The sequence below is a fragment of the Impatiens glandulifera genome, chromosome 7, assembly GCF_907164915.1.
Source record: "Impatiens glandulifera chromosome 7, dImpGla2.1, whole genome shotgun sequence".
NCBI classification, from domain to species: domain Eukaryota; kingdom Viridiplantae; phylum Streptophyta; class Magnoliopsida; order Ericales; family Balsaminaceae; genus Impatiens; species Impatiens glandulifera.
The window spans coordinates 28,185,142-28,257,230 of NC_061868.1; the positions used below are offsets into that span (position 1 = coordinate 28,185,142).

At 33.2% G+C, this 72,089-nt stretch overlaps 3 protein-coding genes across 4 annotated transcripts in view; 1 reads left to right on the forward strand and 2 right to left on the reverse strand.

Moving 5' to 3' along the window:
* Positions 1-1,610: 1,610 nt before the first annotated feature.
* On the reverse strand, positions 1,611-2,485 carry LOC124910192 (abscisic acid receptor PYL2). Its single transcript, XM_047450804.1, has one exon. It carries the CDS (start codon positions 2,364-2,366, stop codon positions 1,785-1,787), a length of 582 nt encoding a protein of 193 aa, XP_047306760.1. The 5' UTR covers positions 2,367-2,485; the 3' UTR covers positions 1,611-1,784.
* Positions 2,486-25,353: 22,868 nt separating this feature from the next.
* LOC124945442 (K(+) efflux antiporter 4-like) lies at positions 25,354-40,569 on the reverse strand. Of its 2 annotated transcripts, XM_047485885.1 has the most exons (20): positions 40,040-40,569; positions 39,811-39,854; positions 39,496-39,551; positions 39,286-39,361; positions 39,147-39,208; positions 38,986-39,061; positions 38,749-38,823; positions 35,538-35,609; positions 35,386-35,469; positions 34,159-34,227; positions 34,003-34,080; positions 33,726-33,814; positions 32,763-32,859; positions 32,635-32,688; positions 31,929-32,024; positions 28,448-28,636; positions 28,265-28,342; positions 26,377-26,421; positions 25,949-26,038; positions 25,354-25,850 (listed from the first exon to the last, which is right to left on the reverse strand). In XM_047485885.1, the coding sequence occupies exons 1-20, from the start codon at positions 40,269-40,271 to the stop codon at positions 25,761-25,763; spliced, it is 1,752 nt and encodes a 583-aa protein (XP_047341841.1). In that variant the 5' UTR covers positions 40,272-40,569; the 3' UTR covers positions 25,354-25,760. The 2 variants fall into 2 exon arrangements, with proteins under 2 accessions (XP_047341841.1, XP_047341842.1); XM_047485886.1 differs by lacking the exons at positions 35,386-35,469; positions 35,538-35,609.
* Positions 40,570-47,723: 7,154 nt separating this feature from the next.
* Positions 47,724-72,089, forward strand: part of LOC124909674 (disease resistance protein RPM1-like) — a 30,994-nt gene continuing 6,628 nt past the window's right edge. The window contains exons 1-2 of the mRNA XM_047450331.1: positions 47,724-47,927; positions 53,609-53,795. Of these exons, the coding sequence (XP_047306287.1) occupies positions 47,724-47,927; positions 53,609-53,795 (391 nt within the window). The remainder of the gene's footprint in view (positions 47,928-53,608; positions 53,796-72,089) is intronic.

Consider the following 72,089-nt stretch of genomic DNA (forward strand, 5'->3'; position numbering starts at 1 on the left):
ATAAAACATGGAATTCTACATTGATTTGTCTTATTCGCAAGACTCCAAGAACTATTGATGTGAAAAAATTTAGGTCTATCAGTTTTGTTTATCATTTTTATAAGATCATGTCGAAATATTTAGCTAATAGACTCTATCGGGTTCTATGAACGATAATTCATGTGAATCAGATGGCGATCATTAAAGGATGACAAATCTTTGATGCAATATTAATTGTCAATATTGACTCAACAATGTTATTTTGTTAAGATAGATATTAGAAAGGATTATGACACATTAATTGATAATTTCTATTTAATTTCATGGGTAAAATGAGAATGGGTGGAAAGTGGATTGGTTTGATAAGATTTTGTGTTTCAACGACCAAGTTCTCAGTTATTGTGAATAAAAGTTCTCATGGTTATTTTGAGAGCTCTCAAGAGATTAGACAAGGTGATTTGTTGTCTCCTTTCATGTTTGTTATTCACTCTATATGATTCAAGTCACGTACATGAATTTCAAGCACCTTCGTGATATCCTTTGGTTATTTAGTGTCTATTTTGGCCTACGGGTAAATCTATTATCTTTTTCTCAGACTATGTTACATTGGTAATTTTTGAATTGAAAAAATAAATTGATCTCGAAAAGGGTCGTTTGGTTCTCATAAATAGTGGTTTGATATTTATGCCTACCTATATGAAGTCCGTATTTGTTCTCCCTATAACTGTGGCGATGAAATTGGAGAGAATTATGTGTAAAAAAAATTAGGAACGTCTAATTCTTTATTTGGTCATTTGAGATAAGATCAAGTCATACAAGGATGACTAGGTATCATAAATTTAGTTTCTTTTAACAAAGTTCTACTCTCAAAATGATGCACTAGATTAGCATGTGAGACGGATAGTCTTTGGGCATTATAATCAAATTTAAATATGATTAGGATTGTTTGGATTGTTCACCAAAAAGTCTAATCAACCTACGGGCTATAGCATTTAGAGTGGAATATATTCTTGATTGAAGAGTTATCGCGAGTAATCTAGATTTACAGTGGGGGACGAAGTCTCAATTAGCTTTTGGGATGATGCTTATTGCGGGGTTAAAATTCTTACTTTAGCGTTTCTTGGACTAGCTTACATTGTTATTTGCAGGAATATCACTGTTAAACAAATGTTTGATACTTTGACTAGCAATTTTCTTAGTCGCATTAGATATAGAAGGAGATTAAACACTATGGAAATCTCTTATCATGTTTGATAAAATCAACAATACATGATATTATGGGGTGATAAGACATGTATTGTTTTTATGTGGGGCATTGTATAGCTTGTATGTTGAGTTGTCCATGTACGATTATTGTTGGGAGAAGTTATGGGAGTCCAAGATGTCATCTAAGATCTCATGTTTTTGGCTAGAGTGTTATTCATGGTGAGATTTTAACTGACGACATATTTATGAAAAAATATTGTATTATGACTAGTCGAATATACCTTATTGAGTAAATAATATCCAACGGATAATATACCATTGTCAACCCTATTCTAAATAGAACAAAAAAAAAATTAAAAAAAACCTTGTTTGGAAAATATTAATTTATTGAATGAATTAAATCTTAATGATCAACCATGGAAATGTAGTCCCAACAAATATAAAGGAAAAAAAAGAAATTGTATGCACATACATATTGTTTGACATATATTGTAATAATATATAAACTGAAATTGCAGGAATCACATTAAGCTAATATAAAACATTTTGAATCGCTGTAGAAGGTAGAGCATATGCCGGAATAGAATCAATCGATCGACTTAATCATTATTTCCATGCAAAGAATTAGCGGCGGTGGCGACCAGTCCAAGCTTTTGCAGATTCAATTTGACGACAGTATCTGTAAACATCTTGGTATCGTCCTGCGTATTCCCTTGGGGTACGTCCACTATGTATGATTCCAGAACAACGGTGTAAGACGAGAATTCGTTAACGGATGTTACGGACCGGTAATTTTTTAGTCTGTGTTCCCCACCGACGACGAGAAAGCTGAGAACTTTGTGATCATCGTCGAGGATCTCGAGGCGTTCTGTGCTGGTTGAGGCCGGAAGTCCGGAAACAACAGTTACTTCCCGGACGCTGCCGACTGATACACCGTCTCCGGAGATGAGGCGGCAGGATTTGACAAAGTGCTTGTAGCGTTGAGGGTTGTCGAAGCGGCGGACGATTGGCCAGATTGCGGCGGCGGGAGCGTCGATTCTTTGGGTGATGATAGAGGTGCAGGATGTGTTCTTTGGATTTGTGTCGTATGAATGGTATGTTCGAATTACAGAGTCCAAGGCAGAGTATTCCTCTCTTGTTAACTCATTCATAATTGGGTCGAAGCTGCTGCTGGAATCCATGGAAGAGTTCTTCGTTCTGATGATGGAAAAGAAGAAAGAAGATATGATTGGTGACTATCAATTATGAGCATGAGAGAGAAGAGAAGTTTATAGAAAGAGAGAGAAATGGAGAGTCTTGGTGTTTGGTCTGACTTTTTGTAAGTGAACTTGCTTATTGGTTATTTCAAATATATTTAATATCTTGTCAACTTATTTTTTTATTATTAACTAAAATATGGAATAAAGAAACAAATATTTTTTATTTTTTTAAACATTTTTCAAATTTTTTGGGAAATAAAATGGTAGGTATAAGGGATTAAATATAAATATAAGCCTCAAATTCAGGACCTCTCAAATAAGATGGAATATTCACATTTTATTGTCGCTAAAATAAAAGAGAAGATAAAATGTGATCATAAGGGATTAAACACATAGTCCGCAAACACACCACCTGACAAACTCGAACCTAAAATCTCTCAAGGAGGTTGAAGATATCATTCTTGTTACCGCTAGGCGAGAAGAGAGTATATAAAAAAAAATTATTGTGTTCATTCTAAAAATTATAATTATTTCTAAATAATTTATATCAAATATAAACTTAATGAAACAGGTTATTTTGCTTATTTTAATGTTTGAAGTAAAATAAATTAAATCTATAATCTTTTAAAAAGTTTTCTCCTTTTCTCTTTTGTCACTCTCAACTCAAGTGTCATTTTATTTTAGGAAAGTTTCTCTCATATGTCATGTTACTCTTTTGATCTCTTTTGTATTAATATATATGGTTTAAAATTAATTGTTAAGTTATTCAATTAATAATGTTTATTTTAATACAAAAAAAATAATAATATTATAAAAACAAATAATATAAAATTGAGTCTTGAGTACATCATTGATATCATGATAGAGTACAATAATCTATGTCCTCAAAGTTCTTTGATTAAAATATGTAATTCTTAAATCATTATAAAAACAATAAGACAGTTTTTATATTAAAAAAAACAAGAAACAGTTTAAAAAGAAAAAGAAAAAAAGTGCAATACACAAATAAAGCAAAATAAAACAGTTAGGAGTTTCAGAAAGATCCGCATGAATTTATCAGGCCAACATCTAGTAGCATTAATAATACCCACATGATCCAACTAACCATTGACCTTTTGTCATCAACAAATGAGCAAATAATATGTACAATAAATAATTGATATTATCATTAATGGACTATATATATAAATTATGATTCTTTTGTCAAGAAAGATACAGAGTCACTCATTTTCAACAACCTTTCGGTCAGCTGCCCCCAAAACCCTAAAATGATAATGTACAAGAAAAAATAAAAGAATCAACTGAATTTGGAAGCAAGAAGACAAAGAAGCCTGCCCAGAATAATCAAAAGGTCAGGAATCAATAAAATAACAACATTCAAACACTTTTTTTCTTTCTTTTTTGAGATGCTAGTACAACTTCATTTAAATAATGAGAAGTTCTTAATGAAAATCGAATATATTGTCAAGAAAATATCTGTTATCACTTAATTTAAGTATGTGTAAGCAAATTTGAAACTTAATCAAACATTAATGTGAAAATTACTAAGATTATCATTGATGCTATTTTTTTAAACATTATAAAGTCCATTAATCAATCAACGCTCCTAGTCTGGTCAAAGCGCAAAGCCAGGTCATCATTCTTCTTCGGGCAGTAGTTTTCCGTGTCGTCTCCTGAGGACCGAAGGCTTCAACCGGAATCAGCTTCCTATGAAGAAACCTCAAGATGGTTCTTCATTTGGTTACCTTTTCTAGAAGCCGAAGACATGAAAAAAGTGAATGACACTTTTTTTTTTAAAATTTCTTGATGAATGTAGTTGCATTGGAAATGTAGAAGAATCATCTACAATCCTATTCAAATCGAATTTCAAATCAAATCCTTTTAAGAATTCTCGAAAAAAGGTTGGATCATCATCTTGGAGTCCAAATGCGACCACCGTCCACTACAAAAATGATTTTGGGAGTTATAGTGCTAAGAAATTGGTATTTCCACCATGTGCATCAAGCTAAGATGGGTCATGATAGAATGGCACCGGTCTTCATAGTTTCATTCAAAGTTTAAAGGGCCACAAGATCCCACACATGCTGAGTCTTGGACGGTTAGAATTTATCTTAATTAGATCTTAATTTAATGTGTGAGAAATTAAAATCTGAATGCGGCGGAAGCGTACTTTAATTTGATGAATCATTAATCTTCTTTTCTTAGACTTTGCATGGATTGAATGATTCTTTAATCTTTCCTTGAACTTTCCTTATATGGAATGGTTCTTCCATTTGATGACTACATCAATAGGTTTCTCTCTCTGTTGATGGGGACGCAAAGTAGAATTGGCCGTACTTCAAATGGGGACCATTACCGTTACAAATAACTAACATTAAGTTAGTTATTATAGTTTGGTAATTTCTAATTCAGCCCCTTTATAAAATTAGAAATGCCACTTAAATATCCTCACTTTATATTCATGACAAATACATCCATATCCATAAACTTAATCACATTAGATCACATTATTTTGGCTTATATTAAATATGAAATTTGCACAATTATTTATTATACTAGTGACCCTAAAAATTCCAACAATCTCCCACTAGGTCACGTATGTACAAAAATAAATGTATCAACCATAATGCGCCTGAAGTTTTATGTCATCTCAATCATAAGTTGTATAAACAATTTTATAAATTAATTATATGAATATAGGACCAAAGAGCTCGTCGTTGTATTTAAGCACAACTAGACCCAACAATGATCACATAAACCGATACAATTAATTGACAAATCATATCATGAATGTGAGGAATGCAAATTTCATGCAAGGTGATCTTTTCATGTCAATTTTCAACTGGTCCTACTTAACTTTAGTGAGATCATACTTTAAACATAATTATACAAAGTATAAAGAACTGAAAAATACTTAATTTCTGATCAGAATAAGAAACTTCATAAATATCTATAAAATAACTAAACTAAAAGACAACCAAATTACAAACTCCCAATGAAGTTAGAGATCGTCGATCTCTATGACACTCATACGAGCAATATTCTCATGAAAAACATTAGATGATAAACCTATTGCCAAGAGGTTCATAATCATAGAGTTTGTACATATATATTTTATAGAAATCTATCCACTTTGTATAATTTCTTTCATAAAATAAACATGATGTCAAAATCACTTAATTTGATGTCTAGTAACATGTCACAAATTCCGCTACAATAGTAGATGATGTCATAAGTGTTTGTTTGACACTTCTTCAAAAAATGACAAAATCAGCTAGTGAAAAGTATAACCCGAAGTGGATTTCATACTGTTTTGGCATCCCGTAAGATCGAAGTCAAAATACTCAATGATCTTAAGACTTTCCGACTTTCTATATGTGAGCATTTAATTCTTAGTTCTTTTCAAATATCTCGTAAGTATTGGATACTTAATGTCAAACAAAATTTATGAAAAACAAAATGTCACTAATATATAAAACCATAAATAGATGTTTACTTCCACTGAACTTGCGATACACAAATAATCAATTAAATTCACCTCAAAACCAAAAAAAAGAGAATTGTTATTTTATGAAACTTATGGTATCACTAACGAGACACTTCTTTAATTCTTTAATTTGCAAACCATATTAATTTGGTCTCTCGACACAAAGTTTTCTCATTGCACCAAATTGTTTTTCAATGTCTCTATTGAAAAACTCCTTAACATCTATTATGGTGAAACTCCATATCAAAATATGCAACGAGTACTATAAATTGCCCTTAAAGAGTAATTCAATTAAACTGGATTGTCATAAAGACACTTGATTTTGAGATTGTTGAGTTTGTACTTAATGAATTTGATCAATATTGTCTTGCTACTCTTGATATTTTTTTTTTGGATTTTATCATCAATAGGAATAAAATATTTATCAATGTCAAAAAAACATTTGAGATATAAATCAAATCGTCCTCAATAGGAATTATTGATCTAAATCATTTCAAAGACAAAATCATTTCTCCCCTCAAACTCAATATCCTCAAAAATAAAAATACTAGAGTCTCGTATATATATATATATATATATATATATATATATATATATATATATATATATATATATATATATATATATATATATATATATATATATATATATATATCTTTAACTTGACATCATAAAAATTATAGCCCTTAATTATTTAGGATATTCAGTAAATTAGTTGCTCACATTTATAAACTTAAGTAACAACTAAATTCAAATAATGATTTATCTTATCTCAAAATACTTAATGCAACATTAATATCAAGTCTTTAGAAATTAATATTAATTGTTAATAGTATTTTGGTGTAAACATTAATAATAAGACATGTCAAATAATCAATCTATCTTTGGATGAATTAATTATTCACGACTTTATAATTATTACATATTTACCATCACAAGTATTAATGCAATTCTGTCAATTAATTATCAGTCTTTGGGACAAATAATATAATCACATGAATTACACAATACTACCATTCAAAATTGTCTTGAATTAATTTTAATAAACATTGTCTTTGGTGATTATTTGTATCAATCAATACAATCCAAATAATGAACAATAATATCATTATTTTAAATTTAAATGTCATATTATTGTATATAACCCAAATCAATAATATACAATTTTCTAAGAGACATGTAATTTATTTTATTATAAAAAATAAAATTATACTGTAAGTCAAATCATACTTCTTTTAATTTGAAATTTGTAATGTGTCATATTAATTAAATTAAATAATAAATCATCAAGATTTATTTGACCAAATTTCAAATATTCTTATTATCGAAATTCAATTATTTATTAATTTATTAATAATCATCAATCTTAATCTTTTAATCCTAAAATAAAGGATATAATTAAATTTTTATTATATATTCTTAACAATAAAATTATTCCTTAATTCTCTCTTTAAATTTATAGACTTTCAAATAAAACAAATATCCTCAACTTTATGAATATTTAATTATTGACCTTCAAATAAAAAAAATAGAGAATTCCTACATTAACACAAAAAAATCTAAATATCCTTTAATCTAGTAATTAAAGATAGAATCTAAATATTCATCTAGAAACATTATTAAATAATTATTTAATTGTTCCAGTTCCTCTTATAACGAGAGAATCTAAATATATATTCAAGAATTTAGGAACTTCAACTTTTAACAAGAACATTAACTTTAACAAAGAATCTAAATATCCATATATATCTATGAAACATTATTAAATAATTATTTAACCGTTACTCTTTAACTTTAACGAGATATTCATAAATATTAGAATAATTTAAATATTCATAAATCTAGAAACTTAACCGACAGAATCCGAGAGAATCTAAATATCCAATAAATCTTTATATTCGGTACTGAATTATTCGATATTATCAAAAATTAATATATCTATATATTCTGAAATCATGAAAAATAATTCAAATATTCATTTTAAGCTAAAAAATATCCCTAGTATCTTATTCTAAATATCTTATGAGATAATTCAAATATCTCTTCGCATCAATATTGATAACATTATATAATCTAATATAAAGATATATATATCAATTAAATAATATAAAGATATATATATATCAATTAAAAATATAAATAATTTATTCAAATCTAATATATTTTTAATAATATTATCATAATCAATATATATAGAGTATATAATACTAGAACTTCAACCGTGGAAGAATCTCTTCATGTTGTATTCGATGAATCGGTTGAAAGTAACACTGCATCATCTTTTAATCTATACAACAAATTGGAAAATCAAAATATCCATTCTGATAGTGAAGATGAAATTCCAGTTTTTTGACGGTTTGTCCATGACCAAATGGGTATTGTTGAAACCCAGCCGGATCAAGCTGCCAAACAGCAGGAAGCTGACACCTTAGTCTCAACTGAGGAAATCGGTCGGTCTAACATTATTGTTCAGCCTACTGATGTGTCTAGCCTTGATCAAATAACCGGTAATTTGGTAGACATCTCTAAACCGGATTTCAAAAGGAACATAAATCATCCTCCTGAGCTTATTATAGGTAACACTTCACTACTCTTCCAAACTAGGCAACAATTACTGGAAGAATATGAAAACTCCGCTTTCATATCCCAGATTGAGCCGAAAAAGGTGGATGAAGCATTGTTGGATCCGAATTGAATATTAGCAATACAAGAAGAGTTAAACCAGTTTGAGAGTAATAAAGTCTGGTACTTAGTTCCTAAACCGAAAGATCAACCGGTTATAGGAACAAGATGGGTATTCATAAATAAGCTCAATGAAAACGGTTTGGTTACGAGGAACAAAGCTAGATTAGTGGCACAAGGATACAAACAGGAAGAAGGCATTGATTTTGAAGAATCATTTGCTCCTATAGCTAGAATTGAAGTCATTAGAATCTTCCTAGCATTTGCTGTTTTCAAAAATTTCAAGGTGTTTCAAATGGATGTTAAAAGTGCATTCTTAAATGGTGAATTACGTGAAGAAGTATACGTTGAACAACCACCCGACTTTAAAAATGCCGACCTGATCAGTCACGTGTATCGACTAAACAAAGCTCTTTACGGCTTAAAACAAGCTCCTAGAGCTTGGTATGATACTTTAACAAACTTTTTAACCGATCATGACTTCACCATAGGTTCAGTAAATAAAACCCTATTCAAATTCGAGAAGAAAGAACATATTCTACTTGTTCAAATATATGTAGATGACATTATTTTCGGTTCAACTAATCCTAAACTATGCGATAAATTCTCAAAACTGATGACTAACAAGTTTGAAATGAATATGATGGGAGAATTAAGCTTCTTCCTAGGTCTTAAGGTTCGACAAATCGAAGGAGGAACATTCATTAACCAATCTAAATATACAAGGGAATTACTAAAGAAATTTTGGATGGAAACATGTTCTCCTGCCTTCACTCCAATGAGTTCATCAATCAAGCTGGATAAAGATGATGACGGTCAGGGAGTAGACTTGACAGCCTATCGTGGAATTATCAGTTCACTTCTCTACCTGACAGCAAGTCGACCGGACATACAATTTGCAGTCGGAGTGTGTGGAAGATTCCAGGCTAATCCTAAACAATCTCACTACACAACCACCAAACGAATTCTGAAGTATCTAAAGGGAACCCCGAAAGTCGGACTGTGGTATCCAAAGGACTCCAATTTTAATCTAACAAGCTACTCTGATGCAGATTATGCAGGATGTAAAGTTGATAGAAAAAGTACCAGTGGAACATGTCAATTTTTAGGAGATCGGTTTGTCTCATGGTACAACAAGAAGCAAACGTCGGTTACTACGTCAACCGCAGAAGCTGAATACCTGGCAGCCGGAAGTTGTTGTGCTCAACTTCTATGGATCTGATAGGATCGACTTTATCAATAGAGACGGGGGTTTGGCTAAGGTTGAAGGCTTATGAAAAACGGTTTGAAAGAAATCATGTTAGGGATTTAATTCGCTTTCTATTCTACGCAAACACTTGTAAACACTTGAAACAGATTCAAGGCGGAATTGTTTACTTGGGTTTGAAGCACAAGATGAAATATGAAAAGATGACAGAAAGGAAGAACACATCAGTTTGTTTATGGATGTTCGGAGAAACTCTCCTACGTCACCCCTTCTTCCAACCACCGGAAGGATTCACTATAATATGATTCAAATCAAAATACAGTTTACACACACACTTAGCTCACTATTGAACAGAACACTTTCTGTTCAATTACAAGATGAAGAATATCACTCAGCTAAAGGTGTTTTGATTCTAGCTCTCTCTTGATTCACACACAGTACAATTAGAAAGCAGCTTCACAGTATGAATTCAGTAAGAAAGATGATTGAGTAGTTTTTCTCTCTGCAAAATCAGATTGTTTGTTCGTTGTATTCGCTTAAGTTCGTAAGGCTCATTGTCTGTTGTCCTTGAGATTTGTTAAATACTGAGCAGGAGCTAACGGTCGAATCTTTAGAATGATACTAGCACTCTTCCATTAGAAAACCTCCATTGTACACAGCAGGTTCTGAGCACAAGGAACGTGGCCGTACATCACTGGTAGTGGGCCGAATATTCCATCAGGGATGTACTTGCAAAACAAGTATTGTGAGGAAAATTCTCTTACGTGGCATTCCTTGGTTGGTTGCATATAGCTGTTGTACTAATCTTCACTAGAAAGTGGAGCAGGAGTAGGGTACAACTATAGCACGTGGGTAGGTGAAATGCTAGCTTCAAGCATACTGCTTAAATTGAGCATTAGACGTATTTCACTTAGACGGATTTGTAGAATCAGTTTAATGAAATCAAATATCTCCTTCTAATAGTAACGTCTATTAGACCACTTGGTCTAATAGAATTAGACTCACGTATAATTACAATAACCATTAGACTGCACGTCTAATTCCGGTTCTACCTCAGACTTGTCTGAAGGAGTTAGACTCACGTCTAACTTTCACTAATTAGATTTCACGTCTAATTACAATAACCATTAGATTGCACGTCTAACTCCACTGAGTTAGACTGCATGTCTAATTCCGGTTCTACCTCAGACTTGTCTGAAGGAGTTAGACTCACATCTAACTTTCACTAATTAGACTTCACGTCTAATTACAATAACCATTAGACTGCACGTCTAACTCCACTGAGTTAGACTGCACGTCTAATTCCGGTTCTATCTCAGACTTGTCTGAAGGAGTTAGACTCATGTCTAACTTTCACATATATTAGACCATCCGTCTAATTGAAAATATATTAGACTACACATCTAACTCCAATTAGTTAGACTATACGTCTAATTCCGAATATCTATTAGACCATCCGTTTAATTACAAGTCTATTAGACTACACGTCTAACTCCGATGAGTTAGAATGTACGTCTAATTTCGAATACATTAGACTTACGTATAATTCTATGCATTCATTAGACTACACGTCTAACTCCGATGAGTTAGACTATACGTCTAATTTTATGCATTCATTAGACTACACGTCTAACACCGATGAGTTAGACTGTACGTCTAATTCTATGCATTCATTAGACTACACGTCTAACTCCGATGAGTTAGACTGTACGTCTAATTCTATGCATTCATTAGACTACACGTCTAACTCCGATGAGTTAGGTTGTACGTCTAATTCTATGCATCTAATGGCAAAATCGGTCTAATGTCTCTTATTAGAGCCAAGTCTTGTAAAATATTGTTTCAATATACTTGCGTCAAAACTCATAAGTAATTTTATTATCAAAATCTCAATGGTTAAATTATTTCAACACACAGTCAAAATAATTTGACCCAACAATGTCCCCCTTTTTTATGAAGAAATTGCAAACCTGCATACATATACCAAAATATGCATTCATCATATAAATAAACAAAAACTGTTTGCATGCAAGTAAAACATTCAAAAGTATCCAAATCAATCACATATGAGTGTTTTCAGAAGAAACACACAAAACATTGTTCAATGTAACCAAAATAATTTTACTCCAAAAACATCATCAAAATATTCAAAAGAACTTCCATGAAGAAATTTAAATTCTATTCTTCTTTTTTTTCTTTCTTGACTTTACTTTGGAAAGGATAGACTTCAACCTAAGATATCTCTAAGACTGCGGTTAGAGGGGAGTTGGAGTCTTCTTTTTTCCTCTTCTTGGACTTGAGCGTCTCCACCCGTTGAACATATTCGACAACCTTCTGGAAATTCAAAATTTTAGAAGGAAGGGGAAAACTCTTACCGGGTTCATTCAGAATGAAACAAAGAAGAGATCTAAATGGACCATCAAAGCCAAAAATCTTCTTTCGAGCAACAACCATTTTGACAAAATTTCCGAAGAGAAAGCTTGTCCAGTTAATAGGAACACCCCTGGTGATGGCCACCATTATCTGAAAAACCTTCGTACAATACTTGTAAGAAGACTTTTTAGACAGAATGGATTTCGATACGATATCGCTTAAAAGAGCATATTCAACCTTCAGGAGGTTTTTCTATCCATGAATGTCTACTTGAGGGGAATCGGAAAATACTTTCATCATAGAAATCATTAGATCAGGAGGAGTGGTTGAGAAATCATCGATGCCTTCCTTTGGAAGCTGGAAAAACGTACCGAAGGACTCTTCGGTGATGAAGATCATCTGGCCCATTACGGCCCCAGCAATAACTTTATCCTGATAGAAGCCAGCGGTTTCGAAAAAATCGTTGACTAGCTGTTCGTGATAGAGTTCATGAGGAGAAAGGAACTTCCTAAGCCCAGAGGCTTTAAGAGACTCAAACATCCTATGCATTCCCGGAGATTGAAAGTCCACTTGAATCGATTTTGGACGGAAAGAAGACATTTCGACTTTATGAACAAGGGTTTGGACGATTCAAGTTCTAAAGAGGGAGAGATTGATTTTGAAGATCTTCTATCTTTTAGAATTTAATAACCCTATAAATATCAAGGTTTAATCATGTAGAAACTAACTAATGATTACTCCTACCGTCAAGAACTTCAAGAGTCAGTTCCCAATAAACGCAACATTTAATGTTAGCATGAAACTGAACATTTAATACTATGTATACAAGAAAAAGTTGTCAGAAATATTAGTCATTCTTTGTATATTGAGAGACACGTGTCTTCAATTCTTTTGAGGAATGACTGATTTTATTTTCGGCGGGAAAATAAAGTTGATCAAAAACCAGCAAAGGACAACTGTCCAACTAGCCAGAAGATGAAGAGTCTAATTACCTCAGTAGTTATATGTTTATTCTCCTTTTCACATTTTCAACTTTCTTTTGAAAACCAGTCTATTAGACGTATACGTCTAATTATGCAAAAACATCCCGTAAGACACGCGTGTCTGGTTAGACGTGAGCATCCTCTTGCTCATGACATAAAAACATCTAATGTCTATTAGACGTGTCCGTCTATTAGACGCATCCGTCTAACCAAGCAGGTTAGAATAACCAAGACCATAATTTCAGATGAAGATGAAACTGCTAAAGTAGACGTTCGTCTAAGTAGCTATGTTTCTCAAACTCTGAATCCTTAGGACAAATTAAGACATCTGTCTTTCATGTCTGTTCAGTTTCGTTTTGAACAATACATTCCCCCTTAATTTATGCACGTAATCACATCAATGGAGATCAACAAGACCTAACATGTTTTTAAAGTGAGAAAATTTAGCTTCCGGTAGGGGGTTCGTGAAAATGTCTGCAATTTGTTGATCTGTAGAGACATGTTCAAGACGAATCTTCTTCTGATTGACGTATTCTCAGATAAAATGATACCCGATTTCAATATGCTTTGTCCGAGAATGCAGAACTGGATTGTAGGTGATTGCGATAGCACTTGTGTTGTCGCAGAAAATTGGAGATTCATCAGCCTCAATCCCATAGTCTCTGAGTTGTTGTTGAATCCACAGAACTTGAGAACAATAACTTCCAGCTGCAAGATACGCTGCTTCAGTTGTAGACGTGGCAATCGATGTCTGCTTCTTGCTGAACCATGTGATTAGACGATCTCCAAGGAACTGGCAAGTTCCACTTTTGCTTTTTCTATCGATTTTGCATCCTGCATAATCTGCATCTGAGAAACTGGTTAAATTGAAACTGGAATCTTTCGGATACCACAGTCCCACATTTTGAGTTCCCTTTAAGTATTTAAGAATACGTTTAACAGCAGTGAAATGAGAGAGTTTAGGATCAGCTTGAAATCTGCCACAAACACCAACAGCAAATTGAATGTCTGGTCTGCTAGTAGTTACATACAACAAAGAACCGATGAGTCCTCTATATGCTGTTACATCGACACTTTGGCCACCTTCATCTTTATCCAATTTAGTTGAAGAGCTCATTGGAGTAGCTGTTACATAACAGTTCTCCAAGCCAAACTTCTTAAGCAGTTCTTTGGTGTATTTGGCCTAGTTGATAAGAGTTCCGTTTTCTAGCTGACGGACTTGAAGCCCAAGGAAGAATGTCAATTCCCCCATCATGCTCATTTCAAACCTATTTTGCATCAGCTTAGCAAATTTCTCACACAATTTGGGGTTAGTTGAACCAAAAATAATGTCATCAACATATATTTGAACAAGTAGAATGTAAGAATATTTAGTAAATCTAAACAAAGTTTTATCCACAGTTCCAACAATAAAGTTATGATCAAACAAAAAGTTGGTTAATGTGTCGTACCAAGCTCTAGGAGCTTGTTTCAGACCGAACAAAACTTTGTCAAGCCTATAAACATGATTTGGCAAAGCATGATCTACAAAACCAGGGGGTTGCTCAACATATACTTCTTCACTTAATTTTCCATTTAAAAATGCGCTTTTCACATCCATTTGAAATACTTTAAAATTCTTAAATGATGCATATGCTAGGAAGATTCTGATTGCCTCTAGTCTTGCATCCGGTGCAAAAGACTCATCAAAATCAATACCTTCCTCTTGTCTGTATCCTTGAGCAACTAAACGAGCTTTTGTTTCTAATGACTAAGCCATCTTCACTAAGCTTGTTCCTAAAGACCCATATTGTTCATATAACTGACTTGTCAGTTGGTCTCGGAGTAAGATACTACACTTTATTTCTAGCAAATTGGTTTAACTCCTCCTACATAGCATTGATCCAATCTGGATCAACTATAGATTCACCAATTTTCTTGGGTTCAATTTGAGAAATAAATGCAGAATTGGCCATTTCATCCATCAGTTGACGTCTTGTCCTTCGAGGAGAAAAAGGATTTCCGATCATCAGTTCTGGTGGATGATTTCTGTTCCATCTGAAGTTGGATCCAAGGGGATTGGTCATCTGAACTGGTGACACCGCGACATCCAAACTCTCAACTTCTTGTTGAACAGTTGTTTGAACATCTGGTTGAACTTCAATCGGATCAGCCACTGGATCAGACAGAGCCATCCACTTATCCAAAGTTTCTTCTTCTTCACTCACAGACTCAAGACTAGTCGCTTTTAGTCTGTCAGCAAGATCAATGGGTTCATTAGATTTGCTCTCAACAAGCTCATCAAAAGCTACATGGAGGGATTCTTCAACAGTCTGTGTTCTTTTGTTGTATACTCTGTAAGCCTTGTTTACTGATGAGTATCCCAACATGAATCCCTCATCTACTTTAGCATCAAAAGCGGTCAAATAAACCTTTCCATTGTTTTGGATAAAACATTTACACCCATATATCTTAAAGTAAGAAACTGTGGGAATTCTCCCATAATACAGCTCATAGGGAGTTTTATCAAAACGTTTGTTTATTATTAACCTATTTTGTGTATAGCAGGCAGTACTAATGACTTATGCCCAGAACCTATGAGGTACATCTGATTCAGCAAGCATAGATCTCGCTGGTTCCTTTAGAGTTCTCACTCTTCTCTCAGCAATGCCGTTTTGCTGTGGAGTTCTAGCACTAGACAACTCGTGCCTAATTCTAGTCTCCTCGAAATAAGATGATAGGTATCTGTTAGTGAATTCAGTTCCTTGATCACTTCTAATGCACGTGATATTCAAAGATTTCTGATTCTGAATTCCTTTAAATATCCTAATCAAATTTTCAGCAGATTTATCTTTTGATGGTAAAAATGCAACCCATGTAAAACGAGAAAAATCATCAATAACAATTAAGGAAAATCTCATTCCTCCTATACTCTTTACAGGAATTGGACCAAAAAGATCCATATGTAAAAGTTCTAGGATATGGCTGAATTGTGATTTCCCTTTGCTTTTTAATGATGATCTGCCCTGTTTTCCTAACTGGCAAGCAATGCATATCTTGTCCTTTGAAAACTGAAGTTTGGGCAAACCAATAACTAAATTGTTTAAACAAATGTTGTTGATGGTTTTAAAATTCAAATGGTTCAAACGTTTATGCCATAACCATTTCTGGTCATTCTTGGCAATCATGCACATAGGATCAGAAGACTCTTTTTGCCAATTCATTTTATATGAGTTTCCTACTCTACTTCCAGTCAATAAAATGTTTCCATCTTTGTCTTTAACTAGACATGCATGAGTTTGAAAATCTACTGACAAACCATTATCACATAATTGACTAATTGTTCTTTTTTTTGTAGATGACATCAACCATAATTCTTGAGTTTACTAGTAGGGTATCATGGAAATCCAATATGTCAAACATTGTCACCAAGTTTGCTCAAATGGATCTCATGGAAAGGTTAGAGCAAACCCAATTCCGATATATATTCAAAGGAGCCCCATCACTGCGGTTCTCAAGAACGATTATACATCAAATACTATTGAGGAAAAGTAACTCAAATTCTAAGGAGATGAAGTTCCTCGTGAATGGAGAGGAGTTGTGCTTTGGGATGAAGGAGTTTGCCTTGGTCATAGGCCTCAATTTTGGGAGATTTCCTACGGTGGAAACCATTTTCAATAAAGTTGAAGAATGTCCACCATTGGTGATAAATTATTTTAAAGGTAATATGATTGTTAAAACAACAGACCTTTTCTCAAAATTTGTATCTTGCTCTGATAAGGAAGATACATTGAAGTTGGGTATGGTATTCCTTCTTTTCCATTATCAGTTCTACTTCGACTGAAGGAGGATAATAAATATCAAACTCTTTCGCATTGTCGAGGACATCGACACTTTCCTCTAATTTCAATGGGGAAAGTTGGTCTTCAAAGAAACCCTCAAGAGTTTGAACAAGAACATTTAACACTTTAGGAAGATATATCTACAGAAGAAGAAAACCATGAGGAATAAGAAAGAAGACAAGAAGTTGGATGTTTCTTATACCGTATGTGGGTTCGCACTAGCCTTCCAAGTGTGGACCTATCAGGTTATGAAAATGTTTGTCCCTAAACTTGCCTAGAGGAAGCTACAAGTGCATGAGCCTGTCTGCCCAAGGATAATATAGTACAAATCCAGCAGGAAGACCACCGCCTCTGATATTCATGATGCCTTATAAGGCAAAGTTATTAAAAAGATGGAAGTATCTAAAGAGGAGAAGATCTTGTATAGTGGGGAGGATTTTGAAGATATGGGAGGTAATTTTTATGATTCATTATATGAACTAGATTCCAGAAAGAGGAAACATGAAAAGATTGAAGATGTAGTTCCTCCCAAACCCGCCATGAGGAAGACAAGACAAATGTCGAGAGCTCCTCCCAGCCCCAATACCTCTGATTCTGTGGAGAGCTCCCCCAGTACAATGGCAGATGATGATGGCCCTCAAATAAATCCAACAATGGCAGATGATGATGGATGTAGATTGAATCAATTGACTAAAGATGTAAATAAACAAAAAAAACTGAAATAAAGCTCCTTAAAGAGAATCAACTTCAAATACAAGAACAGATTGACATACTAAAGGAGAAACTGAAAAGGAAGAAGAAGAAAAAGAGGAAAGAGAGTTGTAGAATATCAGCCACACTAAAGGAGAAACTGATAAGGAGAATAGTGAAGAGGAATAGAAGAATGAGAAGTATGAGAAGGTTGAGGATATTGTGAATGATCATGATTTGGAGATGGTGAATGTGTGTATTGAGGATCTGTTTGAGAATGGTCAGATTGTCGATGAGAATATGGAGGTGGAGAAGGGGGATGAAAATGTGTTGGTTGAGAAGGTGGGTAAAATGTGGTTAATGTAGATTTGGTGATTGAGAAGTTGGGTGAAAATGTGTTGATTGAGAAGCTAGATGGAGCGGTGATTGAGAAGGTGGAGGTATGTATTTTCTCCACTTTTTTATGTATAATTCTCGCATATTCTATAATAGAATTTTTGTTTAATGTTTTCCAATGTGCAGGGCCAGATTGTCGATGAGAATATGGAGGTGGAGAAGGTAGGTGAAAATGTGGTCAATGTAGATTTGGTGATTGAGAAGTTGGGTGAAAATGTGTTGATTAAGAAGCTGGATGGAGTGGTGATTGAGAAAGTGGATGGAGTGGTGATTAACAAGGAGGAGAAAGATGGTGTGTTTGTGGAGGAGAAGAAAAAGAATGTACACAAGTAGAAGGTGAAGAAGGTGGACAAGGAGGAAGAAGATGATGTGATTATGGAGGACATGAAGAAGAATGTGTAGAAGCCGAAGGTGGAGAAGAAGGTAAATGTGCAAAAGAAGGTGAAGAAGGTGGAAAGGAGGAAGAAGATGTGTTTATGAAGGACAATAAGAAGATTGTGCAGAAGCCAAAAGTGGAGAAGAAGGTAAATGTACAAAAGAAGTAGAATGTGGATGAGGATCTGGTGGAAGTCATGAATACGGGTGTCCAATATAAGAGGAGTATGAGGTTGAAGATACTACTTTCTCCTTACACCAACCATGGAGGAAAATAAATGAGGCTCAAAGATCCAATCACTGTCAATCCAATGGTGAAAACTGACGAGGAATTGCTGAAAAACTTGTTGAAACTGATGAAGAACAAGAAAACCTTTGAATCAGTGTATGTACATACTGGCTCTCCAGACTTTGATTTCTTCGAAAACCTGCTTCAGCTATGTAGATGGATCACTGATGAGGTATTCTCCACCTTGTTCATGTATAATTCTCCACTTTGTTTAGATATAATTCTCCACCTTTATTATGTATAATTCTCCACTTTATTTATGTACAATTCTCGCATATTGTGCAGGAGATTAATGTCGCATGTCTTCTGCTAAAAAAAGAGCACTCACTTACCCGAAGACTTACATAAAAGATTTCACAATCGCGTATGTTTTTCTAACTTCTATGTTTGCAAGAGACTATGTACGGTTTACAGCTGATCCAGAACACTTTGAATTTGATTATGTCTATATGGAGTACCACTAGGGTTTGGGGGGTAGATTTATGCTTACGATGAGCAAGGTTGATGATGTTTATATACCCTTGAACATCGAGAGTAAGAACTGGGTATTGTGTGTTCTGCGACTACAAGAATGGAGAATTGACGTGTATGATTGTGATCATACAATTTATAATGACAACAAATTTGCAGAATTCATGATACCCATGTTTTCAATGATTCCGTACTTTAAAAAATTTGCAATGTCTGACCTGGAAATTTCCAGATATCCTAATTTTACCTTAGACATGTTAACATTTTTAAAATCTCCACCCAGAAGTCACAAAAGCAACTACAAGCGGGGATTGTGGTATATTTATATTAATTTATATAGAGTACATGACTGCTATACTGGGTTTAGAAGATGTGGTATCAAATAACATGAAATTTTTTAGACAAAAGTGGCAGTTATGTTGAACAACTAAATTCTAGAGCCATGAGTTGTATGTGGTATGTGATAGTCTTTTGAGTTGTTGTAAAACAGGTTCATTTTGTTATAGAGCCATTAAATCTTATTCTTTAAGTTGTATGTGTAAATGAATGGTTTTTTTTGTTATAAAATAGGTTCAAATTTCTTTTTGTTATAAAACAGGTTCAAATTTTTTATTGTCCAAAATGAGAATGTAGGTTTGATTCATCATTCCTTTCTCTTATATTTTATATAATTATCAAGAAGTACATTTTATCCCAAAACTGGAAAAAATAAATACAACCCATCAAGAAGATGAACCTTTTATCCCAAAAGTCCAGAATCTAACTACGAGCATTATAGATGTGCGAGAATCGTGTAATGCTCGCATAATGATGTGCGAGCATTACACGATTCTCTCACATCGTCTAATTCTCGCACATCATCTAATGCTCGCACATCGTCTAATGCTCGCACATCGTCTAATGCTCGCACATCTATAATGCTCGCCCATTTGTAATCAAAACCAATAGCAGCTGTAATCAAAACCAACAATCTGTAATCAAAACCAATAATCTGTAATCAAAACCAACATTTGTTCAAGCCAAAGATATTCAAAACCAACATCTATAATCAAAACCAACAATCTTTAATCAAAACCAATATTTGTTCAAGACAAAGATATTCAAAACCAACAATAATTGATATATTATTTATAAGACAAAACCAACAATAATTGATACAATATTCATAAGATAAAACTAACCTTTGTTTAAGCCAGAGTTGATGGCTGCTGAGATGATGGAGGCTTAGATGATGGTCTTGCAGCTCTTACAGTAGATGGTGCATTCATCACTGATTTATATGTTTCTCTGTTATGACCTTGACCAACACATGAGCTACATCGTCTCGATACCTTACGAGTCTCACATTTGTATGACATACGCTTTGTTTGTGCCCTCCTTTTCTTAACCTTAACATGTGGTTTAAGGCACACTTGTTGCTTGATATTTTCTGCAATATACCAATAGTCTTCATGAAAAACTGGATAGCATGTCTCCACATATGCACTAATCCACGATTCAGTTGAGTAATACCTAAAAAAGATAACAATTGAACATGTGAGCAATTGGTTAGTTAGTTAGATAGATTCAATAGAAAATTATTACTTTGAGCAAAATTCATAGGCGTCCAATTTACGTGTACGGGCAGGAGTTAGGGCATAAGTGCAAGGAAGACCAGATACATCAAATACCCTACAACTACAAGTCAATATTTTGAAGTCAACTTTAAAATCATATTCACCGTCATGCACATAAAACTCGAATCGATTAAGTAGATTGACGTTATATAATCTGGCATTCTTAGCTTGATCACGTAAAAACTTTTCATAATAATGAGATAAACATTCAGTGTAATTGGACGTTTTTTCTCTTCTATCATTAAATCATTCTTGTATTGTGATTCTTAAATAATCAGCTAAGGTTGTTATGTGATACTTTATAGCCTCTCTGCTTTGACTATTAAAGTTGTCGGCGTAATTGCTAGTCATTTTATTGTATTGTTTATCGGGGAAAAGGGCGCGACTCCATCTCTCCAACCCAATATTTTCCAAATACATGGCAATACGAGGATCCTTAGCACTGATCTTGTCAAAATGCCAATTAAACTGCGAGATTGTGTAGGCACGAAAAGACAAATCAAACTCTAAGTGGCAGTGATTAGTTTCAAATTTAGTCATAATATTCATCTTAATGTGGTATGTATATGCACCGCAATATGCTTCTGGAAAAACTGAGCACAAGGCATTGGCGATGCTTGGGTGTCTATCGGATACGAATACGAGATCATCAACTAATCCAATTGCATCTCTAAGTTTTTGCATGAAATAAGTCCATGAGTTGTTATTCTCTAAATCAAAAACGCCGAATGCAACATGATATAGTTGTTCATTCGGATATAATGTTATCGCCAACAATAGGTGACCTCCAACCTTGTACTTAAGAAAACTAGCATCGACGCACAATACCGGACGGCAAGAGGATTTGAAACCCCTAATTGAAAGGCCTAGGGACATTAACATATACCTGAAATGGCCAAGCTCATCTGTCTGGATGTCTGTTATGGTACCCGGGTTGTTCTTCTCCAATATGTACAAATATGATGACAATTTACCATATGATTCCTCTATAGTTCCTCGCACCGCCATTAGGGCTTTTTCCCTAGACCTCCAATCCTTATTATAAGTTATCTTTATTCCATAAGTTTTCTGCATGTCTTCTATTATTTTCTTGGGCATTAGGTCATGGTGATGGTCCATGTACTTGCTCTTCATGCATTTCCCAAAAACCCATGATGGTGTTTGCCTTTTATTCTCTTGCCTCGTCATAATTGAACATGTATGATATTTTACAAATTTCTGAATCTGAAACATTTCCGAGGATTTTCCTTTCACAGCACGCAATCTGCACTTGCAATTCTGATCCAAACATTTAACCGCTCAAATATCTTTTTTTGACTTTTCAACTTTGAATTCAAAATGATTAGCTATTGCATATTTATGTAACCTCAGTTGAAATTCTTTTTTATTCTCAAACAACGTACTAACTTCCAATCCGATTTCGCAAGTTAATGCATCAGGTATCGGATTTTCATTACTTGGTATGTTACTAGCAACTCAAGCATTGCTTAATTGGGTACGAGCAACCCAAGCATTGTTTGGTTGTGTACTAGGAACTCAATCATTGTTTGGTTGTGTACTAGGAACCCAATCATCAAACCCCTCATTCAGACGCAAACATGGGTCTTCTTCTATATCATTTTGAGTTTCAAAGACATCCTCCTGCTGCTGAAACTTTGGGAATACGTCAGGATCATCAATTGTTGAAACCACTACACTTTCTTGAGTTGGGTTTGTTGGGTTTATAGGCAGTGAATTCTCTACTAAAGATACACACAGTTCAGTGCGATAGTAGAGTGATATCGAGGTTTCAAGTAAAAAGAACTTTACATCCATATTTTGTTTGATATCAGTTATATAGAAAAATTTGTCAACCATACTCGGAGTATTATACTTTGTTTGAAGTAATAAATCATATCTAGATTTATCAACATAGTAGCAGAATAGATCATAACAACTAATTCAACATATGTAGAATTTATGGGAACACTCAAACCTCTTGTTGACTTTGGAACAAAATGAATATTACAATCCGTAATTTCCACTCTCCGTCAAGGTAAAGAAGTAGGGTTGTAAATGAATTAAATACTTTTGATTCGATTCGGTATTCGTATTCGAATTTTGATATTCGTATTCGTAATTTTCTGATTCGAATTCGAATAAAAATATTCGATTCGATTCGACTAATAAATGAATACGAATACAAAATCAAGATATTCGATTCCGTATTCGCTAATATTCGATTAAATATTCGATTATATATATATACCGTTTTATTAATTTTAATTTTATAAATATCATTTATTCTAAAACCCTAGTACATATATACATTTTTTCGGTTGAAAACTTGAAACCCACATTTAGTCATTCTGCTGCTAATCACTCAAAACTTACCACTGCCTCCATCTCATCTCTTCTCTTCTCCAGTCGACGTTACTTCGGTCGCCGTCGCCGCCTCCATGTAGTTCTCTTCTCTGCTCGTCGTCTTGTTGCAAACCACTTGATTTGCAAGTCATGAAGGATTCAAATATTGATTTACAAACCACTTTAATGAAATGTTCTTTTGATAACTATTGTTTATGTTATGTAACGCGGAAGTTTTAATTAATGGCTTGCATTGAATTGTATTGGGAGTTGAATATTGAAATCGTAATTTGAACATTATTATTTAATTTTTATTAGGTAATTTTATTGAATACTGTTATATATTATGTAAAAATATTAATTTTCAAATTTTCGAATAAATTGTAAAAATATATTTTAAAAAAATCGAATCGAATACTCGAATCGGATCGAATAATACGTATATCAATTTCAAATCGAATACGAATCACATTAATTATTCGAAAAAAATTTGAATACGAATACGAATCGAATACAGTAATATTCGCTTCGATTCGATTCATTTACAACCCTATAAAGAAGTACTTGAGCTGCAATTGAAAACAGTTCAACGATTATACGCGTATTGTAATGTTCTGTTATTGGTTCACATAAAATAAATGTACCCATTTAAGAACCCTTTTGAGAACGTAGAGTCGTGGGTCTTCAGCTGCTAAACTTGAACGAACGGAGCTGAGAATATACAATAACCGTAAGTTAGCAATAACCAGAATATTACACATAAACCCAACATTGGAAAAACTAAGCAACATCAGAATATACAATGTTCGTGAATATACAACATTGGAAAAACTAAGCAACATCAGAATATACAATGTTCGTGAATATACAACATTGGAAAAACTAAGCAACATCAGAATATACAATGTTCGTGAATATAAAATGCTCGTGAATATACAATGGTCGTGAGTGAACTGATGCAGATACATATATCATATACCATAAAATACCCTAAAGACTAAGGATTATCCATCAATATATAAGCATACATGGGAGTTATCCATCAATAAGAACATTACACAATCCAAACCCTAAACTGGCCTGTAATGGAACGACGACACGGACGGATAGACGGACGGACGATCAATGATGAAACGAGAAGGACGAACGGACGGACGATTCCCGGTTGAAGTGGTGCGGGTTGAAATGAAACTTTGGAGAGTAGAGTCGTGGAGAGTGGAGAAATCGAAATTGAAACGAGGTCAAAATTAGAATTAGGATTTATATATATACTCTGATGTGCGAGCATTAGACGATGTGCGAGAATCGTGTAATGCTCGCATGATGATGTGCGAGCATTACAAATGCGAGAATTTTGTAATGTCCGCACATCATCATGTGAACATTACACGATTCTCGCACATCGTCTAATGCTTGCACATCAGCGATAAATGTGTTATCAGGGGCATGGTCGACATTTCACAAGGCGAAAAAACCCTTTTTGTAAGGTTTATCAATCGTGGGCCTTTTTTGAAATTAGGCCTATTATGAGGGCCATTTACTCAAATTTCCTAGATGAAAAGACTGAACGAGAAAACAAAATATTAGGGTTATAAACGGTGAGACTTTTATTTAATTTTTTTTTACCAACTTAGTTAAAATAATAAAATATCAATGATGTGTTTTAATTGGTTAACAACATGTGCACAGTTCCCTCTTAACCAATTGATAACAAGAGGTGGATATTGAGGTCCTGAGTTCGAGACTGTTGGACAACAAGTTTTGCGTATTATTAAATAATTACGTGTTTACAAGTTATGTGCTTAACCCGCGAGAATTACTCGCATTCTAAAGTAGAAACAGACCCATCGTTCTATAAAAAAAATTAGCACAAAGGAGATTACAAAGGAGATTAGATACATAAAATCCAGACAATTCATAGTATTTAAATGAAAAGTTTTAACTCTTTATTAAATTCATAAACAATAATAATTTAAAAATTAACCTCATCTCGAAATGACTCTGTAAAAAAATATATAAATAAAAGTCTAACTCAAAATTTGGGTAAGAAATTAATTGGCGCTTAGTAATGAGCCAAAGCTCCATATGATTCAACATATTTGGTAACAACTCAGACTGAAGATATTTCTAATCAAGTTTATTGGGTAGAGTTTAGACAAGCAAGATAGATTCTGACCAATCATCCATTTAATGAGTTTATCTTTGATGATAGGAAACAGTTGAACAAAATCCAATTAAGTAAATAACCAAATTGGTACACATTTTATTTTTTACACTTTGAACAAATGTGGAATAAAGAAAAATGCCAGCTATAGACGCAATTTACATTACATGGAACTATTATTATACATTAGGCTAGGTTAGGTGAGGAGAGAAAAACCATATACTTAAGAAGGGATGATATCCTGCATGCCACCAAATAACAAATAAAGAATAAAATGAAAAAGGAGAAGAATATTAAGTGTTACTCATTACAGAAGTTAGATTAGCACTACTACGCTAGACTTGTTTTCTGTTCATTGGGATGGTTACTCTCGTACATGGAGGCACACAAAGAGCTTGGTGAAGAAGAAAGTTCAAACCTATTGAACCAGTATCTATAAAACTAAGTGATTATGGAGTCGAGCTGGAATGAGGTGCATCTCATTTTGACAGGTTTACTTCATAAAGATCTTTGGAGATCAAGGCAAGTCGTTGCTTCTCTGATCGAAGGTTCTCACCTTTATATCCAATCTGAAGGGGAAAACACAAAAATTGAAAGAAAAAAAACTTAAATACTGTAATCAATATGGTAAGTGGTTCAATCTGAAAAGAAAGTTTTGACTAACTACCTCACTGTGACTGTTGGGTGCGAACCAGCGCAATAGCACACCAAGATGCACTACTGCAGGTATTAGCTTGAAGAGTAATGGTGTAGTCACCTGCAACAGAGAAAACTAGATTTAATTAAAGCACTATAGTCAAAGGGCATGGTTTATTTTTTCTGTTTCATTCTTTTTAATATCAAATTTAAAACTATCATGAACTTAGTTTTTTAAGGGTCTTTCCAGACAGGCCTCTACAATTAGTAAATTAAATCAATACACAACATAGTTGGCCCAAGTTAAAAACAATAATGAAGTTTGATCATTCTCGTTAAATGTTTTGACAATTGAACAGTCATTTCTATCTTATTACTAGCAACATCATTCCTCTTGTAATTTCATGAACTGAATGGGAAAATGCAAGGATTATCAAATTAAAGAAATGGATTTGTTACCAGACTAAGCGCTGTTGTCCCAAGAAGAAGCAAGTAAACTTTGCCCTGAAATTAAAGAAGCTTCAATATTCGAAAGAAATTATTGACTGACAGTTTCTCACTGTGAAAACAATGCAAATCGAAAGCAATGGTTACAAGATTCTGATTTATGAACCATTCACAGATAAGTTGAAAAACCCATGAAGCCACAGTTTGGAAAATATCAGAAACAATCCAGAATAGGTTCATAGATTAAGGAAAAAATTAGTTAAGTAAATAGTCATGAAATGTATAATAATGGACAAATGTAAAAAGTACCATTCAACCGGAAAGTGACAATTTAGTACATTACTGTTAAGACCAAGAATAACTATGATCTATAGAATATAATACCTCAAGGATCAATGCATGTTTTTTTATTAAGATATAGTTAGCACATAGTGTATCAAACTATTTTGTGTGTGTTAGATGGTAGAATAATGTCAACTTTTTACTTAGTAGTGGTAAATATCCGTTCGCAATGTATAAATATTATAGAAAAATGAAGAAAAAGTAAATTGATATATTTTTAATAATGCTTAAACATTACAAAGGACACCAATTATAGGTAATACTAGCACAAGAAAAATAAATTTCAAAACAACTTTTTAGATAAACATATCATAACTCTGTTCTATCCCCTCTTCTAGCCTAACGGTAATAAGAAGTGGATACTAACCCTAACCCTAAGTTCCTGGGTTTGAGCCCGTCAAGCGGCAATTTTACGCCTGATTAAATGGTTAAATGTTTTTTATCCTACTCTGTTCTTTACCCATAATGTAGAATTATCTCTCAATCTTCCTTAAAAAGAAATACCAAAAGTCAGTAGCAAATCAATTAGTCTAATTGATTTGCTAATTGACCGAGAATGAAATATTAATCAGTAGCAAATCAATTAGACTAATTGATTTGCTAATTGAATGAAGATCCATTACAATTCATATGATTTTATTTGATTCACTGTTTAAATCATTTTCTTTCCTGCAAATGTAATTTTCACTATTTAAGTACACTTTTTATGTAAGAATCATAAGCAATAAACTAGCAATAAAAATTTTCTCTTCTCTTTATTTTTCTACACATAATATACCCACACTCTAATATCTTAGTGGGCCTCTACAATACTCGATCCAAAAGCACATAAAGTAATTAGACCAAATTGCCCATTGGCTTTATGTAATATCGGTCCTTGAATAATACAAAATGATGTCGTGGCCAATGGACTAGTTCTTATTTAGTTGTAAAATTGTTTTATTATAGTTTTTGAAAAATATGTCAATGGAGAAGAAAATGAATGTTTATGAATAACCAACAAAAGATATTTGGGGTCAAACAAAATTCCTAGCTTTTCTTTGTATTCTTGAATTGAATGATTTGTACATTGTTACATTGATATATAATGTACAAGTTTTTTCTAAAGAAAAGTAAGAAATTGCAATATAATAAAATAAAATCGGATCTTCAAATGATTCTGATTGGAGTCAAATTATTATTTACAGTTGATAGATTTTTAAATGGCTTCTTTCCTTGTTGAATTTATTTGCTGACTTTTGTGCAATATTCTCTACAAGTTATCTAGTAAAACTGCTTTTAATTGATGAATATATCTGTTGATTAAAAGTAGTTTCTATCAGATAAGAATGTTCCTATTTTATAAGCACTACCCCCTAGACTAAATAGCTATTTGTATGCATCAGGCTGCTCTATGTAATATTTTCATTATACCCCCTAGACTAAATAGCTATTTGTATGCATCAGGCTGCTCTATGTAATCTATTTTCATTATATTCCAAAATAAAGAAGTCATATTTACCCCTGTCAAACAAATTGTCATAGGAAAAGATCTGTCTAACCTTAAAAACATACATACCTCAACAAGATGAAGATTTGAAGCACGGCTAAGAAGAACAAAAGCAAATTCCCCTATTTGTGCCAAGGACATCCCTACCTACAAATGTATAAAGAATGGATAACCTAATTGGTTAAAATTCCATTGGAAATAAGAATCTAGAAATATCAGTAAGTAGAAAGACAACTCATAATGGTACATTACCAGAAATGATGTCTTGTTGCTGTAACCAAACCCTTTGACAACTACCGTAATGATGAATGTTTTTACAATGATTACTAATATAACAGATGCTACTAGAATATCCACATGGTTCCACAGAAAATGAACATGGATCAGCATTCCAATGCTAGCCAGAAAAAGAGCAGCAAAGAAGTTCCTGATGGGTTCTACCTGCACAAGTAACATAACGGAATCAGAAGATACATTGACTAAATAAGGGATTCAACTTTTTTTTATAGGATTTGGATCCTTGACATTCTAAAATAAGGTTCTATAACAAAACAAGTTTTTGGATTCATCAATTAGGGATTCAACCAAAATATTTACCTCATGACTGATACATACTCACTTTTCCCATTTTATAGGACATGAATAACATCTTTCAATGTTCTATTTTATATGACAAATACACTATTCTTTACAACTTTGTGGTAATCACTTGGTCCCATTTTCTTTGATCACTTACGATTTACATGTGTTTTAAAAGATGTGGACATGACCCTTAGAATTGATTAAATAGCTCAGAACTTAGACATTAACACATAAAAATGACGGAGAAAAAGAGTTAATCTACACTCAACTTTTCCAACCGAAGCGAGTAGAAAATATAACTGAACATTAAATTTACGTCTAATTGATTTGCTAAATACTAGAGATCTAGGCAGAGGCTTGAAAAGAGAAATTATAGAAGTATACAAGTCTACTGAGACACTAAATGGGTTTAGAGTTTAGAGAGTGTAACTGATTGAACATCAACATCAACCTACATTTATTTTGGATTATTTGGGTTATAGTATTTTTTTAAGTTTTTTAAAATTTGTTTTATCACATCACTATCTTTCTAGCCATAAAATCACTTAATTTATCAATAAAAATACCAAAATACCCTTAATTTACTTTTACTAAATTTAAATTTTAAATAATTTATCTTAAACAAATCTCAAATAACGTACTTTTTATCAAACAAGATTTTTTTTGATAAAACCCAAGATCAAATGAGCTCTTAGTGACATAAGAAGTAAATGACAATACGTTGTTACAAGAAGCTATGTTGAATCTCCTATGAGCCCTTACACAGGACATTTGTGAGGATATATGAATTTGTCATATATTTTTTGCACTTAATGTAACCACTCAAAAACTGTCAAAATACATTGTGAAAAAAAAACTACCACTAACATTGACAAAAAAAAATATCCACCACGATGGAACGAAGCACATAGAGGTTGACAAACACTTTATCTCTGAAAACGTGGAAAAATGAATTGTTGACCTCTCATACATTCCCTCGCAACATCAACTCCCAAGATACTCACCAAAGCATGTAGAAAATATTCAGCCCACATTGATGGGAAGTGTAGAAACAGTTACCAAATATTATTGTGTTTTTGTGACCTGAATTTATTCCCGGGTGGCTAGCATAATCCCTTAAAATCAGAGCGTTCTTAGCAGAAATCAAACTTGAAACCTTTAGTTTCTTAAGTAAGACCTTTGTCACTTGACATATATATGTATATATACAAGCTTTTGGCTTTCTCTACTAGTATCAAATTTTCTAAGAGAAGATTTGGTAGATTTGATTCGATTATTCAAATCTTATCAACCATAATTAGATAGTACAATTATGTGTACAAGTAGAATAGCCTCGCTAGATGGAAGAGTTCAGTTCACATGTTTTAGAGTTGTATAAACATAATTTGTATTATTAGCCGTCAATATTATGACAACCCTATTAATACAAATATTACAAAGAAAATATTAATAGCCTCATAGAACAAAATTCTTTTTAAGACATATATAGAAGCTTTTGGCTTTCTCTCCTTAATACTTTGAAAGGCAGAAAACTCACAAAGAGAAATTGCCCATATACTAGGAAAGGAGGACAAGCTTTTGACTTTCTCTCCTTAATACTTTGAAAGGCAGAAAACTCACAAAGAGAGATTTCCCATATACTAGGAAAGGAGGAATACGCTTAACCGCCTTTAATAGGGTGCAAATCTACCATAAAATAAATTGAATGCAAATTATCTCCAATTCCAATAGCTTAAGTCATTAATAGCGTTTATAGAAAACATGGACATTTCACTAAAGGGGTTAACAACGTTAAGAGAAATTGCATTCAATCAAATAAATGATGTTTTTTCAACCCACCAAAACTTAAGTGGAAAGAGTCTTACCTACGAGACCAAAATCTCAAGTTCGATAACCACTAAGAATGTTCTGATTTTAGTGATGGTGCAGTGCTAGCCTCTTTTAGGAAATAAACTCTAGTAGTAAAAAAAAAGAAAAATTAAAAGGCAGTGATTGATTTGATATTCCCATGAAAGGGGGAAGGGTAATCCTACTCCTTGCCTAGTATATAGAGTAATTTTGGTCAATTTGAAAATCTAAAGCTTAAAATATTGCTTTAATTTTTCAAAGTGATAATTGACCAATAAAAGGGTGAGAAAATCAACCATGGTAATCCAATAAAATGGGATGAAAGTATCAAAGGTAGAAACATTTCCTTTCAGTGACAACTATCTTCTCTGTATTGTTTCTCCTCTGTATTTGTATCATATTGGAAAATGAGCTAGACACAATCTGTCTAATTCAAAGTCTTTCCTAGCCTAACGAAAAAAAGAGGTGGATATCCCTGCCTTACTGAGATCCTAAGTTGAGTTCGAGCCCGTCAGGGAGCACGCCTGATTAAATTGTTTGAGTGTGTTTGTGGGTTATGCGTTTAACCCGCGGGTATAGTCGCACTCCGAAGGAGAAGCGAAACCCAATGTTCTAAAAAAAAGTCTTTGATAGCCTTCTCACCTATAGTGCTTCTACCTCGGCTCACGGTGGGGCCCTACACACTAATGGAACACCATTCCTTGCAATTACTTTAAAATCTGCAAAGCCATCTCGCCATTTTTTACCCATAAATGGGGTTATGCTAGGGAAGAGGCCCTCTAGGCTATTTGTGTCTCTATAATATGTATATATTATTTTATGGGAAGTGAAGTACTACCTCTGATATAATAATATGCTATAGAATAAATCAAAAAAAGGGGCAATCCCAGTGACGGAACGCCCCGAATAATGTTGTCAATCAAAATCAGAACTACGTCTAGCAAATCTGAGCTATTTTTCCTTAATTCAAATAAATTTGCATTTGAATAGGACAAAATGACTTTTAAAATTTCTGCAAATCTGCAATCCTTACAGACAAAAGTATTCAGTTATTGGGGGAAAATCAATATACTTCTAATGTCGAACCAGCATCGTTGTGGTACTGGTCGTAATGCCAGAGGAAAATATGAATTCCCCCCAACACTATTACTTCGTGATTTGAATGGAAGCGGGGGCATGACTGTGGGGTGTCATGCCTCCTTAATTCAAAAATAAAAGAAACACAGAAACACAAGCCTTAAAAAAAAGTAAAATGTAAAATGAAATAGAACTACCATCTTTGACCAAAAACAAAAGCGCATACTTGCTCAAGCGTATGTTGACCAAGATCAGTTGTTGCTATCATAACTCCAGCAGCAAAGGAACCGAGTTCAAAACTTAGACCAAGCTTGTCACTACACTGAATATGGCAAGAAAGGGTTAAGCATTTATATGCATATATTTCAAAAAATTGGATCATCAATGATAAGAAAAGACCATGGACAAAATTGGAAAGAAAAGTTCGAATGGGCAAAAACACTATTATAGATTAATAAGAATAATACCTAACATTTTCAAAATGTTTGTAAAAGCAAACAAATGTTCCCAAAACCTTTTATCAACATAATTTATGATATTTTACATGTCCGATAATCAGATACTTATGATTATATGATTTAAAAACAATCTAATTAGTCCATAGAGATGAGTGGGAAACTTGTAGTCAGAAGTAAATATGGAAAAAAAATCAAATTTCTCAATTTGTCTTTTCAATTTGCATAAAGAACTTTAAGGAAACAAAGATACAGGAAGAAATCCTTGAGTTTTGTAACTTAAATACTCGGCAAATAATCCTAAGCGTTCAACACATCAAACTGCAACTCATATAGCATGTTCTAATTAGAATAATTAGCAAAATGGAGGAAGGACTAGATTAATTGAGACAAAAAGAGCTCCACTTTTGCTACAACACTATCAGTAACACCAATGAGAAAGAAATAATCAAAGGAGAGGAACTAAGAGAAACTAACCCATGCAACAAGTAGACAAAACGCAACTGATGCTAATTGATATAGTTCATTGGTCTGCACGCATTAAACTCAAATAAGAAAGTGAATTATCCAATTCGAGTGTCGTATTTGGACAACTGGATTGTTACCTGAGATGACAGGCTGATCATCAGCTTGAGGAACCAGGGTACACAAGTCCGAGACAAGATAGCTAAAACAACCAAAAATGTTATCAGCAGCACCAACCTGCTCAATTAACAATGTTAATACAATGCAATATGCAACAGAGGTCTAATTATGAACAATTAGCTCACAAATAAAACCACCTTCAGCATTTAAGTATCGATGACAAGTTGAAGAAGCTTAGCAGTATCATTATTCAGCAAAAAGGCAATTTCTCAGTTTGTACATAAAAAACAACATAGTCTAATGCACCAGTACCTAGAATAGTAAACAGCACAAATCACATTTATGTTTCATCATATATCATCTTGTTTTCACGATTGTGTTTCCTATGATGAAACACAGCAAGTATATACTGTAGCAGAAACCAAAAGCAATAAGTTTGCAATGCATATTTGAGGTACATATGACAATGATTTGAGGAGATCACTCTCTCGGTTTTACATGATAATTCAAATCCATTTTGTACTATATTAGCTAGCATTCTCTGCATAAGTGTGCTCTTACTTTTAGGACAATGAAAAAACTTTTCACTAGAAACTTGCACATTTCCTGATAAACCTGTTTTTTAATCAATGTGGTAATAAAAGCCACCAACTTCTTCCAATCTTGTTAATGTTGTTATATCCTTCAAAGATCATGAAGAATAAGACCTAACTACTACAATTGGACTGTTGGATGGAAAACCTCATATGTTAACTAGTATTGTAAGAAGGGTTGAACATGATTCATTAGAATTTGACTCCACTCCATTAGTAACGTTCATTTTTAAGATCACACTGCGAAAATTCACTCAATAATACTCAAAGCACATCCAGAGTTCTTTGCTGGGTAAGGCCTTCAAATATGAGCTTTAGATGGAAAGATATGAAATTGATAGCAAGCATTTCATAGAGAGACAGCAGACGTATCACATAAGATATACTTACGACTTGGTCATGGAGATAACACCTTGTAGTAAACCTGAAGTTCCACCAAGAACTGGAAGCAAAGCAAAGAGCAAACCCACAGCACAATCCTGCAAAACAAACAATTAAAATTGGTCCTGAATTCTTCTAGAAGGTTCTCTACGCTTAAAAACAATCTAAAAACAAATCATTGGGGAATCTTAAAGCCATTTACTCCATGAGAGCAAACAAACTAAGAAGTAAGAGTCCAATATCTAAAATAGAAAATTTTCCATTTGAATCGAAAGAAACTAGGTACCTGTAGAATAAGGGTACCAATGGTTACTTGACCATGAAGAGAATTTATACTGTTTCTCTCCATCAAAAACTTCAACACCTAAAGTGATGTAAAGCATCTTAGTAAAAGAAACATGGCAATTTTGATGGGGGGTGACAGATCCATTTGGAAACTTACAACTGCAGTTGAAGACATGGAAAGGAATGTACCAACAAACACTCCTTCTGAAGGTTTACCACCACATAGCTACAAAATAGCACCCAAGAGAATTTTATAAACTGTCAGAAATTGTGGAATTGAAGCCCTCCATTATGAAAACTCAATTGGTACATAAAACTGGACAAATTTAGTCACAGAACCAGAAGATGAGATGTAAAGTTAAGGTACAAAAACAACTAAAATTACATCATACTACAACTTTTAACAAACTAGGATTAGATAACAAAGTGTTCTGTTATAACTGTTAATCTGGTTTCACACAATGCGACTTTGCATGCCAGTATGGTCTATTGATGATTCTTTTAAGTTTGTTAGAATGAATTCTTTAGCTCAAAAGGTGGTACTTAGGATAGAAGAGAAGAACAAACTTAGATCATTGTCGATTGTCTTACTTGGCTGGTTTCTTCTATAAGAAACCAAATAACTTCTCAAGAATCCACAATGTTTTGCTATTCTGGTCTCGGAAGGAATACTTCCTTTCTAGGATAAAGTGGAACTCCTATAACCAAACCCACTTAAGCAGGAAAAACATCATGAAGGGCTGGAACTAGTGGCCATAAGAACTACTACTTAATTGAACCAATGGACCCACTTAAGAAGAAACTCCTCCAACTAGGATAGGGTAGGGAGTACTGGGAAGTTGTTACAACAAGCAACACTGATGTAGCCCTCGTAATTCATTGTTAAAACATAATAACATTCAAACTTTGTAAAACCTCGGACCTCTCCAACTACTCAATTACCAGCTACATGGAAAGAATTTATGAGACATATTAATTACCTTGGTTCCCCACATTCCACTTTTGGTACCCATTTTGACTTTCACAATTTTAGATGAAATGTTTATTGACCAAGAAATGCCATTGGTTTTACAAGTGACTAAGTGATGATGTGACAAATGGCATTGATCTTTGAGAGAGGCATGTACATGTGTTAATACTAAAATGGGGGTCAAATAATTCTTATAATCAGTTTTTCCTGTATCTGTATTAGTTCCCTAGTTTTCCGCAGTAATTACAATTATTTATGTCCCCACCACATATACAAAGTTTAATGGTAGTTTCTCTGCTTATTGGAGATTTATACACTTAAGATAATTAGGAGGCAGCGCTTATATCACATGTACATACATGCAAATCTGTCAAAAATAAACAGAGGTAGGAGCTCATAATTCATAGGACTTACTGAGGCTGTAATTCCGCATAAACACATAAATAGGAAAATCTGAAGCAGGCCTCCTAAAAGAGCAACAGAGCGGACGGCTCGAATCTACAATTAAAGAATGGACATTAGCATGATCTAACATTTAGATTAGTTACAATTAGTCAAAGCCTAACCTTTGTTGCAGAGAACTCCAGCCCCAACGCAAAAAGAAGGAAGATTACACCAAACTGGGCCACTGTCTCAACCTACGCAACAAAGAAAAATTTAAGATAACAAATAAACATGATTAGAACAGTCACTTCTCCGCATGTGTTAATGATGGTTCCATCACAAATTGTCCACTTTTCTTATCTAGTCAGTTTCGTCCTTCAGAAAGATGGAGAGTTAAACATTTCTCTTTCTATGATTTCTATGCATGTTCTAGAAACATATGAAAAACAAACCATTTTGTCTTGACATGTGATGTGTGGCAAATGCAAATTCCTACCACTGAGAAGAAAGAGGGAAAAGGGGAAAGCCTAACGCAACATGCTAAATTATCTTTAAGGATAAAGGTTATGATCATATAACATCAATTCTCCGGAAAAGGGGACTTGAACAGGATGAGAAATTTTCAATCTTATTGGCATTTAAATGTTTTTGTTTTTTTATTTCTTACTTTGTTTTTCGCCTCCTCCCCTTTGTAAAATTTTGAACAAATCTTGCAATTTTTTAATAAAAGTTGACATTTAAAAAAAACATCAATTCCAAATTAAAACTCCATCTGTGCTTGCCAAACAGCACACTCAACCAAAACATCACGTCTCAAGCTTTATTCACATGAATGGGGCCTTGTTTCACCAAATCCACCTCATCAAGTGTACCAAACTCTAGGATTTATAAGAGAAAAGACTAGAGAATATTATAGATGGAAAGGAATAGCCTAAGCTAGAGAGATAGATATCATTTTTCCAAACTATATCCTCTATTTATAATAAGCTAACAATATGTAACTAATTATATTCTTCTACTAGGGGCTTAAGTCCACCCCATGGAGGGTATACCCACTAAGATCATGCACATCTAGGCCTATGCCCGATACATCCAGATTCAAGCTCTCCTCCTTGATTCGATTTCTACTTGCATTTCTTCTCTTGTGCCATTTAGATTTCAGTTTCATATTGCATTGGAGCCTATATTGTTCATTTTTAAGTTTTTACTTTTGGCCTATTATTTAGATAGAATCTCAAACCACTATATCAAGTTCTACATTCAACACACCAACACAATTTATCATGTCCTTATTACATGTAGCTAACAAGTTGCCTAGCTTATCACAACGATCCGAGGAAAAGAAGTCACATTTTTCCATCAATACCCTAAAGTCATAATTTCCTTTCACTATGTTTCTCAATAAGCAAGTAATATGAGAGGTGTATTAATAAGAGAGGAGCAATTCAAGAACAAGTAAGATGAAACTCTTGGAGAACGATATAAGACCCAAATCGAAATAGAAGAGAGACCTCTTGGGTTCTTGTAAGCAAAGTTCAGTTGGAAAAGGGCTGTCACTATGATTAGGGGATTCAATCAGGTCTATGTTGCTTAGGCTGTAATGCTGTATAATTTGGCTTTGCATTTATGGGCAGAATTTTTTTTTTAATCACAAGTGTAACACAGACCTTCCCTTTTTTATCCTATAGTACTTTTGGATCCAAATGTTTGAAAGATATGTAAGGTGGCTCGGGAGGATAAGTGTTACTGTATGGTTCCTTAAGGTATGGTATAGGGTTCTCGTAGTAAAGGGAGGAGGGGTTCTTTTTGGGTCAAAAATCGTTGAATCTTCAATGCTTGGTAGGTGGCCTATGGTACATTTCCCATGCCCACTGCCTCAATCACAACAACTGGTTTTAACAATCTTACCGCAATAGCGATGGGTTTCGAAATACCTCTCAAATAGCCATTGACCATTAATTATTTTGGGAATGTTGGAATCGTTTGCATATGGTTCGCGAATTTGTTATTGTGTTCCTGAATAAGGCCACTCTTCATAATTGTATGAGGTCAGCTAAGGAATCGTCAAATGGTTGGTCCTTCCGCAAGAGCTCACAATTTCAATTCTTCACATTCGATGTGTCGTCATACTCCCTGGTTTGGAGAAAAAATTGTATCAAGATCGAGCCTCTCCAAAAAAAGGTACCAAGATCATTCCAATTTGTTCTGTATGCATTTCCGAGTGTACAATCAGTATCTCAACTGAATTCCGCAAGGCAACTAGTTCTGTATGCTCTCATACCACTGTGAGGTGTATTAAAAACAGATGAGCATTTCAAGAAGAGAGCTCGGACACTTAAAGAAAAAGATAAGACCCAGATCGAAATAAGGAAAGAGAATTAGATATTTCAGTTACTCTTTCATATCCTCAAGTGATTCCTATCTCTCTATTGAAATGACCTGGCCTTGACTATTGCCAGGTAATTCTATACTAACATAATACTAACACTTACTATACTAAGAGATTAGTTCTTTTTTTTAAAAAGACTATACTAACAGATCATTATTATACTATCACACTACTAGCAGACTATCTAATCGTCATTACCATAGAAACCATACTAACAAACTACTATACGCCTGACAGAATATCAAGCACTCTACTCTATTTAGTATTTAATCAAACTGAAAGCAGTCATAACTTCTGTCTAGCAATCTGTGCATTTTATCATCTAGAAATGTAAATTCAAATGAGAGACACACTCAAGATACCTCTGTTGAATCAGGTAATAAAGAAAATATATGTAAATCATATAGACAGACAAATGCTTTGCAATATGAAAATTCAAAAGCATATTTTTTCAACTACTATGTCTTATTAAGAAGTATGATTCATCAAGATGAAAAGGGGAACATTACATAATTCTGCCATTAAAATAACAAATTATATGACAACGCATTATTCAATTTATTTTTATCAATTTCTTAATACAGTATTCGGGACCATGTAATATCAGATTTGCATAATTGTCACATTGAAAGAAATTGATACCAGTGTGTGTTATGAGGTGAATATTTTCACAATCACCACACATAGTTCTGTTTTTCTCCTCAAGACAAAAAAGAATATATGTCTCTTAACAAATAAATGCAAAAGAAAAGGTAGTTGGAACCATTATTTAAAAACAAGAATAAAAACGGAAAATGAAAATATAGAACGTGACTCATGTATTTAAAGAAATAATGGTACTCGAATAAAGTAGAATGTCTGATCAAACCCTGGCTTGTGGAAGAGTACACAAGTTATCTAATGGTTAGGCTTTTGGCGATAATCAAGCAAGATAAAAAAATCCTAAATAAAGTATGCAGGATGTAACATATGTATGGCTTGTCAGAAAGAAAGAGCCAACTCACCTGAACCATTTCACTCACAAAATTGAAACCTCCTGGTCCAACAATTGATCCAGCCAGCAAATAACCAGTAATAACCTATAAATAGAAAAATATTCCAAATATCAAAGGACCCTTTAAGAGCTTCCCGAAGCTATTTACATGAACTCCAATAAATGAGTAACAAAACACTTTAGCAAATCCAAGGTCAGAGCAAGTACAAATATAGCTATGTCGATGTAAGAAAAAACTAATATATACCGGCTGTCCTGCACAAGCAAATGCAATGCCTCCACAAGTTGCTGAGACAATTACAACTACCAGATCTGATATCAATCTGTTTTATGACAATGAATTAGGATTAGCATACAATTTTGCTATCATAGACATCCCCGAAGTGTGCCAACAAACAAATTATTTACCTCAAGTCTAACTGAAGCACTGGATACTTTGATTTGAAACTTGATATGATAAAGACATTGTCCTGAAAATATGTGATATCGTCATGTGTTGATGATCATCAACACAAAATTGAAAAACATTCCAAGAATGCAATTCAACCTTTCTATCAATCAACATCGGTGTGTCATCTGCTCCATTGTCACCATCAAGATTGAAGACATGTTGAGTAAATGACCTATAAATATTGAAGTTCTTCAGCCTTAAGGGAATCTTCCTCAGGTACAAGAGTGTTTTAAAGGTTCTTTAGAAGAAATATCAAATCACAGATAAATTTTGAAAAAAATAAATAAATAGGATAGAAGCATATACTTTTCCTCGGTGTCATTTTTCTTGGACTTTACTCTAGCTACGGTTTCCAAAACAGCCTGACAAACAAACAATACAAAAAAGATCCATTCAGAGAGGAACTAAAACATATCTTGGTCAATAACTGATACAGTTTTTCTTCTCTTCTTTTCGGTGTTGAGGGCATGAGCTAAAAAAAAGCCAGACAACTACCATGTAAGATCAAGTATTTTGAAGTTGCAATTCTAAAGCATGTCAAACTCTCAGTTCCAGGTTCATCTAGAGATATATCACCATGGATACGCACTCAGAATGCAACAGAGATATGCTAATGCAAACCTGTTGTTCAGAAACACTGTTATTGAATCCGCCAACTTCGTTTGCTGCACAAACATACAAAAACAATATGAATGACTATGTAAAGCGACACCCATAAAGCAACAATAAGATAATGCTACTCCAATTGTATCTGAGCCCACTAAGATTCATGGGCCAATGTTTAAATCGATTACAATTGAAAAAACCCTGAAGTGAAAGGCTGAAGAAGCAAGAGGTTGGATCAACGAACCTTCATTCTGATCGCCCTCGGTGAACTCATTCTCCAGGGCTCGATCAATTATGTCGGCAAAGCTCTGTTCTTTAGGACTAGGGTGAGAGCTGTTGGTGAACTCAGTAACATTTGGCGCATCAAAGAGATCCAAATCTGAAACAGTGAGGGTGCGGGCCGAAGAAGGAGACGAAGCTAGAGACAGGAGGAGAAGAGAGAGACAGAGGTCGGAGGAGGACGATCTCCTCCTCATTGCAGAAAAGAGGGGAAGGGCGGCAGCACAGGAAACACAGTCCGGGCAGGTATAGAAGAGGGTATCCCGCGTTTATTTCGTGTCGGTGTGAGTTGGTGGAATGTAGAAGAGGGAAAACGTGGGATGAGATTGTAGAGTTGGAAAAAAGAAGCTGAAGTGAATAATGAGTGAGTGCAACGTTTGTTGCAGGGAGGGAGGGAGGGAGACGAATCATGGGATTGTCATTTCAGAATTGAGATCGGCTCAATTCAACAAATTAAGAGATATCAAATCAAAAAGACAGATCTTTGGGATGTTCTTGTGTGACACACTCCCCATTCCGACCCTGTACCCGATCGGGTATCTTCTCCCTCTCTCTATGTCTGATCTCGATTCCGACCCCGAACCCGATTTAAAATACTCGAATCCGACTATCGGATACCCATGGGTATCGGACATAGGGGTACCCATTATCATCTTGTGTCCCTTTCAGTGTTCTTTTGGCACAATTCAAGTTTACACAACTTTTTATAATACTACTCTTCTCTATTTTAAATATTATGAGTTGATTAGCCTAACTATTTCATTCTTTCTATTTTTTACCATATAATATTTCATCAATTTAATTGGATATTTATTAAATAATTTTTTAAAACATGTGATATTATTATTAATTTCAAATTGAAGAGATACTTTTAAAATTATTACATGAAGTATTTTAAAATCTCATCTTCCATTGGTTCTATCATTTTATAAACGTTAAGAAGCAAAATGACTACATGGACAAGAAGATTCGTTAGATCCAGCTAGGTGTTAAATTCATAGCCACAAATTGCCAATTTAGACCCGAAAAGATTGGTTGCAAAGAAATCATAAAATCAAAAATCTTAACATTGGGGGCTTCATTTTCACCATGAAAAGGCCCTAAATGAGTGGGAAAACACAATGAAATTGATGGAGCTGGTTAGGTCCTCAATCGACAGCTACAGTAATCCAATTTGGTAGCCGAAAATTGGATTGCCTAATTCCTTGATGAGGTTAAGGCAATACCCCACGCAACCATTATAAATACCTTCTTAAAGCTAAAGGGAGAGGGATAGAAAAACTCAGATCACATAAAATATCTTTCTGCAAAATATATCATTTTTGTGTTATTCAAGCTTTTTTGAAATTTTTTATTTTTTGTTTGAGTGATAATTAAGTATTTAAAAATTTTCCACAACTTCTAGGAAATATTTGGAATTCAATGTAAGCCTCCAATTCTATTTGTAGCTTCATTTATGATCAAAATTTAATTTCTTATAAATTTGAGTTTGTGTTTGTTTATTCATTGTCTAATTTTTTTAATTTATTACTTGTAACACATTCTTTGCATGATTTAGAAGTTTTTTTTTTTTAGAGCTAAATTTTTAATTCACTTTGAATAAAAAATGTTAAATTTTCACTTTTTCAATTTTGAAAATTAAATTTGTTATTGTTTTTGCGTTTAATCAAGAATGACAAACACAAAATATTTTTAAATAATGGCCAAAATATTTGTAGTAAAGACCGTCCATTTTGAAACGGACACGTAAGACATAGTGCTAAAACACTTTTTCATACGTAATCAAACACTAAATCCCTTAAAGAATCTTTTCCCCAAAATATTATTTTTACTCATTAAATATTTATTTTCATAATTTTGCGGGAAAAATTAGGTGGCGACTCTTGAAGTCAAAATGAAACTTTTTTAAACAACTAATTTATTTATTTAAAAAAGTCAAAGATTTATTATATTTATTTTACATATTTCTTCAATAAAATATTAGGCGAATTTTAATAGTACAATAATATAATTAAATCCTTGTATTTATTTTAAAGGTTGAAGAAAATTAAATTAAACTGAAGGTTTGTTGTTGACCATCAGAAACCACTACTAACCACCAATAATTGTCATTGGCAGTTGGGCGCGCCAACCACAAAAAGAGGCTAGTGGAAGTAGAAGAGCGTTAATCGCTAGCCAAATATAAAACAAGTGTAGACACTCAATTTTTGTACCCCAAAATTAAAATGAGTCTACCTGGTTTAGTATGATGTTCAAACTTAATTACTGAACTATGAGAACAAAATCGAAAAAAATTACTTTTTAAAATTGACTCTGAGGGACCCTCGAGGAGCGGTCCAAACGTCAATTTTCAAAAGTACTCGAGCTTCATATGTTTTCATACGTTCAAAATAATCGTCTTGAAAAAGCATGAACTATGAGTGTAATATTGATGTTGGACAAAATGTGCCAAACATCTAGGTTGGGGCTCATTTGTGTGTAAAAACGTCAATTTCCAAAAACAGTCGGAATTTGAGAAATCGAAAATATTTAGATTGACCGGCTCGAAAAATCTTGAATTTTGAGTATATTGTTGTTGTTGTCAATTTTGTGTAGAAGGCCTTCAAAAAAGTAAAAAACGTCAAAACCGAGTCAAAACAGGCGAGTCAACACGGGTCAATGCGTCAAGAATTTGCACCCAAAAAGATTCAAAATTGGCCAAAACCAAGGTTTTGAGGTTGTTTTTCACTGAAAATTTTTTGAGAGGAACTTCAACTTCAAAATATCACCCAAGACGTTGTACTTAATGGACATAGTTGTTATTAAATGTTTTCGAAAGATGGAAAAGTCTTCTACCATGTTCATTTCTATCCTGAATAACTTCGACACTATTAATCCCTTCAAATTAACAGTTGAAAACGATGCAACCAAGATAGGATCAAATCGGATAAGCCATCATTGTTTAATTCATAACTAATATTATAGTACTTAGTTTTTGAATTCTGACCTATTGTTGAAAATTTAAGATGTAGACCGTTCGAATGATAGTGGTCACGTGTCTCCATTCAATTACTAAGGCGTTCAATTTAGCCCGACAACCCGATGCAAGCTCATCCACTTCGTTCTAGGAGCGAATTAGAGCACGTGGTGACTTTGAAAATTCACATATTTTGTTTGGCATAACCATTTAGATCAAACGAGATACCATTAGAAATATCTTTGAGTTATCTTTCATTTGATACCAAGTAGCACTTGTAGTTCGACGTACATCCCACGTGAGGTCGCCCGTAAGCCAAACTGTCCACTTTGAGACTCCTAACGTTCCATTGGGATTTACATGGACCATTAGCCAGTCTTGAAAATTACTTCCAACACCAAAGTGGAATCTAACAAGCTCACATTTCCAAGTCAGTTCAACCTGTTGGAAATTTAAGTCGGTTCAACCTGTTGAAAAGGTTACCGGTGTCCTAAGTAAAACAATCTTAAGTTACTCTTTGCCTTAGGGATATATAAAAGGATTCACCTCTTTTAATTGAGAGGGTTATTCATTTGTTAAATTTCACACTTGAGAGTAAGAGAGAGATCCTTGTAGAGAAAACAACTAAACCAAGAACATTTGGAAGAAAATTCTTGTTAAGTTCAAAGATTCCGGCGAGTCCTCTTCAATTGCACTTCTTTGCTTCTTGTCTTCTTCAGGTAGGCTTCTGGTGTCATGCTATTGTAATCATGTAGGACATCGGTTCTATACAACGATGTCGATGGTTGTTATAAATTTCATTGATTAACTAATTTATGATTGATTTTAGTTAATTGAATGTTTGTCTAAATTGTTGTTTGATTGTTGGTTTAACCTAACTACTAGTGTCCTAAGATAGTCGAGTCTAGTTCTAGGAAGAGGTTAGGTCATGGCTAGCCTTGTTTCTAGAAAATTTTCTTTGCCGGAATCATCAACAATTGGTCGTCGGAGGAAGAAATGTCGGCCAGTTCTTCAACGACGTTTTAGACACCTTCTTCGGAGCAGCGAAGGTGCGTTCGAAGCTTTAGGTGATGAAGATTTCTCTCATGCCATTTGAGAAGTCATTGCACCATCGGCGAAAGATTTACAGATGGTAACCGTCGTCTGTGTTGATTTTCAGATACGCAGAGGATAGTTCATTGTCTCCTATGTTCTTCATCTCTATGTCTCAAAATCCTTTCCAAAGGACACCAATGCGTTGGCGAACCTCTATCGCAATGAGTCCTAGTCTTCCAGAACCGCAATGAAGTCGAAGCGAAGCGCTTCTCTATTCTTCGACTTTGGATTCCAGAAGTACCTTGGACAGGAAGTTAGATGATGAGGGGATGGATTTTGAGGTGACTACATCTGTCGTTGTCGTAGATCCCCTACGTGACATCGGAAAGGAGCGGTTACACGAGGATGAAGACGACGATAAGGACCTGCAGCCTTTTCATATTCTTCTATCCGAATTCCCAATGTTCCAGAGGATGTACAAAGAGACCCCTGGACTTTTCATTAGTTTAAATTTGCATAGAAAGTTAAAAATCCGGAATTAATTCTTAAATTAGAATGATTTAGGCCCCTGAACTTCCAGCCTTGTTCAATTTTGACCTCAAACTTTCATATTTCAATCATTTCAACGAATTCAAATTATTTTGGCTTCTGCACTTTTGTTAACGTCCAATTCGGCCTCCAACTTTATATTCATCAATTTTTGGATTTCAAGTTCCAATTTTCAACTCTTGGGAAATTCATTAATGCTTGTTTGGATTCCTTTTATGCCAAATAACATTGTTCTTCCAATTGGAACCTTCAAACAATTTTATAAAAATTCCAAAAATTCAGGGATGTTTTACAATAATATTTTCAACGAAAAATAATATTTTCTATAATTTTTTGGACCCATTTGAAAAGTAGTTTATTTTGAAACGCTCATTTTGGGAGCTCCATAGCCCGGAAAATTATGAAATTTTCGCAGTAGGTTAAAAATATTTTTGACCTTCTTGAAAATTTTTAGAATTTCAGAATAATTTCAAAAATAAAAGCTCGTTTTATCGGAGTCGTATCGTGTGTCTCGTAACCCCCAAAAGTTCTATAATTGAGAGCAAAGTGTTTGTAAAAATATGTTTGACATGCATAAGAACTATCAAGATTTTCCAACTCTTTTGGGAAAATTATCAATTTCAGTTGTTGCATACTTCAGGGCTCCAATTCCCCCTTTATTTATTTTAATCCATATTCTCGTGAATTGGTGAAGTCCTTCGTGTGATAGGATTTATAGTTTATCAACAAGAAAAAATTCAAGTAAATCAACAAATCTGAGATTTCATATTGTGGTTCACATGTGTGCCCAATGAGCACATTTAATGATCTGTTTCATCTTCTTTAAGTCTAGAAATATCTAACGAGAGTCTACAATCATCTTTGGACTAAGCTTAGGATATCATGTTAAATATACTTAAGACACGATAAATGGACATTCAATAATTCTAATGGTTTGATGCCAACTTTTATTAATATCTAATCAAGAGCTATGATTACTCCTTTTGGATTAGAGACAAGGTTAGGGCATTCACATGTAAAAAAATTCTGAACTCAGAATGCAATTCTGTAACATACTTTCACAAACAATGACCAACTATATAGGAGTATAGATTATCCCACTAGATAAGCGCATATGACATAGTTGATGCAGCCCTTTCCTCATGCATAACCAAGAACTTAACCCTTAATCCCCGTGAATAATTTGTTTTCTTTCTTTTGTTTTTTGTGAAGTAAACTAAATTGGCGACTCTTAAAGTCAACCAAATTATTTCGTTTTTGAACACGTACTAATCTAGAACCTGTACGGGCCAAGTATGGAAAGATCTTTTATATAGAACTCCACTTTGATTCCTCATCTCAAATAGATATGACAACATCCTATATGAATAGTTCTCATATATATTTTTGAGATTCAAGAGGAAGGTAAGCCACATGGTTCTATAGCATAACTTTCATAGAACAAAACTTTTTCTAAAAGTACACAGGTCGTGTTTACCATTTAAACTCTTTGATGCATCCCCTACAAGGGCGGAGCACTCAAAAAGATTGGTAAGGCATGGGAACAACCAACTCTGAATCGCACAAAATAATTTTAAAGATGGAGCATTCAAATGGATAAATCAATCTTAATCTTAGGATTAGATTCTTCATGCCTAGACCCTTAAAATTGGTAGTCACCTAGAAAGAGAAAAGGGAAAGAAAATTTCGCATATAATAAAACATTCTTTCTTGGGTATGTGGGTAGGAGCGAAATTAAATATGTACACAAAATTGGTGTCTACCGGGGACTAACTAGATGCTTAGCTCAAAACATGTAGTTGACCAAACTACCATAACAAAGAAGGATATTACACAACTCCTTTCAAAAGAATATTTTCTTGAGGACACAAAGCCCGTAAACACAATGTGAATCTCGCATTTACATTTGCTTGATTGCTTTTTTGCATGTGGATTAAAACCCAACAAGACTCATCGTCTTTCAATCGAAGAGGTGTGCAAATAGAAGTGTTTTGGTAAACATTGTTTGCACATTAATAGGCTCAAACCCCTCGTAAATGTTGTTGTGTATAGTCAAAGGGTATATGGAGAGATACTAACTACATCAACGGACTTGTGAGTCTTATGATGCATCTTCTGAAAATAGATACGTCTCATAGTGGATGACGTCGTTGTTCACCTAAGTTTCTCATCTTATTTCTTCTTGATTACGGCAATTCATTTGTCGTAAGCTAACCAACGTTCTTTTTCTATTTACGTGTTTGGAATAGACGCTTGTAGGGATAAAACTTGAGATTTCTTTTGTTTAAAAATAAAAACTAACTATAACATTTTTGTTTTGCTAGGAACATATCTCAATTACCCTCGTTTGAAGTGGATTAGTATATGAATAATTTCTTCCACTATAAGGAGTCATTTGAGGGCTTCAGTGTTAATGAGATCCTCTTATTAACCCGTTCACTAGTGGATGTCAATTTTGTTATGTACATGCATAATAGATGGAATCTGGAGACCAATACGTTCGTTTTAAGAGGTAGACATATTTTCCCTACTATTGAGGACTTTTAGGTTATTATGATGTTTGATGAGGACACTCCATTGTCCCTCCTCTCAAGTGTCGGCGCCTCACAATCTATTGCGAACCAGGCAGGAGGTGAAAGTATTCTAAAAAGAGGATATATCAACCTGCAAAGGTGGACTAAGGCAAGTAGGCATGATGAATATGATGGACGAGTGGACATTGATCGTAGAAGGACGATGGTGATGCTCCTTACTCATTTCTTGTTATGTCCATCAGAAGATCAGGGACCTTCAGCCCGACTCATGGAGGTCGTGTTCTACATGGAATGTGCCTCATGCAACATAACAAGTCTAGTACTTGCTAAAACTCTTTTATGGCTTAACAATACTCCTTGTTTCTCTTATTTTGTCCTTTAAATAGGATATTCTTTGGTTATCTACATTTGGCTTTTAGAGAAATTCAATTTTATGTCCGAAGTAGAGTATCACTATTCGTCATTTACAGTTGTGTAAGCGCAAAGTATATATTTGTCGTGTAAGCGTAAAGGATATTTTCGGTCGAACATTTCTATCCTCTAGAGAATGATCACTCCATTGTGTACTTAGTACCATGGTATCATTGTACAAGTATGCAATTTCTTATGGATGGGCGTCCTTGTATCATCCTAGTGGGGCTTCAAAATGTCACACCATTCTATACATTACCACTCTTTCGTTAGTATGGGTGGAGCGCAGAGATATCTATAGTGGATGTAGTAGTTCGCAAAGATGGGCCCATTCAGAATGTGTTGTTCGACGTATACTTGGACCTGTGGTATGGAACTTACTATCTAGAGTTTCCATGTGAGTGGGTTATTCGTATCATTGCAGCTGAAGAACTGCTAGAGTCATTAGAAGGGGAGGAAAAAAAAATGATGAGACATACTCTGATTGTTAGGATAGTTCTCTAGTATACTAGTTGTTTATCACATTTTGTATCGCTTTGTTATGTGTACGAACTTATTGTGTATACGAGTACTATCCAAACTCCATTTGTATGAACTAAGTTATTTAATGTTAGAACGAATTTAGAATGCAAGTGTTTATTTCTACTCTAGGATATTGTTTTCATGAGTGGCAATAGAGGTTGTCGCGTTTGTTTTTATATAAATTACTTGTGAGTTACCGTGTCCGATTACATGGCATCTTTATTTAATGCATGCATTAATTAGAATGGTAAGTGCTTGTGAACATGAAAATATTATTTGTTAATATAACATAATCTAGTTTAGCGTTACTACCCTATGTGTAAGTGTCACGGGCTTAGTCTTTTCACTGACGATCCGTGCGGCACTAGTTACGATCTTCGCAAGAACGAGTAACTAGTCAGCCTTATTCGACGCAACACTCGACGTTTAATAGAATTGACACAAGAATTCTAGAGAGAGAGTAAACTATTACAAAGAATAATATTATATCACTTGAATACTTGGTGATTTACAATGTAATACCTCACAGGTATTTATAGGACTAATTCTAGCTATTACATTAATGACAGACTAATTTAGGGCATTCTTTATAAGTGTCAATCAGTGATGCACTAATTTAGAGATTCCTTATAATTGTCAATCAGTGATGAATTAATCAAAGATATTCCTTTTAAGTATCAATTAGTGATGCGCTAATCAAGGACATGCCTTTCAACTCTCAATTAATGATGCGTTAATCAAGCACATGCCTTCCAGCTAGAATATTCCTTGCGTTGGGCTTAAGCGGGCTGAAGCCTCCTCCTCTTCTTGGTCCAGGAAGATTGGATCGTGACATACTCCTTAAGCCTCCTCTTCTTGGGCCAGGAAGATTGGGCCGTGATAGTAAGACATGGACATCCTCAGTGTATAGGTCTTGGCTACAAATATTGAGATGTATAAAGCGAATATGATCCATTTGCGTCATTTTAGTCTTGATCAAATTCTTTCTTTGGGTCATGTCATGGTTAATAGGCGATTGATGACCCACATCAGGAGTAGATGGTATGTCGATTCCCACATATTTTTCATTGGCCATCATCGTATCGCTCCTACGATAGAGGAGTTTTGCGCTCTTTTGCGACCTCGTTCACGGAGAATGCTTTTACATTCTTCTATGGAAAGGAAAATGTCCCCTATAGAGATTTTCAAAAATTACATTGGGTTTGATGATCATGATTCCCGTTCTTTTGTTCAGAATGGGACTCTCAACCTTTGGTTGTGGTATAATCTTTTGAAATGTAGTTCTATTAAGGAGAATGATGCATTTTTCCAATGCAATACGTTGATCATTCTCTTGTCACATTTATTTTTAAGACTTGTAGGGTCTCATCGACCATCATCTCGTATTTTGGAGGTGGTGGTATCCTTGGAATACAAGCCATATGATTTGTATTGTATGATCCTTACGAAAACCTTGATCGGTCTCAATCATTTAGTGCCTAGTGTTTCTTGTATGTCGCAAAAAGTGTCTCCATTCATCCTCTACTCGTGGATGATGAATAAACCCACTCTCCCAACTTAGGAGCTAGATATGTTCTACTATTCTTATACTGAGAGAATGGAAGAAAGAATTCTTATGGTTGTTTTCATGCAATTTATCCAAGACAACCATCCTATTCAATGTGTGATTCATTTATATCACATCGAATTAATGGTTTATAACATGAATGCACGTATGTTCATCATGTAGTGGGCCTCAAGAGGTTCACATTGTAATGTATTGTTCCTTTGTACCGACAGTTCGATGTAGAATATGAAATTCCTTGGAAGGGACTATGTCTCGCGTCGGAAAACCCGTTTACTGATTCTATGTTTGAGGCATACCCAGATTTATGGCGTACTACCCAAGTATTTTTTATTCCTAAATCTCGAGGCAAAATTGCTAGAGTAAGGGGAACTAACTGCTACAACGAAGTCGGCCCAAACAATGGACTTGGGATGCAATTAAGGAGTATGAGCATGCAAATGTAGATCCAAGAGAACTCAGCGGACTTGATAAAATGGTTGACTTCCCTGCCCAAGGGAGTGTAAAAGAAAATGTGGAATACTTAGATGACAACATTGACCAAGGAAAATTCCCCCATCACGAAAACACGATCGACACAATATTAAGGTCGCGGTTCGCTTGTTGTGGTCGTAGTTTCTAGTCGCTCAAGATCGCTTGTCAAATCACTTAGAAGATCAACCCTCCACTACAATCACAAGAATTGCGCGCCATTTGTCAGTTTGAAACACGATCAAAATGATTGGCACGATCACAATTGGCACAATCGGTACGAACGACACTATATCGACTCTAATAGCTAGGTCGGTCATTCATCTACAAAGCTTGGTTAGAAGGTTATAGTTTTTGGTTTACATTTTTCTATAATATCTAGGGTTTCTGGTGTACCATATTCTGTAATTGCTCTAATTTGTTGTTATTATCTATTCTTCATTAAAATTGAAAGAAAGAAAAGCAATAAGGACAAGGAAGTCAAATAATTTATGATGGAAGGTTTAAGGGAGGCAGCTGAAAAAGAAATCGATATGATTGTTGAAGAAATTATCTAAGAAAAATAGGAATGCAGTAAAATTAAAGAATCAATTGTTGTTAAAATTGTAAAGAAAATACACTAGAAAAATAGGAGAAGAAAGAATGAATTTAAGTAAACCAAAGGAAATAACCCAAATATGGTTTAAGCTATGGAACATTCCAACACACATGTGCAATGCAGAAGCTCTAAGTCACTTTGCAAGTTTATTGTGGAAACTATTATACATGGACCCAATTAAAGTAGGAGGAGATCAGTTTACCTTTACTAGAATAAGCATTGAAGTACTGTATACTCGAAATATGCTACCAAAGAACATGACAATAATTGACTAGAAAGGAAAGTATACGGTAATGGACATCTCATATGAATGGAGGCCATACAAGTGTGCTTTCTTCAATACTTTCAATATGCTAACACTAAATGTACAAAAACAACTAAATGTGCAAAACAAAATTGAGGAAGAGCATAAAATCCTAAAAACCCAAGAAGAAGAAACGTAGAAAAATGAAATAGAAGAATCAAAAATCATATTGGGGAAGTTAAAGGTAATCGATAAGGAAAAATGTAGAGGAAGAAATCAAGGAAGAATCAAAGAAGGAAGAAAGTAATTATGTAGAGGAAGAAAGAAAGGTAGAACCAAATAATGAAAAAGAAATAAAATCGATTAAACAGGGGATGCTGAAGAAGATAAACCTAAAGACAATGAAGAGGAAGAGGAAGAGGAAGATGAAAGCAAATATATAACAGAAGAGAAAATCGAGGAGGAAATTAAAGTTGTTGATACTCAAACACGTAAAACTGAAGTAGAGAAAAGTAGTGACAAAAACCTTGAAATCCTAAAGAAGAATACATTTTATCATATTAGTATGGGTTCATACAGAAGAAGATTATATAATGGGAGCAGACATACATCATCATCTACTTCAACTCAATCTCCCTTCATGAATAACAAGAGAGGAAGGGACCTGAAAGAAGGCAATATGGTAAAAAAGGCAGACATGGAGACAACAAAGGTTGTGATAGATATATTGTAATTTATGTTTGTAATGTGGTTTGACTGCTCCCATTCAAAAATATTAGAGTCATTTGTTTGTCATCTTACAATCAAAACTAGGACTTGTCTAATTTTGATTATTGACCCTCCTATTTTTTGGTCTTCTTAATGAAATTTTGTTAAGCCATTTCCTCAAAAAGAAACATTGACCAAGGAGGCACAGATGAGGAGGTGGAGTCTGAAGAGGTGGGCGTTGCTCTATATTCTACATACTTTCCTAGTCCTCACAATCTTTCTAAGGATACTAATTATTCCCTTGATGTCTAAGGTCATATGTCAAGGGATTAAGTCTCCCTTCTATTGAATGACATTGTGAACCCCTTAACTATTGATTCGAGAAACTAACTTATTGTTAACTCTTAACACTTTAACTTATTAACGAGAATTTATTTTCTTTAAGATCAAGCGATTACCATTAAGGCACATTTTATTACATAGACAAGATAGATGCTCATAAGTATAAAATCTCGATTTTCAAAACAAAATGGAGATATTTAATTGAACTCTTCTTCATTTGTTATTTAGGAAATGTCGTTACTAAATGAGGATTCTCTTACGGTTCATGTGTCAGAAGGATCCTACGCTAGGTTTGGGCTAGGAGATTTCCTTACCTTGATAAGAACAAAGATCGATTTCCGTTTCTTGTATCACATACAATAGCGCTAGGATCAAGATACGCGTACATTCTCATTAGGAGACAGGCACTTTTGTCATTCTTTTGAAGAATTCCAAGCTATCTTGATGATACCTAACACTAAGGTCATGAGTCTTCCCCCAAGTGTAGGGGATACATCACTACATCATCTCCTATGAGAGCATTTTGTATTTTCTGATCATGAGGCCATATTTTTAGTGGTGAATAGAGAAATCAATATTTATCGTTTGTATGAGTACTCTAAAGAGAACACCGTTATTATCTCATACAAGATTACGCAACGAAGGACTATGTTCATCCTACTAGCTTATTTTCTATTATGTCATGTTGAAGGAATTATGTCGTCCTCTAGGATTCTTGAAGTGGTGGTGCTATCGAAAGATCAAGGCTGGGACATGTCTATCATAGTACTGGAAGAAACTCTGATGACTCAATGTATAGGCTTTCCATGATTCCATGATATCAGAAAGAGGATCCCCGCTAGTCTTTTATATGTGACTATTGGAAAAACTAAATCTTTTTCCTACCCTTGCATTCAGGAGTAGATTGTCTCTCGCTACACATTCAAGGCATTTGTCACGGGCCATACCCATGTCATTCATGCCTAATTGTCATCCAATCTGAGATATCCTTCCTTAGTATCAGGTTTCTTGTATGATACACGAGATGTATGGATATCCTTGTGTAGTCATAAATGGTCTTGACTATTATACGTCATATTACACTACACGCCTGTTCCGATAGTTTGGCATAGCTTGTGTACCTTTGAGGACAACCTTACTTATCAGATGAATGTCCTATTAGTGAAGAAGTGTATTGGTGTTACATCGAGCTTTGGTGCACGCTCAAGGAAATCCCAATACCTTGGGAATAATTCTCTAAGATGTGAGTCACGGATCTTCAAAATTAGTGTTCTTTAAAGATCGTTTGTTGCCAAACCGACTTAATGAGTTTTCTTGTGTCTCCTTTTGTCTTTTGTTTACAATCGGGAAAATCATCAGTTGTGATGTAATTTTGTTAACATGAGGCTATCACAAATTTATGTAATTCATGGATTTATTAATAATAAAAATAAATTTTATAAATGAGCATATGTTATTGTAGAAAATAAATTCATGGTTAATAATGTGATTTGTCTGATGGGGTGAAATTAAATTAAAACGAGAAAACATAAAATGTATCTTTGATGTTTTATTGTTTTCCAAGTATTTTCATGTGCCTTCCATCTTATTATAATTCTAGGTTGATAGAAGTGTTTATCTTCATCCTATTAGAATGGATCAAGAAGCAGATCCAAAGATTGTCGCTAACGAGACTAAGCTGCAAAAGATAAAGCAAATATTCATGGAAATGATAGACAAATTGACTTCATATATGAATGCGGGCAAGAGCATAGGCCTAATATTGAATACCCTTGATTCCTACTTTGGTTAGTGATCTTCGTAGAGATCAACCTTCCACTAGAAGGGATAGTCTTACCAATCGTCTCCTATGTGAGGCTGATTCATAAGACGAATATTAGTGGTACTATGATTCTAATGAAAGAAAATTAGATATAACTACTCTTCAGGCTGAGAAAGTAATTCTCGAATATGGTGGAAATGATGTTTCAAAAACCTCGATGGTTGTCTGTTAACACGTGCTTTCACAAAGGCTTTCGACAAATTAGTTGAGAAGATGTAAGCGGTCAAGTTGTCCCTATAGTCCTTAGAAAGATATCACACTCTTGTTGAGACTCCGGTGGTCGGAAGTTATTCAAAGATGGATTCATCAGAAATAGAAGTCACTCGTTTACCTCTTAATTTATGTATGCCTGAATTGGACAAGTTTTCAGGTGATGGAGATCCATTACTCTTCATGCATCGTTACTTGTCAATCATGGCTTCTTTGAATTTGAGGCAATCACAAATTCTTGTCTTATACCCTTGTTATCTCTCGGGAAGAGTTGCGCATTAGTATGCAAAAAGTAACATTGTCGCTATCTCGACGATTGAGGAGGTATGAAAGTTTTTTGTACTACGTTTCAGCATCGGTCGCATTACAAGTGACAAAAGAAAATGACATAATCCTATTTAAGGATCGTAGAGTCGAGTTTCCTCTCTATGGGTTAAGTTCCTCTTGTTTTGAATTATCCCTTTCTTTGTTTGCTAAATTCATGTAATTCAAATAAGAATATTGGCATCAGTCTGAATGCAATATTAAACTTTATTTTCTTCTCATGGATTTACTATATAGGCTACAAATTGACCTTTAAGTTAAAACCGAAAAGATTAAAATTGAATTCGTTTTCAAAATCCCCTAGTCTAAACTATGGGCATTTTTGTAAAATTTGTGCAACGATTCATTTTAATCTTTCTTTAACCCGTCGAACTTGAGTTACCTACGCTCAGGGTACTCTTGGAGCGCCATCGAGGAAGACTGGCTCAAATCGAGATACAATCAATTATCTCTCATGGAGGATATGAGGCTGGATACTTTGTGCAGAACACATGCTTATCAATATCGCATGTCGAAAGCTTTCAACAAGAAGGTCAAGCCTCAACACTTATTGGCAAGAAAACTAATTCTCCGTAAGACTCGAGAACTTCAGGACCCAAGAGTAAAATTCCAACCACCGTGGGAGGACCCTATGTCGCCAAATAAGCGTTTTAATGGGGAGTTGCACGTCTCACTTAAATGGATGATGACGATCTCTTGCCCTGTACAATCTTGATACACTCAAGAAATACAATGTCTGAAAGTGGGGTAGCGATATTGTTAGGATCGGAATCGCCGATAGGGGACCGGGGTCCGGATAAAGGTGACCGCTTACACAACACACACAAACTGGTACTAATCCGGTAAAAGACTAGAACCACTCTTAACACTACACAAATTGTCACAAACTCTTGAACCGAGTTCAAGGGCAGAAATGTCTGTTTCAATTTGAAGCAACTCACACAATTCAGTTTGGAAGGTATGTAGGAAAATCGGTTACGGTGGAGAGAAAGCCAGTTCGGTTTGAATTAAGGGAAAGTCGGTTCGGTTTAAGTGAATAGTGTTTCGGTTCGGTTAGAGTAAGTAAGCCGGAATGTAAAATGAAAAAACGCAAGACAAATTTTTATGGATGTTTGGAGTTGAAACTCCTACGTCACCCATTCTTCTCAAATAGTGAGAAGAATATTCACTAATTGGAATACTTCAATCAAACACTCCGATCGAGTCTTATTTACTGCTCGTCGGTTACACCACTCACACAATGATGTAATACTTTTACACAAGGTAAAATATACATAGAATTCTAAACAAACTCAAGGATCTCCAAACAATATTCAGGGTCACGCGTAAGATTCGTCTTGTTATGCAATCACACACTATTGTCTATTTCTTCAGCAATGTTAGGCTTCTATTTATAAGAGAAATATAACAACGTCATATTTCTCTCTCTCTATTGGATTGATCATCTGAAGTCGTGCCGGTTCAGGTAAGGTGGCGTGCACGCCTTGCCATTTTGAACACATGGCAGACATGCACTAGTTAGCCGCCTGTTTTAGAAGATTGCTTGTGATCTTGGATAATCAGTAATCATTCTTTTTGCTGCATGCTTCGGATTCGGATCCTTCCTCTGTGCATCTCCAAGAAATATTCATTACGTCATCTTCATAGATTTCATCACTTTAAATAATTTTCTCATTGGCCTTAAGATCTTCGATATACTAAGCCAGCCGGAAGTGAAGCTTCATATGGTTTACATTTCAGCCGATCCGGTGAGGGGAATCAAACCGGTTTTCTTGAAGTCAACCTGCTTTACTTGATTATGTCTGGATCGTTGAAACAGAGAGTCTCAACCGGTTTGGTGCGGCTTTAAGCTATACCGATGCAGTTTGAGTTGTACCTGCACAAGGAGTTTGAAGCTGATTAAGTACTCTGACCGGTTTAAACTTAACTTACTTTAATTTTTTAACAATTTCTCCCTTTTTCATTATTTAGAATAAATATTCAAAACTTGTAAGTGTTGTTCGGTTTGAAAATTAACTTACTTAATTTTTCTAATAATTTCTCCCTTTTTGACTATTTAGAATAAATATTTAAAACTTGTAAGTGTTGGCCGGTTTGAAAATTAACTTATGTTTTTAATAAGTGTTTGGCGGTTTGAAAATTAACTTATGTTTTTCATCAATTTCTCCCTTTTTGATACTTTAAGCCAAAAAGTATCAAAACCAGCAAATCGGCCAAACCGTGATAAACATAATTGATAATGTAATATTTAAAGGCCGAAATTTGAAAAATATTATATATATAGGTAGTAATGATAAAGCTAAAAAAGCAAATAAGTTGTAAGTTCAAGGATTCGGTTGTCCCCTTGTTCTTTAGCCTTCGCCTCTTGCTCCTCTTGCCATTCTTTTGTCCTCTTCCCGGCATCGATCCTCCAGCCGTCTATGAAACTTGGTCTTAAGGAAGGGAAGCGGTTAAAATTAAAGAAGCCGCCTTCCGATCTGGTCGGTCGAGGTGTAAGGTCGCTGGATGGGGAGTTGTTGATGACATTTTGTATATAGTCCTCCTAGGACTCTTGAGCCCGCCTCTTGCCTTGTTTAGTGGATGAGGATGGTTCCGGTCTGGCTTTTCGTTTTCTGGGATTGAGAGGAATATCATCTTCTTCTTCCATCTCGAATATTGGCTGAATTCGGTTACCGACCGGGTTGCATCCGTTTGGATGTTTGTATCGGTGACCTGGGTCAACAGCTCGCTAACTTGAGCTTTCTTCTTCTGCTTATTCGCTTGACCCCTTGTTGTTACTCTCGGGAGAGAAAGTTTCTTGATATTAATCGCAGCAGTGTTGGATCTCTCGGCTTCGCTTTCCTTGGCCGCTTCTATTTCTGCGATTTCTGAGGCTAACCGGAAGTCATTTGTTTCCAACTCTTTCAATCGGTTTTCTCTTTCGATCTCGTTGGCTTGAAACTTTTTAGCCACTTCGGCATCGGATCGGATCTGGGCCTCAGTTGCCTTGGCATTTACTTCTGTTAGGATCGGGATCGACGATAGGGGACCGGGGTCCGACTAAAGGTGACCGCTTACACAACACACAACACACACAAACAGGAACTAATCTGGTTAAAGACTAGAACCACTCTTAACACTACACAGATTGTCACAGACTCTTGAACCGAGTTCAAGAGCGGAAATGTCTGTTTCAATCTAAAGCAACTCACACAATTCGGTTTGGAAGGTATGTAGGAGAAATCGGTTAAGGTGGAGAGAAAGTCGGTTCGGTTTAAGTGAATAGTGTTTCGGTTCGGTTAGAGTAAGTAAGCCGGAATGTAAAATGACAGAACGCAAGACAGATTTTTATGGATGTTCGGAACTGAAACTCCTACGTCACCCTTTCTTCTCAAATAGTGAGAAGGATATTCACTAACTAGAATATTTCAGTCAAACACTCCGACCGCGTCTTATTTACTGCTCGTCGGTTACACCACTCACACAATGATGTAATACTTTTACACAAGGTAAAATACACACAGAATTCTAAACAAACTCAAGGATCTCCAAACAATATTTAGGGTCGCGCGTAAGATTCGTCTTGTTATACAATCACACACTGTTGTTTATTTCTTCAGCATTGTTAGGCTTCTATTTATAAGAGAAATATGACAACGGTCATATTTCTCTCTCTCTGTTGGATTGGTCATCTGAAGCCGTGCCAGTTTAGGTAAGGTGGCGTGCACGCCTTGCCATTATGAATACATGGCAGACATGCACTAGTCAGCCGCCTATTTCTGAAGATTGCTTGTGATCTTGGATAATCAGTAATCATTCTTTTTGCTGCATGCTTTAGATTCGGATCCTTCCTTTGTGCATTTCCAAGAAATATTCATTACGTCATCTTCACAGATTTCATCACTTTGAATAATTTTCTCGTTGGCCTTAAGATCTTCGATATATTGAGCCAGCCGGAAGTGAAGCTTCATATGGTTTACATTTCAGTCGATCCGGTGAGGGGAGTCAAACCGGTTTTCTTGAAGTCAATCCGTTTTACTTGATTATGTCAGGATCGTTGAAACAAAGAGTCTCAACCGGTCCGGTGCGGCTTTGAACTGTACTGATGCGGTTTGAGTTGTACCTGCATAAGGAGTATGAAGTTGATTAAGTACTCTGACCGGTTTAAACTTAAATTACTTTAATTTTTCTAACAATTTCTCCCTTTTTTATTATTTAGAATAAATATTCAAAACTTGTAAGTGTTGACTGGTTTGAAAATTAACTTACTTAATTTTTCTAACAGATATCCCTGAGAGTTAGAACTCTTCTTCGAGCTATGATTGTTCTTCGTGTGTTAACCTAGATATGAAAAGTATTGTTCCCCCCAAGTGGATTATTCTTCATGTTCGTAATATTCCCCTTAGGAAGTGATACTTTCTGTGTGATTCATAATTATAGAAGAATCTTCCTTGTTAAAGTTGCATGCGTCATGTGCAATTTTTGAGATATATTGAATTCAATCTTTAAGAATCTTTTTATTGTTTGAAGCCGCATTCTACATATGAAAATTTCTTAGATACCTTGAATCCGATCTTCAAAAATAAATTCTCGTTTGAAACCGCATTCTATATGTGCAATTTTTAGATATCTTGAATTCATACTTCAAGAATCTTTTTATTGTTTAAAGTTGCATCGTCATGCATTAGTAAGAAATTTTTCTATACTGATCGGTATCAGTAATACATTGATTACTAATCGTTATAGGGAAATCCGATTGGATTCAATCCGATTGTTACTGATCGTTAGAACCTCTCTCGGTAATATGAATTCGAGGAACACCAATTGGTGAATGACCAAACGGTTATAGAGAATGAGAAACACTGATTAACCAATCGGTATAGGGAATGTCGAGAAACACTGATTGGTTAATAACCAATTGGTATAGGAAACGTCAAGAAACATCGATTGATTATTAACCAATCAGTATAGGGAACGTTGAGAAACACTAATTGGTTAATAACCAATCGGTATAGGGAACGTCGAGAAACACCGATTGGTTAATAACCAATCGGTATAGGAAATGTAATTAAAAATATATATTTTAATAAATTAAAATTCCTAAAATAGAAATATAATTAAATTATAAACAAAAATAAAATATGAAATTGAACCAAAATTAAACCATATTAAAAAAACTTATAGCAATAATTGTTCAATACTAGACCAAAATTTGAATTCTAATTATACATAACAAATATTCTTAAATAAATAAAAAATAATAATAATAATTACATTATTTAATCTGTGTTTTCTTTCCCAAAATCATTATCATCTTATTGTTGTTATTGGGACTACGTGGGTGTAATTATCGTGGATGAACCTTGGTCCGATGATTGATGGATATTAGTAAATTGTGAAAATACTACAAGATCAATTGATGAACCACCGTCACACATAAACGATGACATAAGACGCATCATCTTGTCCCTCTCTTCCCTTATCATGTCTTCCATATAGGCCCGTCCTTTCCTCGCCTCCCTCATCTTGTCTTCTAATTCTACCCGCTCTTTCTCTTCCAACGTTCTTTGTTGGTCACTCATCATGTCTTCCAAATCATTGAGTCTTCGTTGCATTGTCAAATTATCCTAGCAAAGTTGTTTTATAGAATGCGTTGGCCCTTGAACTTGGGAAGCTAAAACTGATCACATCCCAATAATTTTTCTCTTGTCTTGAGGTTCAAAAACTCTTTCAACCAAATTCACATTAGAAATTACGGGACATTCATCTTGCATAAGTCTTAGCTCATCCTACAATAAAATATGTTAATGCCAATAATAGATCAAATGTAAATTAACATATTTTATACTTACCACTTTCTCTAGTATGTCCGGATCAACAGATTTATCATTTTTGGTCTTAGTCGCCAAAAATAAATCTTCATAACTCGAAGTTGATCCTTCTTGCACTTCCTAAGATTGAAAATTCAATTTTAATTTATTTGAAAACAAATTTACAAAATAAATCATATCTTTTCTTGCTACAGTTGTGAATACTTTGCTACCAGATCGATGTACATATATTTTTTTTTGTTTTATATGCTAGTAGCGCTTCGTTTATGAAATTAATATATAATATTAGATTTGATTAAAATTTTATATTAAGTAAAAAAATTAAAATAAGAAACCTAAAATTTATTGGTAAAATAATGATTCTTATGTAGCCACACCAGATTGTTGGGTCATTTCATTCGGCCTATCCGCCCTGATTGCGTCCACATTTCTATCATGGGGCTTTATCTTGTTCGCATTTATTTCATACCTCCAATCCTCCCATCTTGTCTTTATGTGTCTCAAAGTATCGTCTTGATAACTTTCAATTTCCTCAATCAAATTTATCCTAAAATAAAAATGATTTATAAGAAATAAATGATTAATTTCAAACGAAAATGAATATTCAAAATGATTAACTTATAATTACAGACTTCCATAGATGATCTAAGGTGGTGGAGGTGAGGTGGCGCCAATGGACTGTGCAATGGGGGATAATACTATTCTCTCGAATAGTTTCCCCCAAATGCCGACTCAATAAACGCTTATTCATGCAACACAACTTCCTTTCAATTGGGTCGAATGAGACCCACACCTTTTCTCCACTAGCCGTCAATTTGGCCAATTTGAAGTTCTTATTACTTTCTCGTCTTCACTAGGAGTTGGAAGGCTTCGTATTTATGCCTTCATCAGTTGATGATGCGGGCTCAACATGATTTTGCACATCCTTTGGTGTAAACATGTAATCCTCATGCAAATCCTCCACTAGAGTTTGTTATTAAGAGTCACACATGTTTCTTTTTTTCTTCTTAAGGAAATTGAGTTATGACGACAAAAATCCTAGTTGAAAGCTCCTCAGAAGAAGTGACATTTATACCTAAAAGAAAACAATAACAAAAAAAATATATTTAAACATTAACATTTGAACCTGAATAATACTAAACAATAGTAATATCATACATTTGACTGTTTAAGATTTGTCTTTGTTACAATATCCCAACCTGGTTATTACTAATGTCTTTGGCATAGAATACTTGTTTTTCTTGGGTTGCCAATATAAACGGCTCATTTTGATATTGACACTTCCGTTTACGATTTATGCTAACAAATCTGTATTTATCAATTTGAAGTTTCGTAGCTCCAGAATGTACATCATACCAAATGCACTTAAATACCACAATTCGTTTAACACTAAGGTATTGTATTTCAATTATTTGTAAGAAAACCATAATAATTTCGTGTTTCCGTTTCATGACAACCAATCACGAGTATCCCACTATTTTGAGTCTTCAATCCACAATCATGTCTTTTAGGTGTGAATTTATTTCCATTTACTTTTCACCAAATAAAAGTTGACGTATATTGTGTAGGACCGCTTCCTAACGTTTGTAGCTTTATATTTCTTTCTCTTTTGTCAGAAAGTTGGTGAACCTAAAATTTATAGATAATGATATTTAGAATCGTTTTAAAGAAATTGTCAACAAAATCATAATAGTTAACTCACTCTATTTTTGAACCATTTGTATATTCTTCATCGCATCAACCACTTGAGCATTTTTGAATATACTCTTTACATATTCAAATTAAATTTAGTGTAATCCATTTTTTAATAACATTCATACAGATAAAATTATTTGAAAACATTCATAGCGATAAAATGACTCCACTTCTTCACAGTTTTGTAACACATATGAATGAGCCAATTCTCGATCATATGATTCGTAAATGTATGTTCTCCCTAATGATAATTCCTCAACGGATAAAAATATGGCAAGAGAACTTGGTGGTTAGGGTGACATGTGTGTCACCGAGGAATCTTGAAATACATAGCACACAAGCTGATACTTTCATTTACTAGATAACTCTCACTAATTGATACTTCAGGATGATATTTATTTCAAACATATCCTTTCAAAGTTCCCATATATTATTTCAGATACATCCATCTATATAGAATTGACACTCCAATCAAAGTCTCCATTGTTAAATGAACAGGCAAATGTATTATAATGTCAAAAAGTGAGGGCATAAATATTTTTTTCTAACTTGCATAGTTTTACAATAATATATTTCGAAGTTGTTCCAAGTTGGCTTTCAATAGTGATTTTGAACACAATATATGAAACTTTTTTGAAAGGATCAAAAGAGAGCTTCATATACCTCATCCTCAAGTAAACCACGTGTCACAAGAGGAATAAGATACTCTAGTAAAATATGGCAATCGTGACTTTTTAATCATGAAATCTTTGAAATTTATACATCCTCCAATGTTCGGGAAAAACCTTTGTGGCATTTTTAAGTATTTTTATAAATTGATACATATTCAATATTTTTTCTAAAGGCAATGTATAAGGACCGACTAGATATTGAAGAACATCCCTCACATCAACTGCATGTAAATTATGAAGAAAATTATGATTCTCAAGTTTTAATTGATGACGAGCTAATAATGGAAACTTCCTATTTAAGTATCTTACTTAGAGGATATGAACAACTAGAGCGAGATAAAATTGCTCTGCAGTCACCAGCATTGGCAACATAAAGCTTATTTCTAACAATAAGTGCAACAATGGATGTGCATCCCAGATGCTAGTCTTTCTGAACTCCCTTGGACCGGCGACGCACCTCTAGTTCATTCCTGAACTCAGAGTCTGTTTGATCGCTTCCACTAATGCATCAGATGGTCTGCATATTATCTAAAAACAATTTAAGTAAGAAAAATTTCTCATAAAAACAACAAAACTCACATATGTATCTTGATGATACTTTAGAAGACAACATTTTCTTTTGACAAAAGGTCGAAATAAATTTTGGTATAGCTCGAACAGAAAAGTCTGCCGCTGCAGCACTTAAAAGTACTTTTTGTTACATGCATTATCTGGAGAAGATCAAATAACCCTAGACCACATGAACAAATCAGATCAAATAACCTGATATGGGTTTCGTGAAACGTGAAGCCCTTCGCGAAATATGAAGTCGCGAAAATCAAATGAATCTTCCGTGAAACGGAACCAAATTAGAGCATCGTCAACTGCAAACATCATCTTCGACAAGATGAACAACCAAGATGAACAAAGATGAACAATAAGATGAACAAAGATGAACAATAAGATGAACAAAGATGAAAACCTCATGGTTTAGGGTTTAAAGATTAAATAATGGAAATAATAACATAAATCGACCAAATCACCTGATATTAAAACGAGATCTGTATAATGTATTCGTTTAGGTTTAGGTTTTCGCCGTCGTGCCGTCGCGAGAAGAAAAATAAAGAGAATAACGAAATGAAAAAATTTGAGTATTTATATAAATAAAAAAATCCTTCGCGAAACACGAAAAGGGTAATTTTGTCCAAAAAAATAAAAGTGATCACCAAATCAATTTAAATTAGCAGGTGACCATCAGAGCAAATACATCAATCTTTAGGGTCATTTCATCAAATTTCCCTTCTATAACCTACCACGTAAATCCGAATCATATCAAATTATTTTAACTTTTATGATAAAAATATATTAATAATTAAATATCAAAACTTAACATATTCATATCTATATCAAATGAATGTAATTTAATATATTATCTCTTTTAAAAACTACATTTAAACAAAATAGAGATAATACTTTAATTATTCAATATCTTATTTCAGAATAACATAACAAGGCCTTTGTGAAGTTAAAAGTAGGAGTTTGAGGGATATATATATATATATATATATATATATATTAACTCCAACTTTATGCAATTTGAATGCCTTTTTCCTACGCCTTGTTTGATGTGAACACATAGTTCTGATTTAATTATATATCACTCACCATTTACATCTCCCACACTTTGTGTGTGGGGTGTTTTTTCGGGGAAAGTAAAATTTTATTAATGTCATTTTGAAAAGAAAAAAAACAATTAAATCTATAAAAAAAAAAAAATTATAGTTAGACATGAGTTATTTATAACCGAGAATATTGCATAATAAATATAACAGATATTAATTTTAAAATAATATTTAACTAATAAAAACTAATTTTTTTTTTATGTATTTTGGGTTTTTCCTTCTCTCAACTTAATTTATATGCAATTTTTGGCCTTATAACCTTCGCAAACAAACGAAAGCAATCAACAATTACATTGATTCATTAAAGCTATGCTAACCATTATAATTGTAAAAAATATTATAATTTTAGTTCCTCAATTTATAATTTTAAAATAATTATATTTAAATAAATAGATTTCAAATAATTAAGTTAAGTTCAAATACAAAATTATTAATTAGGATAATTATTATAATAATTAATCACAATTAATTAAAATTAAGTTAAGGTGAACCTAAATAATTTGAGATCAAAGTTGTACTTATTTTATTCCAAATTAATTTCACGAGAGATCAAATAAATTAAATAAATAATTTGAAATACATATTTTATCCATTTAAATCATAAATTAATTATTTATTAAGTTTAAAAAATTTTAAAAAAATAAATTAAATTTGACAAAATAAATATTAATATCAATTAAAATAATTTTGTAAGATAAAATAAAACCAAAGAAATTAAAAAAAAATCTCAAACCAGCTCTCGGCTGAAAAAGAATTGTGATATATTGCATCTGAAACTAAAAGAAACAACTACACTAGTGATCGGACAATACCGCTATTCGATTATTCGATGCAATGTTGACCTCCATCCATTTGACGAATACTTATCGCATATCCTACTACAACTGAAGCCAAACGCTTCCACGTAATACTAAATCAACTAATATATTAATACAATAAAATGATAATAGAACATATACAATAGATTATGTAATGAGATGAAGAAATGTCTTCTCGTTTTTTCAATTTATAATTTTAAAATAATTATCTTTAAATAAATAGATTTCAAATAATTAAGTTAAGTTCAAATACAAAATTATTAATTAGGATAATTATTATAATAATTAATCACAATTAATTAAAATTAAGTTAAGGTCAACCTAAATAATTTGAGATTAAAGTTGTACTTATTTTATTCCAAATTAATTTTACGAGAGATCAAATAAATTAAATAAATAATTTGAAATACATATTTTATCCATTTAAATCATAAATTAATTATTTATTAAGTTTAAAAAAATAAATTAAATTTGACAAAATAAATATTAATATCAATTAAAATAATTTTGTAAGATAAAATAAAACCAAAGAAATAAAAAAAATAATAATCTCAGCTCTCGGCTGAAAAAGAATTGTGATATATTGCATCTGAAACTAAAAGAAACAACTACACTAGTGATCGGACAATACCGCTACTTGATTATTCGATGCAATGTTGACCTCCATCCATTTGACGAATACTTATCGCATATCCTACTACAACTGAAGCCAAACGCTTCCACGTAATACTGAATCAACTAATATATGAATACAATAAAATGATAATAGAACATATACAATAGATTATGTAATGAGATGAAGAAATGTCTTCTCGTTTTCTCAATTTATAATTTTAAAATAATTATATTTAAATAAATAGATTTCAAATAATTAAGTTAAGTTCAAATACAAAATTATTAATTAAGATAATTATTATAATAATTAATCACAATTAATTAAAATTAAGTTAAGGTCAACCTAAATAATTTGATATCAAAGTTGTACTTATTTTATTCCAAATTAATTTCACGAGAGATCAAATAAATTAAATAAATAATTTGAAATACATATTTTATCCATTTAAATCATAAATTAATTATTTATTAAGTTTAAAAAATTTTAAAAAAATAAATTAAATTTGACAAAATAAATATTAATATCAATTAAAATAATTTGGTAAGATAAAATAAAACCAAAGAAATAAAAAATTAAAAAAAAAATAATCTCAAACCAACTCTCGGCTGAAAAAGAATTGTGATATATTGCATCTGAAACTAAAAGAAACAACTACACTAGTGATCGGACAATACCGATATTCGATTATTCGATGCAATGTTGACCTCCATCCATTTGACGAATACTTATCGCATATCCTACTACAACTGAAGCCAAACGCTTCCACGTAATACTGGATCAACTAACGTTCAAAGTGTTGGTAATCTTATCTCGTAACAATTACACGTAAATAATATATGAATACAATAAAATGATAATAGAACATATACAATAGATTATGTAATGAGATGAAGAAATGTCTTCTCGTTTTCTCAATTTATAATTTTAAAATAATTATATTTAAATAAATAAATTTCAAATAATTAAGTTAAGTTCAAATACAAAATTATTAATTAGGATAATTATTATAATAATTAATCGCAATTAATTAAAATTAAGTTAAAGTCAACCTAAATAATTTGAGATCAAAGTTGTACTTATTTTATTCCAAATTAATTTTACGAGAGATCAAATAAATTAAATAAATAATTTGAAATACATATTTTATCCATTTAAATCATAAATTAATTATTTATTAAGTTTAAAAAATTTAAAAAAAATAAATTAAATTTGACAAAATAAATATTAATATCAATTAAAATAATTTTGTAAGATAAAATAAAACCAAAGAAATAAAAAAAAATTTTAAACCAGCTCTCAGCTGAAAAAGAATTGTGATATATTGCATCTGAAACTAAAAAAACAACTACACTAGTGATCGGACAATACCGCTATTCGATTATTCGATGCAATGTTGACCTCCATCCATTTGATGAATACTTATCGCATATCCTAAACGCTTCCACGTAATACTGGATCAACTAACAATTACACAATTACACGTAAATAATATATGAATACAATAAAATGATAATAGAACAGATACAATAGATTATGTAATGAGATGAAGAAATATCTTCTCATTTGCTTCGAGGTCTGTGAAATCACAGTTCCCTTAAAACAGTTTCATTGTCTCCCGTTTGTGCTGGAGAGTTCCGTCGGTGGCTGTTTCCCAAGGTACAACAGAAACTGCAATAATTTAGCACAGAAAAATCACTACAACATCGAACTAGACAAAAGTACCTGAATCACAATTACCGGTTTTCGCACAGAAATGGTCGAGTCAAGAAACTCGAAGAGAACTCACAAGAACACTCACAAGAATACTCACAAGAACAAGGAAAGACTTTTAGAATTCTAGAGTGAGAAGTGATAAGATCATGTGTGGAGAGAAATCAAGGTGAGGGATATTTATAGTTGAAAATTAAACTCATAATCAATTCTTTAATCCAACGGCCACTAATCCATCATCCATTCATTCAACGGCTATCCTTGCTTGCCTTTTCATTATCTTTGCAAGTTACATCCAACAATAAGTATTTTGTAGTTACAATAGCAATTAACACCATTTGTTAATTGTCTCATTCAAGGCATTAATGTTAATTGTAAGACAAAAGTCATTATTGATCTTCTATCTTAAATTCAAACCACTTGATTTTTCATTGATTTAAGGAGGCTATAAATAGCTTCCCCGGTCAAGACAAAGACTAAGAGATAGATCACAAATCTCAATCCACTCTTACAAAACAACCATAGAAAAATTTATAAGCTTTTGAAAATTTTGTGTAAAACTTTAAAATTTGGTTCTGGATAATCATAAAACTTTCTAAAGAGTCCAGTGGTGTTTTCCAACTCACTGTATTTTCTCAATAATTCTTAACATCAATTGAATGTATTAGTATTTAAATATTATTTTACAATTTTAAATGCAAAAAAAAAATCATTAATGTCTAGAACTTGAAAAATAATTAAATAAATAAAATGTAATAAAATCATATTTTCAAAAGAAATAGTCAAAATTTTATGAAGTAGATATCATTTTTAACGGATACAGAGGATATAATGCAAAAGTCTTTTTCAGAGTATCACCAAACATCGAACTCCATATCTAAAAATGACATTTAAAAATGTATACAAGTATATTATTGATTTTAAAACTTAAAATCAATTGACTCTATAACTTTTATAGAGATAATTTTTTATAGTCTTTTATAATTAGTCTCATTTTGGTATTCATTTTATAATTCTCATATACCATATTAGTTATATTCATCTTTTTATTAAAAAAAATAGCATATATTGGTAATAGTAACTTGATAAGGCTAAATAGATTGTATATAATTCATCTTATTTTCACTTTTTATGAACTCATACATGTATATTTGGTCAGAAGAACATTTGAAATACATCATTTTATTTTGTTTGAGATGGGTTCATTTATTTGGTTACATTTTGCTCACTACCCAATCAAATTATTATGATATATTATAATTCCATCAATATGTCATTTACTTTTTGTTTTTTAATTATAAATAAAAATTCCAATAAATTAATAAACAAAAGCTTTAACTTTTTTTTACCAACAAATATAATAACTTGGAGCAATCAAGATGGATATATAACTACTAGAGTTGGGAAATGGGACGATCTAACCCAATATTGATATAAAACGACACAATACGATATTTGTAATTATAAGTCAATAATAATAATAATAATATATATTATTAAGATGAGAGATTTTTTTTTTTAATTTAGATAAGACGGTGATTTTAGGAGTTAATTAGTAAGTAAAATTATGGAAGAGAATATATTATGAATTTAAAAAAGAATTAATTAGGAAGGAGTAAATAATATTTTAGTTATATATATATATATATTATATTTAAATATATTGCAAAATTAATATATATTATATCAAAGTTTTTATAAATTAATTTTAAAAAATAAATAATTTTAAAAGTTAATTAGGAAAGAAAAATTATGAAATAATTCTAAAATCATATATTGTAAAAATAATTATAAAATAATTAAATTATATATATATATATATATTATATAATATATATATATAAGATTTTAAATATATTTTTTTGAAAGACAATATAGCGTCAATATAATAAAAGCCAAAAAAAGGCAAATGAATTAAATGAGTTTAAAGAAAATCAGAGTAAAGACAAACTGAATGAGGTATAAAAAAAAGAGATAAAAGATAACAAATGAGAATTTAGAATTAAAGTGCAATGAAATTAGTGGTCATGGTGACTTTCTCGTAAACGATGTTCTAGTTTTTACAGATTAACCAATTCTTCTCGCTGGTGGGAATACGTCTCCACGTTCAGATGAAGGAGTTGTCGTTAGTGATAATATTGTTCAAAACTGTATTCGCATTGTTGCGGACACCTGAGAAGGCTGTAGCGTTTCTCTCCATCCAATGAGATAAACAATGTTGGCAAAAAAATACTTGAAGGTATTGGAGCTAAAGTTGTTGCTCTTGGTCTTTATGATGGCAAGGTCCTTGATGTCGGTCCATTCGTTTGGGAAGCTGAGGAGGCTCATTGATGCGGAGAATCTGCGCCAAAGCAAGGAGACAAAAGGGTAGTTCCCAAGGAGGTGTTCAATGGACTCCTCATTTCCCAAGCAAAGAAGGCAAATAGGATCTGGGATGCTCATGTACTTCTTTATCCGATCACGGGTATTGAGTCTCTCACGAAAGGCGAGCCATAAAATGAATTGTTGTCTGAGGATCACTTTTGTATACCACACTAAGTGGGACCATGGGACAACGTCCCCATGATCACGAACACAATCCCAAGTAGAACCTGAATTGAACCTACAATTATTTTCGACACTCCAAACACGAGAATCTTCATGGTTATTTAGATGATAGGATGAAAGTGCGTCAAGGATTCTCACACCTTCTGGAATAGTCCTCAGAAGGCTGTTCCAATCGCCGCTTTTGACTTGTTGAACTGTGGCCAATTGACATTCTTGCCTGATTTGAGTGATGGAGAAGACACTGTTATGAATAATTTTATATATTATGATGGGAGAGAAGATAAAATAAATAAATAAAATTTAAGGAGGAGAGTAATATTAGGAGTTAATTAGAAATATAAATTATGAAAGGAGAGAGAAATCTAGAAAATAAAATAAAGAAATTAATTTAGAAAATAGAGTAATTTTAGAGAGTTAATTAGGAGAGGAAAATTTTGAGATGAGATAGAAATCATATTATGAGGTTGTGTATCGAACCTCAATATTCATTATTATTATTATATATATATTGTTATTATATATATATAAATAAATATGTTATGTAATATTATAGATTTTAATATAAAAATTATAAATAAATCTTACAGTCTTTAAGAAAACTAAGAAAGAAAAAAAAAAAGATATAGGCTTACCGTGATACAATGATTGCTTCTTCCGATCTATATAATATAAGATATGGAGTTTCCTTGTTTTATCTCCATTCCCCTCTATCACAGCATGCAGCTCCTCCTCTAGACTACAATATTTTCAAGGGTGGGTGGGCTAAATATTTATTTGAAAATATCATTACATTTCAATTTATTACATTTCAATTTGATCTAATAAAATAAATTTTATGTTGTTTTGAATAGGGAAATGGAAGAAAATATTATTTTGATTAGTGTGATTTCATCCGTGATTCTAGTAGCGACATCATTTGTCAGTTTTAATGTTTGAATATATATTAGATATTATATTTATATGTACACTAAAAAAATTCGTGCAATTCACAAAATAAAAATAAAAATAAAATAAATTATAATAATATGTATTTAATGTTTAAAATTTTTAATATATACGAATAATTTATTAAAGGTTGTACTTGTTTTTGTTAGGTTGCAATTTCGAAACATAGAAATAATACTTTTAATTTTATTTTTAACTATTTAAAATTTATGGGCGGGTCAACCCATAATCCGACCCAAGTATCCATTCACTCTTACATATATATTCAAATTAACCACAGCCCTTGACCCGGCAATTCGGACACTTAAGCATCATTTTATATATATATATATATATATATATATATATATATATATATATATATATATATATATATATATATATATATATTTAACCATTTTAAGTTTATGAGCGGGTCAACCAACAATCCAACTCAAGTATCCATTTACTCTCACATATATATTTAAATTAACCACAACCCCTCGACCCGGCAATCCGGACACTTTAAAAATTAAGCATCATTATATATATATATATATATATATATATATATATATTAGTTAGTTAAAAATTTGAATTTTTATTGTTAAAATGTCTCGCATTCATCAAATTTGGTGTTGAAATCTAAAATATAAATTGTTGTTAACCTAGTTGGTTAAAGGGTTACACTTCTTTGTTATGTTGCAAGTTTGAAACATACAAATAACATTTTTAATTTTATTTTTAACCGTTTTAAGTTTATGGGCGGGTCAACCCACAATCCGACTCAAGTATTCATTTACTCTCACATATATATCCAAATTAACCAAAGTTTTCGACCCGACAATCCGGACATTTTAAAAATTAAACATGATTATATATATATATATATATATATATATATATATATATATATATATATATATATATATATATATATATATATATATATTACAACTAAACATAAAAAAATATTATTATTTATTAATTATTATTTTTAAATGATGTAACCATTGACTAAACTTTCTAAATATTAGGAATTTAAATTTATTAATATATATATATATATATATTATTCTTAGATCTCTATAATTTGCCATATCTATATTATTATTATTGTGACATTTTGGTTTTATTCAATTTTTTATTTTATTTATGCTTAAATTAAACCATGTGAGGAAAAATAGCAGCCTTTATTGATTATAGTGTTGGGATTTTAGTTAGAGTAGTACTTTATATTGTAATCTTCAAATTATGATATTTTATGTTATGT

Excerpts from the sequence above, each read along its gene's own strand:
- LOC124910192 (XM_047450804.1), bottom strand. The coding sequence starts at position 2,366 with ATGGATTCCAGCAGCAGCTTCGACCCAATTATGAATGAGTTAACAAGA.
- LOC124945442 (XM_047485885.1), bottom strand. The coding sequence starts at position 40,271 with ATGAGGAGGAGATCGTCCTCCTCCGACCTCTGTCTCTCTCTTCTCCTC. Across the intron at positions 35,610-38,748 it reads TTGTGAGTGAAATGGTTCAG|GTTGAGACAGTGGCCCAGTT; the intron begins GTGAGTTGGCTC and ends TTTGTTGCGTAG. Across the intron at positions 25,851-25,948 it reads CACCCAACAGTCACAGTGAG|ATTGGATATAAAGGTGAGAA; the intron begins GTAGTTAGTCAA and ends TTTCCCCTTCAG.